Source organism: Gorilla gorilla, chromosome 8, assembly GCF_029281585.2.
Source record: "Gorilla gorilla gorilla isolate KB3781 chromosome 8, NHGRI_mGorGor1-v2.1_pri, whole genome shotgun sequence".
NCBI classification, from domain to species: domain Eukaryota; kingdom Metazoa; phylum Chordata; class Mammalia; order Primates; family Hominidae; genus Gorilla; species Gorilla gorilla.
In genome coordinates, this window is record NC_073232.2 from 80,380,527 (window position 1) to 80,452,615 (window position 72,089).

The 72,089-nt window shown below is 37.8% G+C and overlaps 1 pseudogene; it reads right to left on the reverse strand.

Annotated features, from left to right (window-relative positions):
- Positions 1 to 46,743: 46,743 nt before the first annotated feature.
- LOC129525103 (polyadenylate-binding protein 1-A-like) lies at positions 46,744 to 48,810 on the reverse strand (annotated as a pseudogene).
- Positions 48,811 to 72,089: the final 23,279 nt, after the last annotated feature.

Genomic DNA, 72,089 nt, shown 5'->3' on the forward strand with positions numbered 1-72,089 from the left:
GAAAGCAAGCAAACAAAAACTCTTGCCGTATATCCAATGCCCCATCCATCTTTATCTACCATCCATTTGTCTTATGTTTGAATTCCTCAAAATAAGTCTATAACTACTGTCTCTAGATCCTTACTCCTTTTCGTTTCTTAATTCAGCAACTTTTGTCTCTGCTTATCCATTCCAATGACACTCATAGCAAAGTTCATCCATTACATAGTTACTACAAAATCCAGTGAATTTTTAAATTAATGTTTATGATAAAATACTCAAATGCACTTTTATTTTAAAAATTAGAACTTTATAAATAAAGGAGAAATGACCTTAAACTATGCCTTCAAATCATAATGCCCATAACTCTACCCAAAGTGACAACTCTTAGGAGTTTTTTTCTTCTCCAATTTTTGTTTTGGCTCAAGGGGTACATGAGCAGCCTTGTTATATGGATAAATTGCATGTCACAGGGGTTTGGCATGCAGATTATTTTGTCACCCAGGTTGTAAGTATAATACCCAATAGGTAGTTTTTCTATTCTCCCCCTCCTTCCACCCTCCACCCTCAGATTCACCTAGTGACGATTGTTCGCTTCTTTCTGTCCATGTGTACTCAGTGTTTAGCTCCCACTTATAAGTGAGAATATGGGATATTTGGTTTCCTGTTCCTGCGTTAATTCACTTTGCATAATGGCCTCAACTCCATCCACGTTGCTCCAAAGGACACGATCTCGTTCTTTCTTATGGCTGTGTATTATTCTTTGGTGTATATGTGCCACATTTTCTTTATCCAGTTCACCATTGATGGGCATTTAAGTTGATCTCATGTCTTTTTTATTTTTTTCATTAGTTTTTAAGGAACAGGTGGTGTGTGTTTACATGGAAAATATTTTTAGTGGTAATTTCTGAGATTTTGGTGCACCCATCACCAGAGCAGTGTACACTGCACCCAAGGTGTAGTCTGTTATCCTTCACCCTCCTCCTACTCTTCCCCCTAAGTCCCCAAAGTCCATTGTATCATTCTTATGTTTTGCATCCTCATAGCATAACTCTCACTTATAAGTCAGAACATACAATGTTTGGTTTTTTCATTCCTGAATTACTTCACTTAGAATAATGGTGTCCGACTCCTTCCAGGCTGCTGTGAATGCCATTATTTCATTCCTTTTTATAGCTGAGTAGTATTCCATCCATGGTCTGTGTGTGTATATATATACACACATACACATATATATACATATATACACATATATATATACACCACATTTTCTCTATGCATTCTTTGATTGATGGGCATTTGAACTAGTTCCATATCCTTCACAATTTCAAATTGTGCTGCAATAAACGTGTGTGCAAGTGTTTTTTTCATATAATGACTTCTTTTCCTCTGGGTAGTTACCCAGTAGTGGGATTGCTAGATCAAATGGTAGATCTACTTTTAATTATTTAAGAAATCTTCATACTCTTTTCCATAGTGGTTGTACTAGTTTACATTCCCCCCAGCAGTGCAAAAGTGTTCCCTTTTTACCACACCCATGGCAAAATCTATTTTTTTTAATTGATTATGGCTATTCTTGGAGGAGTGAGATGGTATCGCATTGTGGTTTTGTTTGCATTTCCCTGATAATTAGTGATATTGAGGATTTTTTCATGTTTCTTGGCCATTTATATCTTCTTTTGGGAAGTGTCTATTCATGTCCTTAGCACATTTTCTGATAGGATAATTTGATTTTTTCTTGCTGATTTGTTTGAGTTCCTTATAGATTCTGGATATTAGTACTTTGTTGGATGCATAGTTTGTAAAGATGTTCTCCCACTCTGTAGGTTGTCTTTTTACTCTGCTGATTATTTCTTTTGCTGTGTAGAAGCTTCTTAGTCTAATTAACTCCCATCTATTTATCTTTGTTTTTGTTGCCTTTGCTTTTGGGTTCTTGGTCATGAAGTCTTTGCCTAAGCAAATGTCTAGAAGGGTATTTCCAATGTTACCTTCTAGAATTTTTATAGTTTTAGCTGTTAGATTTCAGTCTTTGATCCATCTTGAGTTGATTTTTGTATAAGGTGAGAGATGAGGATGCAGTTTCATTCTTCTACATATGGCTTGCCAATTATCCCAGCACCATTTGTTTAATACGGTGTCCTTTCCCAACTTTGTGTTTTTGTTTCCTTTGTTAAAGATCAGTTGGCTTAAGTATTTGGCTTTACTTCTCAGTTCTCTATTCAGTTCCATTAGTCTATGTGACTATTTTTATACCAGTATTATGCTGCTTTGGTGACTATAGCCTTATAGTATAGCTTGAAGTCAAGCAATGCGATGCATCCACATTTGTTCTTTTTGCTTAGTCTTGCTTTCGTTATGTGGGCTATTTTTGGGTTCCACATGAATTTTAGGATTGCTTTTTCTAGTTCGGGGAAGAATGATGATGTAGATTACTCTTGGCAGTATGGTCATTTTCACAATATTGATTCTACCTATCCATGAGCATGTGATGTGTTTGTATTTGTTTGTGTCATCTATGATTTCTTTCTGCAGTGTTTTGTAGTTTTCACTGTAGAGGTCTTTCACCTCCTTGGTTAGGTATATTCCTAAGTTGGTTTGCTTGGGGTTTTGTCTTTGGTTTTGTTTGTTTGTTTGTTTTGGTTTTTTTGTAGCTGTTGTAAAAGGGGTTGAGATCTTGATTTAATTCTCAGCTCAGTCACCGTCGGTGTATACCAGTGCTACTGATTTGTGTACATTGATGTTGTATCCTGAAACGTTACTGAATTCATTTATCAGATCTAGGAGCCTTTTGGATGAGTCTTTAGGGTTTTCTCATTATATGATCATATCATCAGGAACAGCAACAGTTTGACTTGCTCTTTACTGATTTAGATGCCCTTTATTTCTTTCTCTTTTCTAATTGCTCTGGCTAGGACTTCCACTACTATGTTGAATAGAAGTGGTGAAAGTGGGCATCCTTGTCTTGTTCCAGTTCTCGGGGGAATGCTTTCAACTTTTCCCCATTCAATATAATGTTGGCTGTGGGTTTTTCTTTCTTTCTTTTTCTGTATTTTTTTTTTGAGATGGAGTCTTGCTCTGTTGCCCAGGCTAGAGTGCAATGGCCCAATCTCAGCTCACTGCAACCTCTGCCTCCCAGGTTCAAGCAATTCTCATGCCTCAGCCTTCCAAAGACCTGGGAGTAGCTCCCCAAGCTTGCCAGCATCTATTACTTTTTGACTTTTTGATAATAGGCATTCTAACTCCTGTGAGGTTGTATCTCATTGCACTTTTGTTTTGCATTTCTCTAATGATTAGTGATGTTGAATATTTTTCCATATACTTGTTGACTACATGTTTGTCTTCTTTTGAGAATTGTCTTGTCCTGTCCTTTGCCCATTTAATGGGGTTGTTAGATTTTTGCTTGTTGATTTTTCTAAGTTCTTTTTGGATTCTGGATATTAGATTCTTGTTGAATGCATGGTTTGCAAACATTTTCTCCCATTCCATAGGTTGTTTGTTGATGATTTCTTTTGCTGTGCAGAAGCCCTTTAGTTTAATTAGGTCCCATTTGTCGATTTTTGTTTTTGTTGCAATTGCTTTTGGCATCTTTGTCATAAAATGTTTTCCAGAATTGAAATTTCATAGGATATGTCCAGAATGGCCTGTATCCAGAGTGGTATTTCTTAGGCTATCTTCCAGGGTTTTTATAGTTTTGGGTTTTACATTTAAGTCTTTAATCTACCTTGAGTTGATTTTTGTAAACGGTGAAACGTAGGGAGTCCAGTTTCAATTTTCTGCATACAGCTAGCCAGTTATCCCAGCACAATTTCCAAGTAGGGATTCCCTTCCCCATTGCTTGTTTTTGTCAAGTTTGTTGAAGAGTAGATGGCTATAGGTGTGCGGCTTTATTTCTGCGTTCTGTAACATGTTCCACTGGTCTATGTCTGTTTTTGAGTTCCTTATAGATTCTGGATATTAGTACTTTGCTGGATGCATAGTTTGTAAATATTTTCTCCCACTCTATAGGTTGTCCTTTTACTCTGCTGATTATTTCTTTTGCTGAGCATAACCATGCTGTTTTGCTTACTGTAGCATTGTAGTACAGTTCGAAGTCAGGTAGTGTGACGCTTTCGACTTTGTTCTTTTTGCTTAGGATTGCTTTGGCTATTTGGGCTTTTTTTATTTTTTTCTTTTTTTTTTGGCTCCAAATGAATTTTAGAATGCTTTTCTTTTAATCCTGTGAAAAATGTCATTGGTGGTATGATATGAATAGCATTGACTCTGTAAATAGCCTTAGACAGTATGGCCATTTTAACAATATTGCTTCTTCCTATCTGTGATCATGGAATGTTTTCCTTTTGTTTCTGTTGTCTCTGATTCTTTGACACTAGTTTGTAATTTTCATTTTAGAGATTTTTCACCTCCCTGCTTAGCTGTATTCCAAGGTATTTTGTAGTTTTTTTGTGGCTACTGTGAATGGGATTGCATTCTTGATTTGGCTGTCATCTTGGATGTTGTTGGTGTATAGAAATGCTACAGATTTTTGTACATTGATTTTTGTATCCTGAAACTTTGCTGAAGCCATTTGTCAGATCTGGGAGCTCTCGAGAGGCTACTATGGGGTTTTCTTGGTATAAAAGTGTTTCATCTATGAAGAGGCATAGTTTGACTTCCATTCTTCCTATTTAGATGTCTGTGTTTCTTTCTCTTGCCTAATTGCACTGGCTAGGACATCCAGCACTATGTTGAATAGGAGTAGTGAGAGTGGGCATCCTTGTCTTGTTCCAGTTCTCAAAGGGAATATTCCAGCTTTTTCCCATTCAGTATGAAGTTGGCTGTGGGTTCGCCATAAATGGCTCCAATTATTTTCAGGTATGCTCCTTCAGTAACTCATTTGTTGAGGGTTTATATCATGAAGGGATGTTTTTATTTTTAGTTCTATTTTATGATGAATCACATTTATTGGTTTGTATATCTTGAACCAAACTTGCATCCCAGGGATAAAGCTTACTTGATCATAGTGGACTAGCTTTTTGATATGCTGCTGGATTCAGTTGGCTTGTATTTTGTTGAGGATTTTTGCATCTATGATCATCGGTGATAACTGTCCTGAAGTTTTCTTTTTTGTTGTATCTCTGCCAGGTTTTCATATATGAATGATGCTGACCTCATAAAATGAGTTAGGGAGGAATCCTTCCTCCTCATTTTTTCGGAATAATTTCAGTAGCATTGTTACCAGCTCTTCTTTACACTTCCGGTAGAATTTGTCTGTGAATCTGTTGGGTCCTGGGCTTGCTTTTTTTTTTTTTTTTTTTTTTTTTTGGCTCAGAGAATTTTTATTACACATTCAGTTTCAGAACTCATTTTTGGTTTGTTCAGGATTTCTATTTCTTCCTAGTTCAATCTTGGGAGGTTGTATGTTTCCAGAAATTTACCCATTTCTTGTAGGTGTTCTACTTTGTTTGCATAAACATGTTCATCATAGTCTCTGAGAGTTTTTTGTATTTCTGTGTGGTTGGCGGTAATGTCCACTTTACCATTTCTGGTTGTGTTTTTTGTATCTTGTCTTTTTTTTTTTTTTTCTTATTGGTCTAGCTAGTGACCTATCAAATTTATTTATTCTTTCGAAGAACCAGCTTTTAGTTTAATTTATCTTTTGTATGGCTTTTCATGACTCAATTTCATTCCATTCTGCCCTGATTTTGGTTATTTATTTTCTTCTGCTAGCTTTGGGTTGGTTTCCTCTTGTTTTTCTATTTCCTTTAGGTATGATATTAGGTTGTTAATTTAAGATCTTTCTAACTTTTCAATATGGGCCTTTAGCACGATAAATTTTTCCCTTAACACTGCTTTGCCTGTGTCTTAGAGAGTCTAGAATGTTGTATCTTTGTTTTAATTAGTTTCAGAGAATTTATTGGTTTCTGCCTTAATTTCATTGTTTATCCAAAAGTCATTCAGGCACAGGTTGTTTAATTTCCATGTAATTGTATGGTTTTGAGAGTTCTTCTTAGTGTTGACTTCTATTTTTGTTGCACTGAGCGGTCCAAGAGTGTGGTTGGCATGATTTCTGGGGTTTCAATTTATTGAAAATAATTTTAGACTGATAGTGTGATCAATTTTACAATATATGCCATGTACAGATGAGACGAAGATATATTCTGTTGTTGTTAGGTGGAGTGTTCTGTAGATGGCTGTTAGGTCCATTTAGCCAAGTGTTGACTTCAAGTCCTGAATATCTTTGTTCATTTTCTGTCTCTATGATCTGTCTAGTACCGTCAGTGAGATGTTGAAGTCTCCCACTATTATTCTGTGGTTATCTAAGTCTCTCTATAGGTCTCTATGAACTTGTTTTATGAATGTGAATGCTCCAGTTTTGAGCACATTTATCTATCAGACAGTTAAGTCTTCTTGTTGAATTGAACCCTTTATCATTACGTAGTGCCCTTCTTTGTGTTTTTGATTGTTGTTGGTTTAAAGTCTATTTTGTCTGAATTAGAATAACAATGCTTACCCTTTTTTGTTTTGCATTTGCTTGGTAGATTTTTTTCCATCCTTTTACTTCAAGCCAATGGGTATTGTTGCATATGAGCTGGGTCTCTTGACAACAGATACAGTTGGGCTTTGCTTCTTTATCCAACTTGCCATTCTGTGAGTTTTAAGCGGGGTATTTATACTGTTTACATTCACAGTTAATATTGGTATTTATAGCTTTGGTCCTGCCATTATGTTGTTAGCTTGTTATTATGCAGACTTGATTGTGTTGTTACTTTACACGTCAATGGTCTATGTACTTAAATGTATTTTTGTGGTGGCCATTAACAGTCTTTCACTTCCACGCTTAGCACTCCCTTAAGGACCTTTTGTAAGGCATGTCTCGTGGTAACAGATTCCGTTAGCATTTGTTTGTCTGAAAAGGATCTTACTTCTCCTTCACATATGAAGTATAGTTTGGCTGGATATTAAGTTCTTGGTTGAATTTTTTTTTTTTTTTTTTTTTGCGACAGAGTCTTGCTCTGTCCCCAGGCTGGAGTGCAGTGGTGCTATCTTGGCTCACTGCAACCTCCACCTCCTGGGTTAAGTGATTCTCTTGCCTCAGCCTCCCGAGTAGCTGGGACTACAGACACGCACCACCATGCCCAGCTAATTTTTGTATTTTTATTACAGATGAGGTTTCACCATGTTGGCCAGGATGGTCTTGATCTCTTGACCTTGTGTTCCGCCCTCCTCAGCCTCCCAAAGTGCTGGGATTACAGGCATGAGCCACCACACCCGGCCAAGTTTTTTTTTTTTTTTAAGAATGCTGAAGGCCGGGCGTGGTGGCTCACACCTGTAATCCCAGCACTTTGAGAGGCCAAGGTGGGCAGATCACGAGGTCAGGAATTTGAGATCACCCTGGCCAATATGGTGAAATCCTGTCTCTACTAAAATTATAAAAAAATGTCGGGTTTTGTGGTGTGCACCTGTAGTCCCAGCTACTTGGGAGGCTGAGGGAGAAGAATTGCTTGAACCCGGGAAGTGGAGGTTGCAGTGAGCCGAGATAGCACCAGTGCACTCCAGCCTGGGCAACAGAGTGAGACTCTGTCTCGAAAAAAAAAAAAAGAATGTTGAATATAGGCCCCCAGTTTCTTTTGAATTGTAGAGTATCTTACAGTTCCACTGTTAGCCTGATGGGATTCCCTTTGTATGTGACCTGCCCCTTCACTTTAGCTGCCTTTCATAATTTTTTATTTCATGTTGACCTTGGAGAATCTGATGACTGTCTGTCTTGGGGATGGTCATCTTGTATAGTATCTCACAGGATTCTCTGCATTTCCTGGATTTAAATGGTGACTTCTCTAGCAAGATTTGGGAAATTTTTGTGGGCAGTATTCTCAAATATGTTTTCCAACTTGCTTGTTCTTTCTCCCTTTCTTTGAGTGATGCCTTGAGTCATATGTTTGGTCTCTTTACATAATCTCAGATTTCTCAGAGGTTTTGTTCATTCTTTTTTATTCTTTATTTTCATCTGACTGAGTTGATTCAAAGAAGTGGTCTTTGAGATCTGAGATTCTTTCCTCAGCTTGGTCCATTCTGCTGTTAGTACTTGTTATTGTATTATGAAATTCTTGAGGTGCATTTTTCAGCTCTATCAGTTTAGTTTGGTTCTTTCTTAAAATGCCTATTTCATCTTTCAGCTCTTATGTCATCTTATTGGATTCCTTAAATTATTTGGATTGGATTTTGACTTTCTTCTGAATCTCAATGATCTTTGTTTCTATCTAGATTCTGAATTCTATGTCTGTCATTTAATCCTGGTTAACAACCATTGTTGGAGAGTTAGTATGATTGCTTGAAGACAGGAAGACATTCCGGCTTTTTACATTGCCAGAGTTCTTGCACTGGTTCTTTCATATCTGTGTGGGCTAAGGTTCCTTTAATGTTTTGAATCACTGTCCTTTGGATGGAGTTTTTTCCTTTTTTATATTCTTTAATGCCCTTGAGGGTTTGACTGTGGCACAAGGTAGTTTCAGTCAAATGGCTTCATTTCTGGAAGATTTCAGTGGGCAAAGGCTCAGCTCAGCACTCCTGAACTGCACGCTCTAACTTTGCAATGCTGGTACCATACCCACAGATTTGTTGTCTGGCCCTTCAATGTTAAGCACTGAGGTGTTCCCAGTCCACTGGCAACAACACTCTGATGGGGTGTGCCAGCCAAAGTGCTTCATTGTAGTGATTGTAACAAGGTCCCCACTCGCACATATGTGCCAGCAGCCACAGCACACAGCAGGTATGCATGTGTTTGCAGGGGTGCAGTGCCGGCAGGAGTGGGATGGGGGTGTTCTGCATACTTGCACGTGCCAGCCGGGGCAATGGTGCTGTGGGGTGCACTCATGTGCCACTGGAGACAGAGTGGCAGCATCTTCATGAGTTTTATGTTATCATTCTAGATCTTTAAAAATAATGTTCTGGAGTTCTAACAAATGTATTTGTGAACCCAGAGAAAAAAAGAGTATTATTTTGTGCATTTTTACTTAATCATACCCAAGAAAATTTTACTTTACAATTTGTTCTTTTCACTCAACAATAGTCTTGAGGTTTATCCATCTCAAGATAGATACACATGTAGTTTATTCCTTTTAATTGTATAAGATTACATTGTATGTCAACAGCAGATTTTATTTACAACGTTATAACAAAAATAGCATTTTATTTGTCTCATTTTACATAAATATAAGTTTGTCTGGAATAGTTACCTGGGTTACATGCATTTTTAGTTTGATGTATACTGCCAAAATCCTTTCGGTATGGCCACTTTAATTTGCCCTAATACCAATAGCTTATGAGCCTACCTGTTGTTCTTGAAAATCCTTGCAAATCCTTGATATTATTAAATTTTATAATGTTTTCCAGTCTGATAATTGAAAAAAATGGCATATTTTTGTTATTTTAATTTGCATTTCTGTGATTATTCACAAGCTTGAATATCTTTTATATATGTGTTGTCCTTCAGCTTTTCCTTATCTGTAACTAGCCTGTTCATATCATTTGTCCATTTTTTTGTTGAGTTGGTCTTCTTTATTAATTATATCTGTTATATGCATTTGTAAATTATATGTATTGCAAATATCAGTAGATATTTAATTTGTTTGTGATGATTTTTTTTCACTCTAAGAAGTGTATTCTGTTATTTTCAACAGGCAGAATTGCCAATACACAACACTGTTCACTTGACTTTGAAAATGAAAAAGAGAAAAAGGGGAAGAAAGAGCAGAATTGCTTTTGAAGTAGTACTTTATTATAGTACTTTTGAAGTTACTTTTGAAGTACTACTTTAATATAATTGAATGTATGAAAATCTCCTTTTATGTCTAATGCCTTTGTATGTATCATTCAAAAGGTCCTTTTTACCTCATGATCACATATATATTATTCTACATCTTTATTTTGTTGTTCAGAGTCTTGCTGTCACCCAGGCTGTAGTGCAGTGACATGATCTCAGCTCACTGCAACCTCCACCTCCCAGGTTCAAGTGATTCTCCTGCCTCAACCTCCCAAGTAGCTGGGACTACAGGCATGCACCACTGCACCCAGCTGTTGGTTTCGCCATGTTGGCCAGGCTGGTCTCAGATTCCTGATCTGTCCGCCTCAGCCTCCCAAAGTGCTGGGATTACAGGTGCGAGCCATCAGGCCTAGCCCACTACATTTTCTTATTACTACTTTTCCTTTTGAGCTTTTAACATTTATTATGTGTAAGGATCTATCTATATTCCTTTCCACATAGTTATCTGAACACCATTTGTGAAAGATTTCTTTCTTTCTCCCACTGATTTAAAATACCAATTGTATGATGTAACAAATCCCATAGATTTGTTTCCACACTTTGTATTCTCTTTTCTTCCAATTTATTTTGTCTATTTATATGTCACTATTATTCAGTTTTAACTATTTTACCTTTATAAAAACAGTATCTTGTTTTCTTAAGTTTACTTGATCTTTCATTCTAAGATCTTATTCTTCCAAATGAATTTTATAATCAGCTTGTCAAGCTCAGTAAAAATCCCTGCAAAGATTTTGATTGGTGTATCTCTGATTAATTCATTTGGGGGAGAGATTACATCTTTATATTACTGAGGCTTTGGCCGGGCGTGGTGGCTCACACCTATAATCCCAGCACTTTGGGAGGCCAAGGCAGGCATATCACTTGAGGTCAGGAGTTCAAGACCAGCCTGGCCAAAATGGTGAAACACCGTATGTACTAAAAACACAAAAACTAGCCAGGCGTGGTGTTGGGCGATGGTAAAATTGGGGCTTTTTAGTTCACACTTGTGAAATGTCTCTCTAAGTATTCAGGTATTATCTTAATTACTATATTATTATATTCACAATTTTTATAAAAGTATAGACTGTCTTCACAGTTTTGTTCTTAGATACTTTGTGTCTTTAATTGATGTTGTGGATTAAATTCTCTTTGATCACTTATTCCTGGGGAAGCCAGCTGCCATGTCCTGAGGCAGCCCTGTGGAGAAAACCCCGTTGGAAAAAACTGAAGCCTGCAATGGCTACATGAGTAAACTTGGAAGCAGATCTTCTCCACCCCACCCTACCTCATGGGAAATCTTAAGTCAAGGCATACAGCTAAGCCATGACCAGATTCCTGACCCACAGAAGTCATAAGACAATAAATATTTGTTGTTTTAAGCTGCTATGTTTGGGGATGACTTGTTAAGCAAAATGAGAAAAATAATACAACAGGTGATTACAATGTTCAGCAGAGTTCAGGAGCCACTGAGCTAGACCAGTATGTGGTCTTAGAGAAGTCTAGTCTCTTCTTGAGCCCACAGGGAAATCTGTAGCATAAACTTCGCCATAGAGTTGTACAGCCAGAAGCAAATCTCACATCAGTCCGTCATTGGCAGATGCTGTCTGGAGGGAAAGTAGAGGGGTGCACAACCTCCCTAGTATTCCCAGGTAGGTGCTTGTCAGCAGGACAAGGGTTCTAGAAACCTGCAGATATTAGCAGCCAACAAGAAGCACTGGGAGATGTGTTCATTGACCTGGTAAATGGATTCTGGCAGGAGCACCAAAAGCATTTCTACACAGGATATACTTCACGCTTTATAAAGTAAATGTAGAAGAGATGAGGTGAAATTCTGGATAAGATATGCCAATAGAAGGTATTCTGAGCAGGAGCCTCCCCATTCCTCATGGGGGTCACCAACCACTCCAGAAATGTTCTCATTTGCCTTTGTAACTTAGGTGGCCACACTTGTTTTTTTTGGGCAGACAACGCTGTTCCTTCCTTACTTCCTTACTTATTTACTCAAGAGCTAGGAAATGTGTGGAAGGTAGATTTGTCTGACCATTCTTACAGTGGTACTCCAAATAATCAACTATTTGGTTTCCCCAGAGGTCTCCCCTGCTCCCATCATCTGTCATTTCAGGGCTTGGACCACTTTTAGAAGCACATGTATCCTTTGAGGCAATCTTATTTACACACATTTTGGTTTATGGTTTCCTTTTTTCAATGGTAAATTGTCTGTCTCTTATCTTTCTGGCATATACTTAGTTTCTTGTCCATTGATGATTCACCTTTTGCTTTCTAGTTAGGTTATGAATTTTTCTATTACCTTTACATCTTCACTTCAAAGGATTTAGGAATAGAGGGAGAGGCTGCAACCTGTGCTCAGCCCAACATTTTAAACCACGTCTGTATAAAATTTTAGCCAGCACTAAACAATGCATGAAAAGTTTTATCACCATTAAATTGCATTCACTCAAATTTGAAATTCTTCTAAACAATGTCGGTTATAAATTTATTATAAACTACTTGTACTTGTAAAACACTACTTGATTAAAAAGATGCTTTTAAATTAATTTTCATTCTTTCTTTCAGTTTTGTTCTAGGTGCTGTCTCTCCTGCTGTTGTTGTCCTTTACACGATGGTGTTGCAAGAAAATGGATATGGTGTTGAGGAAGACATTCCAACCTTACTAATGGCTGCTAGCAGTATGGATGACATTCTGGCTATCACTGGATTCAATACCTGCTTGAGCATAGTCTTCTCCTCGGGTAAACAAGAAAATATAACAACCACCAGATCATTCATGACCCTTTTTGTTAGTTCTTTAAACAGGGTTTCTGGCTTTGCTTCTTCATTTACTAACCAAGACTGTTCAATTTAACATCTTTTTAATCTCCATAGAAAGCTCATTCCAGACCAAAGAAGATATTTCAGTGGCCTAAGATACCACTACTTAACACACATGATCTCACTTTAATAATCATGTGACAATTAATTTGATAAACCATATTATTACTATTTATCTGCTTATGTTGCTTTTGAATTTTACCAGTTCTCATTAGAAAAAATTAAGCAGCAGTATTATTTGTACTACTAATATTTTAATAGGCATTTTTGAAATGTGCCTTTTTGGCCATCCTAATAAACAACTGGTTGCTGTATTATAAGACAACATAAACATACAGAGCTGGGACAGCCATATGCCTTTTTGGTTGTGTTAGGACAAGATCCTGCACCAGTTCTGATTCCCAAGTTGATATCTGGTCTTGAATATCACTACAGAATTTGTGAAACTAAACATTTCCACATTAAGTAATGCTTTAATTATCTGCAATGTTTGAGTCTTCTGTATTATTGAAGTGCTAAACTATTTTTAAGTTGAAAAGTAATATATATAGTTTTACAGTTTCTCTTAAAATAAGAAAATATAAATAAATAAGAAAAAGAGGAAAAGTTAAAAATAAAATCTGCAATAGTCACATCCAGAAGAAAAGAATCATTTCCTTCTGAACCTTTTGATATAAATCCACCCATATTCCATTCCCTTCCCTTCCCTTCTTCCCTTCCCTTCCCTTCCCCTCTCCTCCCACTTCCCTTCCCTTACCCCTCTCTCTCTGTCAAATATTCTTATAAAAATCAGTGAATATTGACCAATATGTTCTTTTATTTATTTATTTATTTTTTTTTGAGGCGGAGTCTTGCTCTGTCACCCAGGTTGGAGGGCAGTGGCACAATCACGGCTCACTGCATGCTCTGCCTCCTGGGTTCATGCCATTCTCCTGCCTCAACCTCCCAAGTAGTTGGGAATACAGGCGCCCGCCACCACGCTCAGCTAATTTTTTTTTTATTTTAATAGAGCCAGGGTTTCCCCGTGTTAGCCAGGATGGTCTTGATCTCCTGACCTCGTGATCCGCCTGCCTTGGCCTCCCAAAGTGCTGGGATTACAGGCGTGAGCCATCGCACCCGGCCTAATATGTTCTTATAACCTGAATTGTTTTACACTTAACTGTGTATCACAAACATGTTTCTTTCCAGTAAATGTATTTGTATATCATTTTTAATAGTTGTTTAGCTTAATGAAAGAGTATTCAATGTGCTGCATCATGATTTCTTATCCTGTTCAAAATTAAAGTTAACTCCAATATTTACTATTAAAATAATACTTAGTTGTGCTGCTATAAAAATATTTTTTTAATTAAAAAATTGGCCGGGCATGGTGGCTCACACCTATAATCCCAGCACTTTGGGAGGCCAAGAAGGGTGGATCACTTGAGGTCAGGAGTTCAAGACCAGCCTGGCCAACCAACATGGTGAAACCCCATCTCCACTAAAAATGCAAAACTTAGCTGGGCATGGTGGTGGGCATCTGTAATCCCAGCTACTCAGGAGGCTTAAGCAGAAGAATCACTTGAACCCAGGAGGCGGAGGCTGTAGTGAGCTATCCAGCCTGGGCAACAGAGCGAGACTCTGTCTCAAAAAAAAAATTTTTAATTAAAAAAATAATACTTGGCCGGGCGCGGTGGCTGACGCCTGTAATCCCAGCACTTTGGGAGGCCGAGGCGGGCGGATCACGAGGTCAGGAGATCGAGACCATCCTGGCTAACATGGTGAAACCCCGTCTCTACTAAAAATACAAAAAAATTAACCGGGCATAGTGGCGGGCGCCTGTAGTCCCAGCTACTCGGGAGGCTGAGGCAGGAGAATGGCGTGAACCCGGGAGGCGGAGCTTGCAGTGAGCTGAGATTGCGCCACTGCACTCCAGCCTGGGCGACAGAGCCAGACTCCGTCTCAAAAAAAAAAAAAAATAATAATAATAATAATAATACTTAGTTGAACATACAGAGAAATATTTGTACCTAATCTTCATATTTTCTTAAGCTTAAAAGTATAATTGTTGATCTAAAAGGTATATACATTTATGAGTGTTCTGAAACACATTGCCACAATATCATGTCCTACCAGGGTACATAAACTTGTCATTTCCTCTCACCTCTCTTCAAAACTTAGTATTACTAGCCTTTTTCATCTTTGCTAATTTGATAGGTGAAGGAGGGATCTCTATAAATGAAGTACTTTGAATACTAGTGTTGTTAAATATCCATGTTTATTAGTCATTGGCATTTTGTAAATTGCTTTTCTTGAAAGTTTTTTGCCTATTTCTTTTAGGTGGGTTCACCTTTTGTTCTTTTTGATTTGTCAAGATTCTGCATTAAATTGAGAATGAAAACCTTTGTTTTATATACTTTAGTTTTTTCAATTTGTAATTTGGCTTTTAATTTTCTCACACTTTTTACCATTCAGAAGTTAAAAGTTTTTTTATTGTCAATTGTGAAAATCTTTTCCTTCATGATCGGTATCTGTCATTCTTTCCAAAAATATTGTTATCAGTCATGTTTCAAAAAAATATTTCCAGGCTGGGCCCAATGGCTCACGCCTATAATCCCAACACTTTGGGAGTCCAAAGCAGGGGGATCACTTGAGGACATGAGTTCAAGACCAGCCTGGCCAACATAGCAAAGCTCCATCTCTACTAAAAATACAAAAAGTTAGCTGGGTGTGGTGGCGCAGGCCTGTAATCCCAGCTACTCGGGGGGCTGAGGCACAAGAATCGCTTGAACCCAAGAGGCAGAGGTTGCAGTGAGCCAAGATCACACCACTGCACTCCAGCCTGGGTGACAGAGGGAGACTGTCTGAAAAAAAGAAAAAAAAATTCCTCTTCCTTTTGCTGGCTACTATGCCAAACACTGAGAATAAACAGTAGGCAGCAACATTAGCTTTTATTGCATACTTGCTTGGCTCTTGTTCTAAGTTCCATATATGTCACCACTCATTTATAGGTAAGGAAACTGAGAAAGATGTTAAGTAGTTTTCTCAAGGACAAAGATCCAATAAGTAGGAGAGCAAGATGCAAATCTGACAGTCTCACTCCACACCCACACATTTAACTCTTCTCTTCTCCACTGCCTCTCAACACAACAGACAGACAAGATCAAATGGTGCATGTTCTCAAGGAGCTTGTATATTAAAGAAAAATTACAAATGGGATGAATATTACATTGTGAAGGTTAATATTCAGTAAGTGTCAACTTGATTGGATTGAAGGATCCAAAGTATTGTCCCCGGTTGTGTCTGTGAGGGTGTTGCCAAAGGAGATTAACATTTATTTAGTGGACTGGGAAAGGCAGATCCACCCTCAATGTGGGTGGGCACCATACAATCAGCTGCCAGCATGGCTAGAATAAAGCAGGCAGAAGAAGGTTAGGAGAAGCTGACTTGTTGAGCCTTCTGGCCCTCATCTTTCTCCCATGCTGGATGCTTCCTGCACTCAAATATCAGACACCAGGTTCTTTGGCTTTTGGACTCTTGGACTTACTCCAGTTGTTTTCCAGGGGCTCTCAGGCCTTCATCCAGAGACTCAAAGCTGGCCTGTTGGTTTCCTTACTTTTGAGGTGTTGGGACTCGGACTGAGCCAATAGTAGATTCCTTACTCCTCAACTTGCAGATGGCCTGTTGTAGGACTTCAATTGTGATGGTGTGATTCAATTCTCCTTAATAAACTCCCTTTTATATATATATATATATATATATATATCCTATTAGTTCTATCCCTCTAGAGAACCATGACTAATACAGATTTTGATACTGAGGTAATGGAGTGTTGCTATAAGATACCTGAGAATGTGGAAGTGACTTTGGAACTGTGTAATGTGCAGAGTTTGGAACAGTTGGGAGGACTCAGAAGAAGACCAGAAGATGTGGGAAAGTTTGGAACTGCCTAGAGACTTGTTGAATGGCTTTGACCAAACTGCTGATAGTGACTTGGACAGTGAAGTCCAGGCTAAGGAGGTCCGAGATGGAGATGAACAACTTGTTGGGAACTGAAGTAAAGGTCACTCTTGCTATGCTTTAGCAAAGAGACTGGTGGCATTTTGCCCCTGCCCTACAGATTTATGGAACTTTGAAATTGAGAGAGATGACTGAGGACATCTGGTAGAAGAAACGTTTGTTGTTGTTGTTGTTGTTGTTATACCTTAAGTTCTAGGGCACATGTGCACAACGTGCAGGTTTGACACATAGGTACACAAGTGCCATGTTGGTTTGCTGCACCCATCAACTCACCATTTACATTAGGTATTTCTCCTAATGCTCTCCCTCCCCCAGCCCTCCACCCCCCAACAAGCCCCAGTGTGTGATGTTCCCAGCCCTGTGTCCAAGTGATCTCATTGTTCAATTCCCATCTATGAGTGAGAACATGCGGTGTTTGGTTTTCTGTCCTTGTGATAGTTTTGCTGAGAATGATGGTTTCCAGCTTCATCTATCTCCCTGCAAAGGACATGAACTCATCCTTTTTTATGGCTGCATAGTATTCCATGGTGTGTATGTGTCACATGTCTTAATCCAGTCCATCATTAATGGACATTTGGGTTGGTTCCAAGTCTTTGCTATTGTTAATAGTGCCACAATAAACATACATGTGCATGTGTCTTTATAGTAGCATGATTTATAATCCTTTGGGTATATACCCAGTAAAGGGATCGCTGGGTCAAATGGTAATTCTAGTTCTAGATCCTCGAGGAATCGCCACAATGTCTTTCACAATGGTTGAACTAGTTTACACTCCCACCAACAGTGTAAAAGCATTCCTATTTCTCCATATCCTCTCCAGCATCTGTTGTTTCCTGACTTTTTAGTGATTGACATTCTAACTGGGGTGAGATGGTATCACATTGTGGTTTTGATTTGCATTTCTCTGATGACCAGTGATGATGAGCTTTTTTTCTTGTGTCTGTTAGCTGCATAGATGTCTTCTTTGGAGAAGTGTCTATTTATATCTTTGCCCACTTTTTGATGGGGTTGTTTTTTTCTTGTAAATTTGCTTGAATTCTTTCCTTGTCAAATGGGTAGATTGCAATTTATCTCCCATTCTGTATGTTGCCTGGTTCACTCTGAAGGCAGTTTCTTTTGCCGTGCAGAAGCTCTTTAGTTTAATTAGATCCCATTTGTCAATTTTGGCTTTTGTTGCCATTGCTTTTGGTGTTTTAGTCATGAAGTCCTTGCTCATGCCTATGGCCTGAATGGTATTGCCTAGGTTTTCTTCTAGGGTTTTTATGGTTTTAGGTCTAACATTTAAGTCTTTAATCCATCTTGAATTAATTTTTTTATAAGATGTAAGGAAGGGATCAAGTTTCAGCTTTCTACATATGGCTATCCAGTTTTCCCAGCATCATTTATTAAATAGGCAATCCTTTCCCCATTTCTTGTTTTTATCAGGTTTGTCAAAGATCAGATGGCTATAGATGTGTGGTCTTATTTCTGAGGCCTCTGTTCTGTTCCATTGGTCTATATATCTGTTTTGGCACCAGTACCATGCTGTTTTGGTTACTGTAGCCTTGTAGTATAGTTTGAAGTCAGGTAGTGTGATGCCTCCAGCTTTGTTCTTTTTGCTTAGGATTGTCTTGGCAATGCAGGCTCTTTTTTGGTTCCATATGAACTTTAAAGTAGTTTTTTTTCCAATTCTGTGAAGAAAGTCATTAGTAGCTTGATGGGGATGGTATTGAATCTGTAAATTACTTTGTGCAGTATGGCCATTTTCATGATATTGATTCTTCCTATCCATGAGTGTGGAATATTCTTCCATTTGTTTGTGTCCTCTTTTAATTCGTTGAGTAGTGGTTTGTAGTTCTCCTTGAAGAGGTCCTTCACGTCCCTTGTAAGTTGGATTCCTAGGTATTTTATTCTCTTTGTAGCAATTGTGAATGGGAGTTCACTCATGATTTGGCTCTCTGTTTGTCTGTTATTGGTGTATAGGAAGGCTTGTGATTTTTGCACATTGATTTTGTATCCTGAGACTTTGCCGAAGTTGCTTATCAGCTTAAGGAGATTTTGGGCTGAGACGGTGGGGTTTTCTAAATATACAATCATGTCATCTGCAAACAGGGACAATTTGACTTCATCTTTTCCTAACCAAATACCATTTATTTCTTTCTCCTGCCTGATTCCCTTGGTCAGAACTTCCAACACCATGTTGAGTAAGAGTGGTGAGAGAGGGCATCCTTGTCTTGTGCTGGTTTTCAAAAGGAATGCTTCCAGTTTTTGACCATTCAGTATGATATTGGCTGTGGGTTTGTCATAAATAGCTCTTATTATTTTGAGATACGTCCCATCAATACCTATTTTATTGAGAGTTTTTAGCATGAAGGAGTGTTGAATTTTGTCAAAAACCTTTTCTGCATCTATTGAGATAATTATGTGGTTTTTGTCTTTGGCTCTGTTTATGTAATAGATTACATTTTTTGATTTGCATATGTTGAACCAGCCTTGCATCCCAGGGATGAAGCCCACTTGATCATGGTGTATAAGTTTTTGATGTGTTGCTGGATTCAGTTTGCCAGTATTTTATTGAGGACTTTCGCATTGATGTTCATCAGGGATATTGGTCTAAAATTCTCTTTTTTTGTTGTGTCTCTCCCAGGCTTTGGTACCAAGATGATACCCGCCTCATAAAATGAGTTAGGGAGGATTCTGTATTGTTCTTTTTTTTTTTTTTTTGGATGAAGAAAGAACTGTTTAAGTTTTTTGATGTTTTCAATGTTGATATTTTTTCCAAGAATTAGAGAAATATCTCTGGATGGTTATCTAAAATTTATAATTTTTGTACAGATATGGTATGTAGGAGAGTGTCATAGTTTTTCTATTATTATACTTTAAGTTCTAGGGTACATGTGCACAATGTGCCGGTTTGTGACATATGTATACATGTGTCATGTTGGTGTGCTGCACCCATTAACTCGTTATTTACATTAGCTATATCTCCTAATGCTATCCCCCCTCCCCCCACTCCATGACAGGCCCCAGTGTGTGATGTTCCCCACCCTGTGTCCAAGTGTTCTCATTGTTCAATTCCCACCTATGAGTGAGAATATGCGGTGTTGGTTTTCTGTCCTTGTGATAGTTTTCTCAGAATGATGGTTTCTAGCTTCATCCATGTCCTTACAAAGGACATGAACTCATTCTTTTTATGACTGCATAGTATTCCATGGCGTATATGTGCCACATTTTCTTAATCCAGTCTATCATTGATGGACATTTAGGTTGGTTCCAAGTCTTTGCTATTGCGAATTGTGCCGCAATAAACATACGTGTGCATGTGTCTTTATAGCAGCATGATTCACAATCCTTTGGGTATATGCCCAGTAATGGGATGGCTGGGTGAAATGGTATTTCTAGTTCTAGATCCTTGAGGAATTGCCACACTGTCTTCTACAATGATTGAACTAGTTTACACTCCCATCAACAGTGTAAAAGCGTTCCTATTTCTCCATATCCTCTCCAGCACCTGTTGTTTCCTGACTTTTTAATGATCGCCATTCTAATTGGTGTGAGATGGTATCTCATTGTGGTTTTGATTTGCATTTCTCTGATGGCCAGTGATGATGAGCATTTTTTCATGTGTCTGTTGGCTGCATAGATGTCTTCTTTTGAGAAGTGTCTGTTCATACCCTTTGCCCACTTTTTGATGGGGTAGTTTGATTTTTTCATATAAATTTGTTTAAGTTCTTTGTAGATTCTGGATATTAGCCCTTTGTCACATGGGTAGATTGTAAAAATTTTCTCCCATTCTGTAGGTTGTCTGTTCACTCTGATGGTAGTTTCTTTTGCTGTGCAGAAGCTCTTGAATTTAATTAGATCTCATTTGTCAATTTTGGCTTTTGTTGCCATTGCTATTGGTGTTTTAGTCATGAATTCCTTGCCCATGCCTATGTCCTGAATGATATTACCTGGGTATTCTTCTAGGGTTTTTATGGTTTTATGTCTAACATTTAAGTCTTTAATCCATCTTGAATTAATTTTTGTATAAGATGTAAGGAAGGGATCCAGTTTCAGCTTTCCACATATGACTAGCCAGTTTTCCCAGCACCATTTATTAAATAGGGAATACTTCCCCATTTCTTGTTTATGTCAGGTTTGTCAAACATCAGATGTTTTTAGATGTGTGGTATTATTTCCGAGGGCTCTTTTCTGTTCCATTGGTCTGTATCTCTGTTTTGGCACAAGTACCAAGCTGTTTTGGTTACTGTAGTAGTTTGAAGTCAGGTAGTGTGATGCCTCCAGCTTTGTTCTTTTGGCTTAGGATTGACTTGGCAATGCAGGTTCTTTTTTGGTTCCATATGAACTTTAAAGTTTTTTTTTCCAATTCTGTGAAGAAAGTCATTGGTAGCTTGATGGGGACGGCATTGAATCTATAAATTACCTTTGGCTGTATGGCCATTTTCACGATATTGATTCTTCCTATCCACGAGCATGGAATGTTCTTCCATTTGTTTGTGTCCTCTTTTATTTCTTTGAGCAGTGGTTTGTAGTTCTCCTTGAAGAGGCCCTTCACGTCCCTTGTAAGTTGGATTCCTAGGTATTTTATTCTCTTTGAAGCAATTGTGAATGGGAGTTCACTCATGATTTGGCTCTCTGTTTGTCTGTTATTGGTGTATAGGAATGCTTGTGATTTTTGCACATTGATTTTGTATTCTGAGACTTTGCTGAAGTTGCTTATCAGCTTAAGGAGATTTTGGGCTGAGATGATGGGGTTTTGTAAATATACAATCATGTCATCTGCAGACAGGGACAATTTGACTTCCTCTTTTCCTAACTGAATACCCCTTATTTCATTCTCTTGCCTGATTGCCCTGGCCAGAACTTCCAATACTATGTTGAATAGGAGTGGTGAGAGAGGGAATCCTTGTCTTGTGCCAGGTTTCAAAGGGAATGCTTCCAGTTATTGTCCATTCAGTATGATATTGGCTGTGGGTTTGTCATAAATAGCTCTTATTATTTTGAGATACATCCCATCAATACCTAGTTTATTGAGATTTCTTAGCATGAAGGGCTGTTGAATTTTGTCAAAGGCCTTTTCTGCATCTATTAAGATAATCATGTAGTTTTTGTCTTTGTTTCTGTTTATATGATAGATTACGTTTATTGATTTGCGTATGTTGAACCAGTCTTGCATCCTAGGGATGCCAACTTGATCATGGTGGATAAGCTTTTTGATGTGCTGCTGGATTCAGTTTGTTAGTATCTTATTGAAGATATTTGCATCAATGTTCATCAGGGATATGGGTCTAAAATTCTCTTCTTTTGTTGTTGTGTCTCTGTCAAGCTTTTGTATCAGGATGATGTTGGCCTCATAAAATGAATTAGGGAGGATTCTGTCTTTTTCTATTGATTGGAAAAGTTTCAGAAAGAATGGTACCAGCTCCTCTTTGTGCCTCTGGTAGAACTCAGCTGTGAATCCATCTGGTCCTGGACTTTTTTTGTTTGGTAGGCTATTAATTATTGCCTCAATTTCAGAGACTGTTTTTGGTCTATTCAGAGATTCAACTTCTTCCTGGTTTAGTCTTGCAAGGGTGTATGTGTCCCAGAATTTATCCATTTCTTCTAGATTTTCAAATTTATTTGTGTAGAGGTGCTTATAGTATTCTCTGATGGTAGTTTTTATTTCCCTGGGCTCAGTGGTGATATCCCCTTTATCATTTTTATTACATCTATTTGATTCCTCTCTCTTTTCTTCTTTATTAGTCTTGCTAGCAGTCTATCAATTTTGTTGATCTTTTCAAAAAACCAGCTCCTGGATTCATTGCTTTTTTGAAGGGTTTTTTGTGTCTCTGTCTCCTTCAGCTCTGCTCTGATCTTATTTTTTGCCTTCTGCTAGCTTTTGAATGTGTTTGCTCTTGCTTCTCTAGTTCTTTTAATTGTGATATTAGGGGGTCAATTTTAGATCTTTCCTGCTTTCTCTTCTGGGCATTTAGTGCTATAAATTTCCCCCTACACACTTCTTTAAATGTGTCCCAGAGATTCTGGTACATTGTGTCTTTGTTCTCATTGGTTTCAAAGAACATCTTTATTTCTGCCTTCATTTTGTTATTTACCCAGTAGTCATTCGGGAGCAAATTGTTCAGTTTCCATGTAGTTGTTCAGTTTTGAGTGAGCTTCTTAATCCTAAGTTCGAATTTGATTGCACTGTGGTCTGAGAGGCAGTTTGTTGTGATTTCTGTTCTTTTACATTTGGTGAGGAGTGCTTTACTTCCAATTATGTGGTCAAATTTAGAATAAGTGAGATTTGGTGCTGAGAAGAATGTATACTTTGTTGATTTGGGGTGGGGAGTTCTGTGGATGTCTATTGGGTCTGTTTGTTGCAGAGCTGAGTTCAGGTCCTGGATATCTTTGTTAACCTTCTGTCTTGTTGATCTTTCTAATATTGACAGTTGGGTGTTAAAGTCTCCCATTATTATTGTGTGGGAGTCTAAGTCTCTTTGTAGGTCTCCAAGGACTTGCTTTATGAATCTGGGTGCTCTTGTATTGGGTGCATATATATTTAGGATAGTTAGTTCTTCTTGTTGCATTGATCCCTTTACCATTATGTAATGGCCTTCTTTGTCTCTTTTGATCTTTGTTGGTTTAAAGTCTGTTTTATCAGAGACAAGGATTGCAACCCCTGCCTTTTTTTGTTTTCCATTTTCTTGGTAGATCTTCCTCCATCCCTTTATTTTGAACCTATACGTGAATTTGCGCATGAGATAGGTCTCCTGAATACAGCACACTGATGGGTCTTGACTCTTTATCCAATTTGCCAGTTTGAGTCCCCATTTAAATGGGGCATTTAGCCCATTTGCCTTTACAGTTAATATTGTTTAGTGTGAATTTGATCCTGTCATTATGATATTCACTGGGTATTTGCCCGTTAACTGATGCAGTTTCTTCCTAGCATTGATGTTCTTTACAACTTGGCATGTTTTTGCACTGGCTGGTGCCGGGTGTTTCTTTCCATGTTTAGTGCTTCCTTCAGGAGCTCTTGTAAGGCAGGCCTGGTGGTGACAAAGTCTCTCAACATTTGCTTGTCAGTAAAGAATTTTATTTTCTCCTTCACTTATGAAGCTTAGTTTGGCTGGATATTAAACTCTGGATTGAAAATTATCTTCTTTAAGAATGTTGAATATTGGCCCCCACTCTCTTCTGGATTGTAGGGTTTCTGCCAAGAGATCAGCTGTTAGTCTGATGGGCTTCCCTTTGTGGCTAACCTGACCTTTCTTTCTGGCTGCCCTTAACACTTTTTCTTACACTTCAACCTTGGTGAATCTGACAATTATGTGTCTTGGAATCGTTCTTCTCAAAGAGTATCTTTGTGTTGTTCTCTGTATTTCCTGAAGTTGAATGTTGGCCTGCCTTGCTAGGTTGGGGAAGTTCTCCTGGATAATATCCTGAAGAGTGTTTTCCAGCTTGGTTCCATTCTCCTCATCCCTTTCTGGTACACCAATCAAATATAGATTTAGTCTTTTCACATGGTCCCATATTTCTTGGAGGCTTTCTTCATTTCTTTTTAGTCTTGTTTCTCTAACCTTGTCTTCTCACTTTATTTCATTTATTTTATCTTCAATCACTGATACCCTTTCTTCCACTTGATTGAATCGGCTATTGAAGCTTGTGCATGCATGACAAAGTTCCCGTGCCATGGTTTTCAGCTCCATTGGGTCACTTAAGGTCTTCTCTACACTGTTTATTCTTGTAAGCCAGTCATCTAATCTTTTTTCAAGGTTTTTAGCTTCCTTGAAATGGGTTCCAACATCCTCCTTTAGCTCGGAGAAGTTTGTTATTACCAACCTTCTGAAGCCTACTTCTGTCAACTCGTCAAAGTCATTCTCCATCCAGCTTTGTTCCATTGCTGACAAGGAGCTGTGATCCTTTGGAGGAGAAGAGGTGCTCTGATTTTTACAATTTTCAGCTTTTCTGCTCTGGTTTATCCCCATCCTTTTGGTTTTATCTACCTTTGGTCTTTGATATTGTTGACCTACAGATGGGGTTTTGGTGTAGATGATCTTTTGTTAATGTTGACACTATTCTTTTCTGTTTTTTAGTTTTCTTTCTAACTGTCAGGACCCTCAGCTGCAGATCTGTTGAGGTTTGCTGGAGTTCCACTCCAGACACTGTTTGCCTGGGTATCACCAGTGGAGGCTGCAGAACAGCAAATATTGCAGAACAGCAAATATTGCTGTCTGATCCTTCCTCTGGAAGCTTCATCCAAGACGGGCAGCCACCTGTATGAGGTGTCTGTCAGCCCCTACTGGGAGGTGTGTCCCAGTTAGGCTACACAGGGGTCAGGGACCCACTTGAGGAGGCAGTCTGTCTGTTCTCAGAACTCAAACGCCATGCTGGGAAAACCACTGCTCTCTTCAGAGCTGTCAGACAGGGATGTTTAAGTCTGCAGAAGTTGCTGCCTTTGTTCAGCTGTCCCTGCCCACAGACGTGGAGTCTAGGGACAATGGTCCTTGTTGAGCTGTGGTGGGCTCCACCGAGTTCAAGCTTCCCTGGCCGCTTTGTTTACCTACTTAAGCCCCAGCAATGGTGGACGCCCCTCCCCCAGCCAGGCTGCCACATCCCAGATGGATTTCAGACTGTTGCGCTAGCAGTGAGCAAGGTTTCATGGGTGTGGGACCCACTGAGCCAGGCACAGGAGAGAATCACCTTGTCTGCCAGTTGCTAAGACCTTGGGAAAAGTGTAGTATTTGGGCGGGAGTGTCCTGTTTTTCCAGGTAGTCTGTCACAGCTTCCCTTGGCTAGGAAAGGGAAATCCCCCAACCCCTTGTGCTTCCCAGGTGAGGTGACACCCCACCCTGCTTCAGCTCACCCTCTGTGGGCCTGCACGCACTCTCCAACCAGTCCCAATGAGATGAACCAGGTACCTCAGTTGGAAGTGCAGAAATCACCCATCTTCTGTGTCGATCATGCTGGGAGCTGCAGACCGGAACTGTTCCTATTTGGCCATCTTGGAACCCATCCAGGACATCTGGTAGAAGAAATTTGTAAGCAGCAAAGTGTTCAATTTATGACCTGAGTGCTCTTAAAAGTGTTCAGTTTTATGCATTCACAAAAATATGGTTTGGAATTAGAACTTATGTTTAAAAGGGAGCAGAGCATAAAAGTTTGGAAGATTTGCAGCCTGATGATGTGATAGAAAAGAAAACCCATTTTCTGGGGAGAAATTCAAGCTGACTGCAGAAATTTGCAAAAGTAACAAGGAGCCAAATGTTAATTGACAAGATAATGGGGAAATTGTCTCCAGGGCATGTCAGAGTTCTTCACGACAGTCCCTCCTATCACACGGTTGGAGGCCTAGGAGGGAACAAATGGTTTTGTGGGCCAGGCCCAGAACTTTGCTGCTCTTTGCAGTCTTGGGACTTGGTGCCCTGTGTCCCAGCCATGGCTAAAAGGAGCCAACGTACAGCTCAGGCTATTTCTTCAGAGTTCAATCCCCAAGCCTTGGCAACTTCCACGTAGTGTTGGGTTGATATGCTAGTTGGCCATTTGTATTTTTTTGGAAAAAATGTCTATTCAAGTCTATCTTAGTCCATTCCTGCTGCTATAACAAAATACCTTAGGCTGGTAATTTATAAACAACAGAAATTTATTTCTTGCGTTCTGGAGTGTGAGAAGTCCAAGATTTAGGCTACAACAGACTCAGTGACTGGTGAGGTCACTATATTCACTATAGATAGCACCTTCTCTGTGTCCTCACATGTTCAAAAGGGAAAACAAACTCCCTTAAGCCTCTTTTATAAAGGCCCTAGTCCCATTTCTGAGGGCTATGACTTCATGAACTAATCATCTCCAAAATGCCCCACCTCTTAATATTATCACATTGAATATTAGGCTCCAGCATATGAATATTGGGAGAACATGTGGACCATAGCAAAGTCAACTGACCACTTCTCATTTATGTTGTTTTGTTATTGAGTTGTTGTTCTGTATATATTTTAGATATTAACCCCTTATCAGGTATTTGGTTTGCTGGGAGGTTTTTGATTCCTGATTCAGTTACTAGTTATAGGTTTATTAAGATTTTTTATTTTGTGACTTAGTCTTGGTAACTTGCATGTTACTAGGAATCTGTTCATTTCTCCTAGGTTATCCAACTTGTCAGTATATAATCATTCATAGTAGACTCTTAGAATCCTTTTTATTTCTGTAATATCTGTTGCAGTGTCTTCTCTTTTGTTTCTAAAAGAAGTTGAGTCTTCTTTATTTTTTTTCTTAAATATTCTAGCTAATCATTTGTCAATTTTGTTGAACTTTGAAACAACCACTAGTTTCATTGGGTTTTTTCTATTCTCTAGCCTTATTTTTTTTTTTTGAGATGGAGTTTCACTCTTATTGCCCAGGTTGTAGTGCAATGGAGTGATCTCTGCTCGCTGCAACCTCCACCTCCCAGTTCAAGTGACTCTCCTGCCTCAGCCTCCAGAGTAGCTGGGATTACAGGCATGCACCACCATGCCTGGCTAATTTTGTATTTTTTAGTAGAGACACGTTTCTCCTTGTTGCTGAGGCTGGTCTCAAACTCCCGACCTCAGGTGATCCACCTGCCTCGGCCTCCCAAAGTGCTGGAATTACAGTCGTGAGCCACTGCACCAGGCCTTCTGCTCTAGACTTTATTATTTCCTTCCTTTTGCTAACATTGGGTTGAGTTCCTCTTTTTCCATTTTCTTGAGGTGTAAAGCTAAGTTGCTGATTTTAAATCTTTCTTCTTTTTTAAGGTAGTAGTTAGATATATAAACTGTCCTCTTCATATTCATTTTGCTGTATCCCACAAGCTTTGGAATGTTGTGTTTCCATTTTTATTTGTCTCAAGACATTTTCTAATTTTCCTTGTGACTTATTCTTTGACTGTGTGTTAATCAGAGTTCTCCAGAGGGTCAGATCCAATAGGAAATATAGATATAGACATAGATATAAGTATAGACATAGATATAGATAATAGATATAGATATAGATACATACACGTGCATCTAAAAGAGAATATATTTACATATATATGAAATATAATTTATTAAGGAGATTTGGCTCACATAATTACAAAGGCAAAGTCCCACAATAGGCCATCTATAAGCTGGAAAATGAGAGAAGCCTACAGCATGTCTCCCAAGGAAGCCAGTGACATGGCTCAGTCCAAATCTGAAAGTCTCAAAACCATGGAAGCTGACAGTGCAGCCACTAGTCTGAGGCCCAAGGCCTGTGAGCTCCCAAAAGGCTGCTGATGCAAGTCCCAGGGTCCAAAGGCCAAAGAACCTAGAGTTTGATGTGCAATGGCAAGAGGAGAAAAAGGCATACTGCTCTGGAAGAGACAGAAAGTGCATAAAAAAGAAATCCAAGCAAGCTGAATGTTCCCATTCTTCTGCCTTTTTGTTCTAGTCACACTTTCAACCAATTGCATGATGCCTACCCACAGTGAGGATGGGTTTTTCTCTCTCAGTCCACTAACTCATCCATCATTATCCTGTGGCAGCACCCTCACAGATATACACACACACAGTGCTTCATCAGGCATCTAAGCATCCCTCAATCAAATTGACAATTAAAATTAACCACACAGGCCAATTGGTTAAAAGAGTATATTTTTGTAATTTCCACATATTTATTACTTTTGCTTTTTCCTTCTGCTATGAATTTGTAATTTCATTTAATGTGGTCAGAAAAGATATTTGGTATGAGTTCAGTTTTCTTAAATTTTTAAAAACTTGTTTGTGGACTAGCATGCCATCTATCCTGGAAACGTCTTGGTATGTACTTGAGAAGAAAGCATATTTTGCTATTATTGGGTGAAGTGTTCTGTATATGTCAGACAGGTCCAATTGGTCTACAATGTTGTTCAAGTTCTGTGTTTTCCAGTTGATCTTCTGTCTGGTTATTGTATCCATAATTGAAAGTGGAATATTGAAGTTTTCTGTTATTATGATGCTGTTATCTATGTTACCCCTCAATTCTGTCTATGTTAGCTTCATATATTTAGATGCTGTACTGTTAGTTGCATATTCATTTATAATTGCTATATCTTCTTGGTCAATTGGCCCTTTTATTATTATGTAATATCCTTGTCTCTTGTGCTATTATTTGACTTAAACTCTATTTTGTCTAAGTATGGCCATCCTTGTTCTCTTTTGGTTACCAAATGCATTGAATATCTTTTTACATCCTTTCACTTTCAACCTTTGTGTGTGTTTAGATCTAACATAAGTCTTTGCGTATAGTATTTATTTAGATTTTTTTAATCCATTCAGCCAATTCTCTGTCTTTTGATTGGAAAATTAGCCTATTTGCATTTAAAGTAGTTACTGATAGGGAGGGGCTTACTGTTGTCATTTTGTTCATTGTTTTATACATGTCTTGCAGGTATTTTTTTCCACTTTTCCTCTCTTTCTGTCTCCCTTTATGTTTCACTGATTCCTTTTTTTGGTAGGGACGTGCTTTGGTTCCTTTCTCATTTTTATTTGTGTATCTTCTGTAGGTCTTTTCTTTATGGTTACTGTAGAATTACATGAAAACATCTTATAGTTATAATAATCTATTTTAAATTGACAACAACTTAACTTTAATCACATACAAAAACTCTACTTCTTTACACCTCCTTCTCACTTTATCAATGTCACACAATATATATTTTATATTGTTTATTCACAGAATTTAATACAGTAATATTATGCTTTTACCTTTTAAGTTCTATGCTTCAATTAAAAGTGAATTACAGGCTGGGTGTGGTGTCTCACACCTGTAGTCCCAGCACTTTGAGAGGCCAAAATGGGAGGATCGCTTGAGCCTAGGAGTTTGAGACCAGCAAGGCCTTATCTCTGCTAAAAATTTAAAAATATTATCTGAGTGTGGTGGTGCATGTCTGTAGTCCCAGCCACTCGGGAGGCTGAGGTGGGAGGATTGCTTTAGCCCAGGACTGCAAGGCTGCAGTGAGCCATGATCAAAACACTGCACTCCAGCCTGGGCAACAGAGCAAGACTTTGTCTCAAAAAAATAAAGTAAAGGAAAAAAAGTGTTTTGCTTACCACCATTAGAGTGTTAAAGGAGTCTATGTTCACTCATATATTTACCTTTACCAAAGAAGTTTATATTTTGTATGCTTTTGTATTTCTATCCAGTGCCTTTTCATTTCCACTTGGAGGACTCCCTTTAGCATTTTTTGTAAGGTAGGTCTAGTGGTGATCAACTCCCTCACCTTTTACTTCTCTGGGGAACTCTTTGTTTGTCCTTTATTTTTGAAGTACAGTTTTGCCGGCTATACAGTTCTTGGTTGACAGTTTTTTTTCTTTCAGCCCTTTTAATATATCATCCCATTCTCTTCTGTCCTGTAGAGTTTTTGCTGAGAATTCCATTGATAACCATATGGCATCTCCCTTGTAAGTGATAAGTTGCTTTGATCCTGTTCCTTTCAAAATTCTCTCTTTGTCTTTGACTTTTGACAGTTTGATTGTAATGTGTCTCATTGTAAGTCTTTTGCAAATTATCCAACTTGGAGTTCTTTGAGCCTCTTGGATTTGTATGTCCATTTCCTTATTTAAGTTTGAGAAGTTTTTGGTCATTATTTTTTTAACTGGCTCTCTGCCCCTTTATTTTTCTCTTCTCCTTCTGGCACTTTCATAATGCATACATTGGTCTGCTTGATGGCATCCTGTAAGTCTCTTAGGCTGTCTTCACTCTTCACTCCTTTTCCCTTTTGCTCCTCTGACTCCATAATTTCAAATGACTAGTCTTCTATTTCACTGATTCTTTCTTCTGCTTGATGTTATTGAAACTGCCTTTGCAAAGATTATAACTGAAGAAATTATGACAGCAAAAGACATCAGACTTAATCAACTCCATCTTGCTTCTAGCATTTAAACTGTCCTTGTTCATTCCTGGCAGTAGGATGAACTAATTTTGGGAAGGTATTCAGTTCATGGTTTGACTCTGAAACAAAGTTGATAATAGCCATTTCCCAAAAAGATCCCCTTCTTGCCTGGAACCAGTCTGCCTTTGCAGGATAAACAAATTAGCTATAACATCAGAAATTACAGTTCACGGGTTATGCAGCCTCTGGCTCCAAGAGTCTGAACCTCTCCAAATTGCTCCTGGGGATAACATCACTATTGTAAAACCTAAAATCAGTGCTTGAGATATTTTGCAGACCCTGCACTGGATGAATCAGCCGACACCACCCAGACTGGTAATATGGCTCAACTAGTTCTGCCACCCCACCCACAAACAGAAGACAGCAAGAAAACATAATTTCAACCCCGTATGATTTCATCTCCAACCTGATGAATAAGCAGTCCCCACTTCCCAAGCCCCTACCTGCCAAATTATCTTTAAAAGTTCTGATCCCCGAATGCTCAGGGAGACTGATTTGAGTAATAATAAAACTCTGATCTCCCGCACAGCCGGCTCTGCATGAATTACTCTTTCTCCTTTGCAATTCCCCTGTCTTGATAAATCAGCTCTGTCTAAGCAGGGCACGAGGTGAACCCATTGGGCAGTTACACAGTCTATTGGTGATTTCCGATAGTGAATTTTTCAATTGAGCCATTGTATTCCTTAGCTCCAGAGTTTCTGTATGGTTCCTTTTTTTTAGTTTCTATCTCTGTTGATATTTTCATTTTGTTCATGAATTATTTCCTGCTTTCACTTAGTTGTCTATTTCTGTTGTCACTGGGCTTCATTAAGAGAGTTAATTTGGATTCTTGGTCAGGTAACTCATTTATCTATTTCTTTAGGGTTGGTTTCTAGAGATTTATTTTGCTCCTTTAATTTAGTCATCAGATTTCTCCGTTTCTTCTTATGTCTTGTTATTTTTTATTTTTTATTTGTTTTTGCCAAGATTTGGGCGTTTGAAAAAACTGCCACTTCTCCCAGTTTTTATCAGCTGGCTTCATACGGAAGACCTTCATACCTGAATCAGCATGGCTATAGGTTCCAGCAGCCTCTCAAACTTTTTCTGGGAATGCATCTTCTTTGGGTTTATACATTGCAACATCCCAAGTAGAGGTTTGCCAGTTTCTTTTTCTGGAGCTGTTGCTCCCTCTGGTATCTGTCTGTGGTACTGCAGGTTCCCTGGTGCTGCATCATCTCTGACCTCTCCTTTATTCCCAGTGGCTCCCATGCATCCAAAGTATGCCAGTTGGGCGTCAAGTTAGAGAGAGAGAGAGAGAGCTTCAGGTAACCTCATAAAACTATTCCTTTCCAGTCTTCTCTTTCCCTGCTAACGGAGAGGCTGCAAGTTGAGTGCTTCCCAGCCAAACCAACCTGTTCGAGCTTGGGGAAGGGGTATCATGAGTATAATGCAACAGCTTTTCTTATTTGTTCAATGCCACTATTCTTGGCTTTGCACTTGTCTGTGCTACTACAACTTCTTAATGGTTTATGGAACTCCATAAAGGCTTTTAGACCATATATCATTTTTCAGTTGGTATCTTTATGGAGAATCAAGGTTTGGAGCTTCCCATTCCACCATCTGGCTGACATCACTGTGTTTATATTATTTTTTATTTTTATTATATTTTATTTTCTTGAGACAGGATCTTGCTCTGTCAGCCAGGCTAGGGTGCAACCTGGAACTCCTGAGCTCAAGGGACCTCCTCCCTCAGGCTACTGAGTACTTGGACTATAGGCACACACCACATACCAGGCTAATTTCTTATTTTCTTGTGAAGATGGGGTTTCACTCTGTTGCCCAAGTTGGTCTCAACTCTTGGGCTCAAGCAATCCTTCTGCCTTGGCCTCCCAAAGTGCTAGGATTAAAGGTGTGAGCCCACCATGCCCTGCCTGTTATATTTAGTAGAAAATATATCTAAAAATATACTTACGTACTATATTGAATCCACTACCCAGAGCTTAACTGAACTATTTTTGTGACTCATTCTGTTTTTTTTTATTTTTTGCTTTTTACTTATTACAATGAACTACAAGTATGGATATATTAATATTAATTAATATAAAATATACTGGAATCTTTTGTATTATTTTTTCCTTTTTTCTTCACCAAAAGCAGAAACTTAAATATACTGAAATCTTAAATGACCCTTGAACGTCTCTAGGACTGACCCTGGAACGAAATTTTTTATGCTGTTATTACATTGTTCTTTTCATGTTAAAATCATTTGTTTCTTTTTCATATAGTACATCAAAGAAGAGTTGTTAATATAACCCTTACCAATCATATGCTAAATGCCACAAGTGTTTCAGTCTCTCTCCATTCCTGTACCTCACTTGGTCTTTTTTTTTTTCTTTTGGAGGTGTAGCCTCCATCTTTCACCCAGGCTTGAGTGTGGTGGCACGATCTCAGCTCACTGCAACCTCTGCCTCCTGGGTTCAAGTGATTCTCCTCCCTCAGCCTCCTGAGTACCTGGGACCACAGTTGTGTGCCACCATGCCCACCTAATTTTTGTATTTTTAGTACAGATGGGGTTTCATTACATTGACCAGGCTGGTCTTGAACTCCTGACCTCAAGTAATCCACCCTCCTCAGCCTCCCAAAGTGCTGGGATTACAGACATGAGCCACTGCACCCGGACTATCTCACTGTCTTTTAAATTGGCTATGTAAGGGGAGCATCTTGTGCTTGTTAAGTCTTTGTTTTCTGGCTTATTTATATAATGGACATTTCTGAGTTGTGTGTATATATTAAATTATTTGCGAGTATATATTTAATGTACTAAATAGATCTACGTGTTTTCATACATGTCACTATAAAAAGACCATTTGCATATATTTGTTCTATAAAATGCTTACTTTTCTTCATGAACCACCTAGATTTGCTTTTCTGATGTGTAGTGTATGTGAAATATTTCTTTGTGAATTTTTTTTTTATTGTGTGCCCCTACAGGTGGTATGCTTAATAATGCCATAGCCTCTATAAGGAACATATGTATTAGTCGGCTGGCAGGAATTGTTTTGGGATTTTTTGTTCAATATTTTCCAAGTGAACACCAGTTAAATACAAAATCTATTTTATAGAAGTATAGTATTAGACATTTTTTTCAAAATATTAAAGTTTGGTAAGATCCATGAAATTTAATACTTAACTCTATTTTTCTAAAACTAGCCTCCAATGCCTACTCTGTATTTAAAACTGAGCACAGCAGTGGTTGATACAGGTCAATGGCTTTGATTAAAGTCTCTGCTTCCTGATTTGGCAAATAAGGAATGTCAAAAAATATACTTAATTCAGAGTATACCTCTGAATTATACTTTCCCTTTCTCTACTAAATTGCCTATTGATGTTTGATAATTTCCCCCAAATTTTCCCTTAAACATTTTAGGGGGAGATAGGTTCCCATTTATTTCTGCATATTTTCTGACTGAAATTCACTCCTGCTATCCTTTGACAAAGGCAACACTCAAACTTAGCCATTTCCTGCCTTAAAGGAAAACATGCCATTACTTTTGTATTTCTGTAATTTCCATCCAAATTTAGCTGTAACATATTGACCAAAGAGATATTCAAATATTTTTAAGAATTCATTGGATATGTTATATGAAACTGGAGATTTTATGGGTCTCTTTTCTTCTTCACTTAAAGTAATACTTTAACTATTTTACCGATACTAGTATCAGAGATGTGGCAGAAGATGAAACGTTACTAATTGGAAATTTTGTTACTTGGTAGTTAAGTCTGCTAAAATGTATGGTGAGAAAGAAAATCAAAATTTTAGACATTTAATATAACATTTAAAGACATAATATCAAAGGGTCAAACATATATATTAGATAATGTCAAATCTTGTATTATATATTTAATATAAACTAATTTCTAAATATCTATATAATTCTAGAAAAAACTTACATTGAAGAGAGGATTCCTTGTTTTGACTACGTGTGTTTCTGCTGTCTTAGGCAGCCAACGTATAGGTTTACATGGATCTGGAAGATTATGCACACTAGTGTTGAGTTTCATTGCAGGGACAAAATGGTCCTAAGAAAAGGTGAATATTTTTCATATGCTATATTTTAAAAGCTAAGACAACTGAATTTTTTGCATATATTTAGGAAATCCCCTCATTCTGGTTGGAAAATATTCCAAAATGTTTTCTATCCTCAAGAAAGTGTATGAATCAATTGAGGAAATAAAATATTTAGGAAAAGCAGCTAGAAATATACTAATATGGAATCAGAAGTTGAGTTAATCACATCAGGCTTCCCTTTTTCCCAAGTTTTATATAATATTATTATATTACTTATATCAATCTAATTATTTTATTCATTGAAATTTTAATTATACAATTAATCCATGAAGAATGTTTGTAAAAGGCCAGGCATGGTAGCTCATGCCTGTAATCCCAGAACTTTGGGAGGTCGAGGTGGACAGATCACCTGGGGTCAGGAGTTTGAGACCAGCGTGGCCAACATATTGAAACCCCATCTCTACTAAAAATACAAAAATTAGCTGGACATTGTGGCGTGGTGGTGGGCACCTGTAATTCCAGCTATTCAGGAGGCTGAGGCAGGAGCATTGCTTGAACCCAGGAGGTGGAGGCTGCAGTGAGCCGAGATCATGCCATTGCACTCCAGACTGGGCAACAAGTGCAAAACTCCATTACACACACAAAAAATAATAATAAACAAATAAACGATAAAAATAGAAATGCTTGTAAAAGAATAAAACACATAGAATAAAATGTAAAAGATTTCTTTATTCCCCACCACTGTCAAATATCTAACCCCCTTACATTTTTTTAAGTAACCAGTATTCTATTTATAGACATTAAGATCGTTTCCACTTTTTGTTATTTACAAACAGTGCTGTCATAAACAGTGTTGTTCATGTCTTTTTTTCTTTTTTTTGAGACACAGTTTCACTCTAGTCACCCAGGCTGGAGTGCAGTAGCATAATCTTGGCTCACTGCAACCTCCACCCCCCGGATTCAAGTGATTCTTCTATTTCAGCCTCCCTAGTAGCTGGGATTACAAGCGCGCACCACCAGGCCCTGCAAATTTTTGTATTTTTAGTAGAGACGGGGTTTCACCATGTTGGCCAGGCAGGTCTTGAACTCCTGACCTCAGGTGATACTCCTGCCTCAGCCTCCCAAAGTGTTGGGATTAGAGGTACATCTGTAGGAATAGAGTCCTAGAAATGATTTTTTTTTTGAGACAGAGTCTCTCTCTATGTTTCCCAGGGTGGCCTCAAAATCCTGAGCTCAAGGGATCCTCCCAACTTGACATTGCAAAGTGCTAGGATTACAAGCACGAGCTACCACACCTGACTGGAAATGACCTGTGTTTTATTTTGATGGACACTGCTAAATTATTCCTTCAAAAATTTTGGTTATTTACACTCTGCCAACAGTGCACAAAAATATCTAATACCTTAACTCATCAACAGCACTTGATATTATCACTAGTTCTATTCTTTTTACTATTAAATGACCTCACCATCCAATTCTTATAGTTTTTTACAGTTATGTGATGTTGTTATTCCTTATTTACATTTCTCTGATTAGCAGTATAGTAAGATTCTCATCATATATTCTTTTTAAAATACCTATGATCTTCTTTGACCATTTTTATTGGGTTATTTATTTTTTGTTTCTAATTTATAGTTTCTCTTAGTGTTAGGGCTACTGATCCTTTGTTATGTATATATTGCATATAATTTTTGCTTATCTTCAACTTTGTTTATGGTGTCTGGTGTATGAAAGTAAAATTTCCTATGACCAAACCTATTGGGTTTTCCTTTTTTGGTTTTGGATTCTGCATCTCATTTAAGAAGGACTTTCTCACTGAAGATTATAACATATAAACATTACAAAGTTATACTATTTTGTGTATTATCATTTAATATTTTGGTAGTTTTTGTTTGTTTAATTTGTTTTTTCATTTAGTCTTTTAATCTATCTGGAATTTATCTTTGTGAATGCTGTGAGGTAAGGTTATACATATATACATACGTGTATCTTACAGACTATATATATACACACACACACACATACAGTTTGTAAATTAACTGAACAGAGATAGAACTACATCATGCCTGATGTGTGTGTGTGTATATATATATACACACATAAATATATATACATATTCAGACACACATATATACTTGCATGTGATGAATATGTACATATAGATATATGCACATAAACTAGACAGTCATTTTTTGCTAAATTGTTTATTTATTGACCAATTCATTAATAATTCAGTTTTTTAACATGAACTAAATTCTCCCATATATATTAATTCTGGTCTATTTAATCCTACTTCTCCATTTCTATGCCAACACCACTGTTTTAAATCACTGCAGTTTTATGTGTCAAAATCTAATATAGATTATACTTCTTTGTAAAGTATTTTTTGGCTGTTCCTACACATATTCTTTCTTAGATAAATTTTAGAATCAGCTTGAGAAGTTCCCTAATCAAAAATCATAGTGGCATTTTGCTTAGTATTCTTATATAATCATAATTATAAAAGAAATGAAATAAATGAAATGCAAATCAATAAATAAAATTAAAACTGCTAGAATTTTTTTAAATGGTAAAAGAAACAGAACTGAAACAAGTTTTAAAGATTAAAAGTAACAAATAGGATAATTATGCTGTAAAGAGTAGTAACATCATTTTTCTTTGTTTTTCTTTTTTTAAACTATAATAAGTGGGGATCAGAAAACACAGTCATAAGGGAAATAGTTATGAAGATAGTTTATGCCTCAAGGAAGATACATCAAAGTTCTTATGTATCTTCTGTTTGAAAAAAAAATTAAACCCAGACTGAGACTGAAATCTCTTCATCCAAATTCCTGGAGAAGAGCCAGAGTAATGTAGGCCAATAGGGGCCTTTCCTGTAACATTTTAATTGGGGAAGTAGCACTGGGAGGCATTCGTTTCCAGAAAGGGAAGCTGGGTAGGCAGCTAAATGAGAATCTAATATATGTTTTGGTTTTGTTTTAAGGAAAAAGTAACTTCAAAGTATTCAACATGGGTTATTTGGAAGCAGGCCTAGCAGACTTCCAAATTGTTTTTCCTAGTAGTATATGCTATATATATCAGGATTCACTTTAATGGGATTGAGTTCCAGGATGGTTGTTAGTGGAAGGCTTCCCAACCCCCTTCTGAGAACCCAAATGTTTGCATGAACTGGGTATGTTCTCATCAGGCATGATGTAGTTCTATATCTGTTCAGTTAACTTAGAGACAAAATCTGGAACTCATATGAAACATGGCTAGAACCCTAAAGACATCACTTATTCTGTGACAAAATGGCCAAATAGTATTATTTTATTGCTTTGTGAATTTCTTTTCATCAAATTCTCCCTAAGTGTTTGAGTAAAACTATTGAAGTGCTCAGTTTTTATTAATTAAGTTTAATATGTTTATTAAAATAAAGTGTCTTAAATTTATTAAATGTTAAGTGACTTTAGGCCAGGCATGGTGGCTCATGTCTATAATGCCAGTGCTTGGGGGGCCACAGCCAGAGACCACTTGAAGAGAGGAGTTCTAGACCATCCTGGGCAATATAGCGAGACCCCATCTCTATAAACAATTTAAAAATTAGCCCAGCATGGTGGTACACACCTGTAGTTCTACTTGGGAGACTGCAAGAGGATCACTTGAGCCCAGGAGTTCAAGGCTACTGTGAGCTAAGATTATGCCACTATACTCCAGCCTGGGCAACAGAGCAAGACCCCATCTCTAAAATACTTAAAAAGTGAAAAAGAAAAGGTGAGGGAGACTTTAACTTTCTGAAATATATTTATGGGCCAAAATAATTATAAATGTATTTCTCTTTTCTATAGATGAAAGTCCAAAAGATTATTACAAATGTGTGGGATATTTTTCAACCACTTCTTTTTGGTTTAGTTGGAGCAGAAGTATCTGTTTCATCGCTTGAATCAAATATTGTTGGTAAGAATAATTAGAGCACAAAAAATATGAAATTCAAAAATATTTAAGAAAATTATAAATACATTTATTTTTATTTGCAATATATCTTTGAATGGCTACAAGGACCTTCTTCAGAAACACATGTTGATACAGTGTCATATTTTCATATTGCTCTTCCTTTACACTGTGTGCTCTTTTTTTTTAAACCAAGGACAGCCCTGAATATCTTCCCTGAGTTATCTAAGGAAATAAATATAAGATTTCTTTCCTGAGGGAACATATTTGATACGATCAGCACTGTTTGAGTACTTTCATTTAAAACTATTGGCTGGGTGTGGTGGCTCATGCCTGTAATCTTAGCACTTTGGGAGGCCGAAGCAGGCAGATTTCTTGAAGTTAGGAGTTCAAGACCTGCCTGACTAACATGGGGAACCCCATCTCTCCTAGAAATACAAAAATTAGCCAGGTGTGGTAGTGCACGCCTGTAATCCCAGCTACTCAGGAGGCTGAGGCAGGAGAATCACGTGAACCTGGGAGTCGGAAGTTGCAGTGAGCTGAGATTGTACCACTGCACTCCAGCCTGGGCGACAGAGCAAGAATCCTCCTCAAAAAGTAAATTATTATTAATAATAATAAAAGTATTCAAAAAAAGTCTATTAGTTCATAATTGTATAAATGTCATTTGTCTTATTTTTCATGGTACCTCCACCATCAGATACTGTCTTGCACTTTACAGAGAATCCTGCATCATATTCATTTTTTATTATCATTGTTTTATGTAAAAATTAAACACATGAAGAGACAATAGCCTTAAAATGCTTTCAAAAGTTTTAGAAATCATATTCCTGGGCATAAAGAACACTTCTTCACAAATATTTTGTTATTTATGTTTGTTTTCATCTGTTGTAGGCATATCTGTTGCCACTCTGAGTTTGGCATTATGTGTTCGAATTTTAACCACATATCTATTGATGTGCTTTGCTGGTTTTAGTTTTAAGGAGAAAATATTCATTGCTTTAGCATGGATGCCCAAATCTACAGTACAGGTAAGAACATATTAAGCCTATTGCTTAATGCTTTCGTTTTGATGCTTTTAAAATTTAAAATGAAAAACGTTACTCCAATCACAAAATATGAGCTATTATCCTTACTTTTTAAATGTTTGATTGATCATAACTATTCATTAAAATTAATGTAACCAGTCCCAGCTACTCAGGAGGCTGAGATGGGAGAATTGCTTGAACCCAGGAGGTGGAGGTTGCAGTAAGCTGGGATGGCACCACTGTACTCCAGTCTGGGCGACAGAGAAAGACCCAGTCTCAAAAAAATAAATAAATAAACAAAAACAAACAAAGAAACTCAATGTAACCTTTTTCTGTTTTTATTTTTATTTTCATTTTGAGGCCAGGTCTCACTCTGTCACCCAAACTGGAGTGCAGTGGCATGATCACAGCTCACTGCAGCCTCAACCACCTGGGCTCAAACAATCCTCTCACATCAACCTCCTGAGTAGCTAGGATCACAGTCACCTGCCACCACACCCAACTGCTTTTTTTCAGTTTTTTTTTTTTTTTTTGAGACAGTCTTACTCTGTTGCCCAGGCTGGAGTGCAGTGGCATGATCTCAGCTCAATGCAACCTCCACCTCCCACGTTCAAGCGATTCTCCTGCCTCAGCCTCCTCAGTAGCTGGGATTACAGGTGCACACCACCACACCCAGCTAATTTTTGTGTTTTTAGTAGATATGGGGTCTCACCATGTTGGCCAGGCTACTCTCAAACTCCTGACCTCAAGTGATCTGCCTGCCTCAGCCTCCCAAAGTGCTGGGATTACAGGCATGAGCCACTGCGCCTGGCCTTTTCTTTCTGATTTTTTTGTAAAGAGGAGGTCTTGCTATGTTGCCCAGGCTGATCTTGAACTCCTAGGTTCAAGTGATATTCCTGCCTCAGCCTCCTAAAGTTCTGGGATTACAGGCATAACCCACTGGGCACAGCCAACGTAACCTTTTGAAATCTCAGTTTTAAAAGAAATTATTTTGAAATCAAAAAGTATTCTTTCAATAAGTACTTTCTAAGTTTATGAAAATATGTTTTTTTATTTTCCTGAAGTATATAATAAGAATATATCTGAAAATTGGAGTTTTTATATTTTGCTGAATATAACAAAGCTAAATGTTATGATTTTAAACAGTAAAGACACAGGCCAGGCATGGTGGCTCATTCCTGTAATCCTCGCACTTCGGGAGGCTGAGGCAGGCAGATCACTTGACCACAGGAGTTCAAGACCAGCCTGGGCAACATGGTAAAACCCCTGTCTCTACAAAAAATACAAAAAAATTAGTCAGGTGTGGTGGCACACACCTGTAGTCACAGCTACTTGGGGGCTGAGGCAGGAGGATTGCTTGAACTCGGGAGGTTGAAGCTGCAGTAAGCTGAGGTCACGCCACTTCACTCCAGCTTGGGTGACAAAGTGAGACCCTGTCGCAAAAAAAAGTAAAGTAAAATAGAGACACATTGATTTTTTAAAAAATACTTTTCCTACCTTGCCACTCACTCCATCACACACATGTGCATATATTTTTTTAATTACACATTTATTTGGTTAATGGCTAAATCCCTGCCCCCACCCCCTTGATAGACTACGTAAGGACAGGGACAGTGTCTAGTTGTTGCAGTTGTTTTTCATTATTTCTCCCTGGCACTTAACACAGTGCCTGACATGCAGGAGGCAAATATGTATTGCTTGCCTGCAAGGATGAATGAACGGAAAGGGAAACCTTGTAATTTTGCCTTGTTATTCAAGGAGATTCTCCTCCTACTAAAATATATTGCTACTTCTTGTTAGACTGTTTAACTTGGCAGCATAATATACCTTAATTTCCTGTGGCTCTTTTCTTAGTTGTTATTCCAAAACAGAAGCTCCTAAATTTTCATGCAAAAAAAACCTCTATTATCATGTTAGAAAAGCAGGCTCATAGGGCCAGACTACCTGTTTTGAATACCATGTTACTTGCCTATAACCTCAGGAAAATTATTTTCTAGTCTCTCAGTCCTTCAGTGTTCTCATCTTGCAATGAGGTCTATGACTGTATCTGTTTCTTAGCAGTGTTGTCATGATTCAATGAGATAATCCACGTAAAGTGCTTAGCACTCTCTCTGGCATATGGTGGTGCTCAGTTAACAAACAGTGTTGTTATTTTATCTTACCTTCAAGTAATATAAATAACTTTTTATTTTTAATGTTTACTGTAGGGAATAATAAATCTACAAAAGGAGTATCTGTTCTCTCTCCTTCCAACAATACTCTTGCAATTTTGTTTCATTATTTCATAATTTTCATAAAGCAGGGAAAAAAGAAAAGCAGGTATGAGGAAAGAGACCACTCACTCGAGTCCTGCAGTATTATTCTGCTTCTGCCTATTCCTGTCTGCTGGCTCCAGGCTGGCTTCTACACAAAGAATATCAAGCTGGTCCCAGGAACTGGCAAGACATAAAAAATTAATTATTTATACAAGTAGAGTCACAACAGCAATAATAGATAACAATAATGTCACAAGTAAATACGATCAACAAATATTTAAATTTCAATTTTAAATTATTTTCACCTTTAGCCTCTTCCGCCATTCTCTGCTGCTAAAATAAAATTGGCTAAGGTTCAGCTTCCTCTTATTCCTTAGTTTCGAGTTACTGATAAAAGCTAGACTGGAAAAATAGAAGCTATTAGGAGAGGAAATAAATAATTTAGTTTACAAATGTAAGATCAGCTTGGCAATTGGATTTCTTTAAAGAAATAGTATTAAATCTCAGTCACTAGGAGGAAATCATTTATCATCTAATAAAAGTCCTCACATAATAAGGTTGTCATAAGAATTAAATGAATTGATAAGTGGAAAGCTTTAAGAATGATACCTGACATATGATGAATGCCATATAACTATAAAACTATTATTTCTAGTTTCACCATTATCATCATCATCTCTTAAAAGTCAGTGGGTTTGGTTTTTGTTTTTGTTTTTTCTGTTGGTGGTTTTTTTATGTTCAAATCCTCTTCTAAACTGTGAGATTATTTCAAGGTGGTTTTCTGCATGATTATTTTTTTCTCCCTAGCATCCTCCAGCACACTGGATCATGTTCAGTACATTAAAAGTTATGATATAAAAATAATACCATTTTAAATTATTGATTTAGGATATAGAAATTGATCTTAAATTGAGGGGTTCTTTTGCCATAATGTTCCATATCAGAGGTAATGTTTCTACCATTATGTAGTTACTTTGCAACTCCATAGAAAATACGTTATATATTGGTATTTAATTCCCCCAAATTTTAAGGCAATTTCATGCCTAGTTATTAAACACAAGGGAAGAGAGTTACAAGAAATTTGCCTTATGTTATTAAAAATAATGTGGTAGAAGGCAACTAGGGAAAAATCTTGTGACCCAGTAGTCATTTTAAAACAAAAACTTCAAAGGAACTCATTCTCTGACCTGGCAGGGGATGAGGAGTGAAGGAGAAAGAAACTTACTACTATCTGAATACCTACTCTGTGCCAGGTATTCTTCACATTCTCATATTTAATTTTCACAACGTCCAGTAAGATAAGTATTTTGTTCTTCGTTTTACACGTAAGTAAGTAGAAGTTTAGAGAGTGTGAGTCATTTGTACAAGGTCACTAGCCTGGTTGCAGCAAAAATAGAATTCAAACCCAGTTTGCTAGATTCCAAGCCTGCTGTCAGTTCTGCTATAACCGAGTGCCCCCTGAATAAGGAGAACAATGAGAAGAAGGGCAACAAATCCTAGAGAACCATAAGAAAACTTAATATTTTATTTTTTCTTCTTGTAGTCAAAAACCACTGGTACACGATAAAGGCAACTAAGCAAAACTGGTTTCGTTAGAACTCCTGGTGTTATGAGGGCAACACTCAAAAGAGATATTTGAATAGAGGAACACTGAGAGGACAAGAGTGCAAAATCAGCCCAAAAATGTTTGCATGCTGATTTGTCACTATTTTACTCTTCCTCCACATATATTTGCTAGGAAGAACGTGGAACTGATGAGTAACTTATGAAAATTACTGAGTACTTTTTTTTTCTAATAGTCTAGTACTAGATTTTGTTTATTTCAACAGAGCCATTTACATTATATATTAAATCAGTTTAATATTTTTCCTTATGCCCCATTTTTACCCCTAAATGTAGGCTGTGTCAGGTCCTCTGGCTCTAGAAACAGCAAGAGTCTCCACACCCCACTTGGAACCATATGCGAAGGATGTGATGACAGTAGCATTTTTAGCCATCTCGATCGCAGCTCCAAATGGAGCTCTACTTATGGGCATTCCGGGGCCTAAAATGCTTACACGCCATTATGATCCAAGCAAAATAAAACTGCAATTGTCAACATTAGAACATCATTAAAAAGTTTACCTGTCATCATCTGCCTGCTTCTTTTAATGAATTATTTCACATGACAGAAGAATTTTAAAGTAGAAATATGTAGAGACTGTACAGAAAATCCAGGATTTAGTAAACATGTGATTTCAGTACAGGGCTTTTCTTGGACTTTTTACTCCAAAGTTAATTTAATAAAAATAATATTAAATGGAATGCTCTCTTGGTATTTACATACTGTAAGAACAAATTAAATCTGTAAATACCCTAGGAAAGTTTAAGTAATCCCTAAGGCTGAATTTGATATCATAATACAAACTGAGCTTAATATAAAATTAAACAAACTTAATGGCAGAAATAAAAACTTTGAATATTGAACTTGGTAAGATAGCCTAAGTTTCCAAATACGAGGAGTAGAACTCCCCATGATGTCCAGTAATTCAGTTAAAAAGATCACTACAAAAAAAAAGGAGTAAAACACATCAACTTTAAATGGGTTAACTGAATAGATTTTAAATTCTGGTTTTGGTGACTACCTGAATAAATAATATGTTAAGTAATAGAACCAAGTTAGTCTTTCCTTATTTCTGCCATGCCCTTAAAATGAAAGTCTGGTTTAGCAGTTTTTAGATGAAACACTATCTATATATTTATTTATAGAAATAAAATTAAATCACAAATGGAAGTAAACTATATTTTTTTCAATTAGTGTTTTAAAATCTAGGCATAAAAGGCAGCCTCCAAAAATGAAAGATTTGGAGACTACTGTCATGTGGCAGTTTCTTCTCCTTAGTAATATAGAATTACCTTTTAATTCTGGCTGATTAAATCTGCCATGTTAATGTAGAACCCATCACAAGCAAAGTGAGTTTTAATTAACTTCAAGACTCTTTATTTTAAAGTTATAAGAGTCATATAAACACTTCTAAAATGGCCTTATTGAAAGGCATTTTAGAAATTGTTTAGACTTCCTTGGCAAAAGCTCAATGCAAGGACTGAATATTAATTTCATTCCTCTTTTTCCTCTTCTCCACAAGCAAGATATTAAAATACCACAGAATATGAAATTTACACATAAATTTGCCAAGTGAAGCAATTGAAATTTAAGGCAATCAAAACTATGTGTTATTCCTATTAAGACTAAGGGCTTTTATAGAATATATCACCGAAACTGCCAAAAGTTCTAAAACCGTCTGGAAAATAACTCTTAGAAAATACACTCTGGGAGAATAACTCTGGGAAAAGATAAAATAGCTACTGTTTTAGTGACGTTTTCTCTTTATAGTTTTACAACAAAGTACAGACTCCATTTTCAAATATTGTAATTCTAGTACTCAAATTCTAAAAATTTAAACTGTGCCAGTCTTTTGACTACTATTTAAATCATGAGGACATCTCATTGTCACTTATAAAAAAATAAAAATATAGGCAGGCTGTTGTGGCTCTTGCCTGTAATCCCATCACTTTGGGAGGCCAATGCGGGCAGATCACGAGGTCAGGAGTTCGAGACCAACCTGACCAACATAGTGAAACCCCGTCTCTACTAAAAATACAAAAATTTGTCAGGTGTGGTAGCACGCACCTGTAATCCCAGCTACTTAGAAGGCTGAGGCAGGAGAATAGCTTGAACCCAGGAGGCAGAGGTTGCAGTGAGCTGAGATCGCACCACTGGACTCCAGCCTGGGAGACAGAGCAAGACTCTGTCTCAAAAAAAAAATAATAAAATATATGTATACATATATATATATATATTTTTACAAGATAGTATTTTACATTCACAAGAGGATTAGATTTCAAAGTAGAAAGTTTATTTTAATAAAAGAGAGATAAGAAATAATTTTCAAAATGAGGAATTGTGTTTTTGATTAGGAGGAAAGTTGTTGTACCTATTCTTTTTATTCTTTATTTGTTGAACTTTCTCTAAGTGTATGTGATATATGTTTATTATACTGAAATAGTCGCCATTTTAAGGTAGTGTGGCAGATGTTGTTATTTATTTGAAATTTTAAGTTTTTTATTTATAAAATGTTTTCATAAAAATTTATTAATATAATTAAAAAATTACAACCAGTTAACCATGTGTATGATATTAGTGTTTATAGTGTTTAAACAAATAAGGCTGGGCACAGTGGCTCACACCATCCCAGCACTTTAGGAGGCCAAGGCGGGTGGATCAGGAGGTCAGGAGAAGGAGACCATCCTGGCTAACATGGTGAAACCCGGTCTTTACTAAAAATACAAAAAACTAGCCAGGCATGGTGGCAGGTGCTTGTAGTCCCAGCTACTCAGGAGGCTGAGGCAGGAGAATCACTTGAACCTGGGAGGCAGAGGTTGCAGTGAGCCAAGATCATGCCACTGCACTCCAGCCTGGGTGACAGAGCGAGACTCCATCTCAAAAAAATAAATAAAATAAAATAAAATAAAATAAAATAAAATAAAATAAAATAACAAATAAATACAACATTGTTGTTTCTTATAAACTTTTTTGTATCTTTGCCTATTTTTTTCACTGTTTAAGAAATTTTTATTAAAGCAAAATTTTATAATCCAAATTACCTCTCCTTGCTCAGTTATCAATTCTGTTACTTAAAACAGAAGTGACATTCTTAGCTATTCCACACTAATGAATTACAAAATTAAAGGAATGCTTTAAATTTTTATATTTTGCTGAAAATTATTTATCACAGAGTCTGAAAAGCATTACAGTGTTTTTATATTTTATTATTTTGGGAGGAATTTTTCTTTTCAAATCAATAAGTAATCTAGGACTATCATTGCATTTGTTAGATCTGACATTTGCTTGGTATGTAAAGTTCAAAGTTTCCTCTTTAAATTTATTTTATACTTTACAAATTTTTTCCATAGTATTTAAGGTTTTTGATATTGAGATATTTTTCTTCAGTGATGCTCAAGTTTCTTTCTGTGGTCCCTGATCAGTTTTAAACAATTGGAACACCAGTGGCACCATTAACTGCTTTCTGGGCAGCCTCTTTAGCTTGGTGCTCTTGTAGTACAGCTATACCTTTGTCAACCTTAGTATAGAGAGGATCTGGAGATTCAAGCATATGAAGGAGTTCTAAATTATCAATCTCCAACAACATGCCAATGATTTTACCAGCACGACTAGGGCATGGCTTGAAGAAGAGGAAACAGCCATTCACTCGTTTCCTTTTGCTTTTGAGGAGGAGCAGATGCCATCATGGAAGTCAAAGGTTCTTGACCTTCTACATGAACAGCAGGCTGCTGCATGGTAACCTGGGGCTGTGCATGAAAATATCATTGAGGATTGTGAGCTTCCATAGCATATTTATACTGTGAAATGGTACAAACAGCAGGAGTATCTGTAGTAGCAGTAGCGGCAACTGCAGGATGTGCTCCTATTGTCTGTGTCGATGTGTTACAACAGCTGTGTTGACATGACTCCTGGAAGCTGTGAAGAAGCTGGTCTCTTACTACTAAATGTAGTGAGCTAGGAGTGGCTTTGGCATATTTTTCAATGGATGAGGTCTGGCACCCTGAGCAATTTAGGGAGGATTTGATCTTAGTTGAGCAGTTTGGCTAGGAGAATACTTTGCAGCATGGCTCTCAGTCTGTGGGATAACTGCCATGAAGTCAATTGAAGAAGGTGCTGGCTGATAGGGACTGATTCCCAGGTTGAGCATAGTTTTTACACTTGCCATTCTTTGCACGTACTGTACTGGTTAATGAGCTGAGCCTGGTGCTCTTCATTGCTTTTCTTCCCATGGAGTTAACACTATATACAATGGCTCAGTGCCCACAATTCTACCATTCATTTCTGAAAGTGCTTTAGTTGCTTCCTCTGGAGAGGAGAAACATACACAAATCAAACCCTTTGTTGTGACAACCATCCTTCATAACCTTTGCATTGGTGATTGTACCAAGTGGAGAAAGTTCTTTCCAGAGACATTCATCAATACCATCAAGATTTTTTGCATAAATGTTAACACTTTCTTATCTGGTGATCCTATACTGCTTGATCTTTTCAAATTTGCACACAAGTTCCATCTGCCATTCTACTTCTTTCTGAGCTTGGCCAACATCAATTTGTTTTCCATTGAGCTTCTTTCTGTTCATCTCATCTGCGCATCTTTATGCCTTTCAAAGCTGACAAATCCAAAACCTTTGGGTTTTCCACTTTCCTTAACCACTACTATCACACTTAAGACAGATCCCAACTTGCCAAAGAGATCTTTAAGACACCTACCATCCATGTCTTCTCCAAAAATCTTCCTGTAAACATTGGTGAACTTTTTAACTCTGAGTTCTGCTTCTCATTGTTTACAAGACTTAATCCAACAAAGACTTTGCTATCATTTAGAAGCATCCATTTCATTTTTGAATAGATCTTTCAGCTGCTTCTGTGTCTCAAAATGTACAGTGCCATCACCCTTGAAACCGTTTTCACCACAAAGCACCTAATGTGAAAGTGATGGAGACAGGAGGCAGCAAAGGGTCCCCTGGTAAAACCTCACCTTCAAGACAAAAACAGCCTGAAGGCTGATAAACTGGACTGCAGGTCCTGGTTGAAGCCGCCCTTTCCTCACTGATTCTGAATAATGCCCACCTGCACACTGGGATTACGGGGTGGAGCCTCGGGAAGTTTGTGCAGTGTGCAGTGGAGAGGAGTCTGGCCTTTTCCCATGTAGTGACCTAGGATTTAATCTATGAGGCGGGAAACCCGCTAGCAGGACTCTTTCTCTCTTTACTAAGAGTTATTTTTCCTTTTTCCTTTCCACCCAATAAACTCCGTTCCCCCTCACCCTTCAAGTGTTTGCGTGCCTTTTCCTGGTGGTATGACAAGAACCTGGTTTTTTCTGCAACAAAAAGCTGTTACCAAAAGCAGACGTATCATGCAATGCTTTATAATCAATAGATTTGTCCAATTTTTTTATGAACATGTTGCCCACTCCATTTTTGCGGAGTGATGGATCACACCAAGACTACTTAGTGTGTATTGGCTAGTCTTTTATAACATCAAAATTCATGGGGTCTTAAGGACATTCCACATCCTGCATTTCCCAAGGAGCGCCGGTGATCTGGTTCCTGTAGCCCGGGATAGAGAGGACCAGCCAGCAGGCCTGGTCACGTGTGGTGCGAGGACAGGGGATGGCTGGGATGCTGGGCTCACCTCTGTACCTGTCTGCCGGTAGGGCCACCGGCTGCGACCTTTCCGTGAAAGGAGAGTAAGGGCTGGGGCGGAAGCCTGGGCCAGCGCAGAGAGACAAAATCACCTGGAATCTAAAATTACTCCATGGCTGAGGAACTGCGGCCTGCAGCGGGCTGGGACGAGGGTGGTGGTGTAGGGTCCAGCGTCCAGGCCTCGGGATCCTGTTCCTTCTTGAAGCTGCTTTGGAGCTGCGAGTGGGCGGGTGGGTCGCTCTCGGCTGCCTCACGGGCAATCTTATACAAGAAGAAAAGGAAAATGTCTCTGGCAGTGAAGACAAGGATTTTTTTGTAAAGTGTTTTGCAGGGGTGACGGGTGTTAAAACAGAAACCTTTTTTTTTTAAGTTTTTTTCATTGGAATTTTTTTTGGGGAATGGATTTTTCAAGATAATAAATATGTGCTGATCCTGGAGAACACACTCCACACTCTCGGCACTAACTGCTTGGGAGAAGGGACCCATTAATGTTTAATTGTACCTTCTCTTGTGGCCCCGTTTTTTCCCTTTTAATTATGAAACATTGGAGCCTACAGAAAGGTAGAAAAAATGGGCACCCACATAACCACCATCTAAATCCAATTAATTGTTAATATTTTGTCAAGTTTTCTTTATGTAATTTTTCTATTTGAATTAAAAGCAAATTATAGGCATCATGCTAATTTGCCTGTGTATACTTAAGCCTGCATATTCAAAAACTAAAGCCATTTTCTTGCATAACCACAATTCCCTTATCCTTTCACACCAAGTTATCAGTAATTCCTTACAATTATTCAACTCCCAAATATTTTCAAATATAAACAGTCATGCCCCATGTAACACATTTCAGTCAACTAGTCGACCATCTACACTGTGGTGGTCTCATAAGATTAAACTGGAACATATATAGAAACTTGATAAACAGTATATGGCCCTTGATATTGGCATTGCAGCTCAAGTAGAGGAAATGACTGATGCTCAGTAGTGGTGCTGGAACATTTGATTTTCCTTATAAAAAATAAATAAGTGAAAATATATAGGGCCGGATGTAGTGGTTCATGCCTGTAATCCCAGCGCTTTGGGAGGCCGAGGTGGGCAGATCATCTGAGGTCAGGAGTCTGAGACCAGCCTGGCCAACATGGTGAAACCCCGTCTCTACTGAAAATATAATTAGCCGGGTGCAGTTGCAGGTGCCTGTAATCCCAGCTACTCAGGAGGCCGAGGCACGAGAATTGCTTGAACCTGGGAGGCTGAGGTTGCAGTGAGCTGAGATCGCACCAGCACTCCAGCCTGGGTGACACGGTGAGACTCTGTCTCAAAAATATACGTATATATACCATCTAGGTTTGCATAATTACACCCTATGATTCACATTTTCTTAATTGTTTCCCAATTATAGCAATTTTTAAAAGCCAGGATCCAATCGAGAACTGGACACTACATTTTGTTTTTGTCTCTTATTTTGTAATCCAGTACATTTCTCCATACTTAATCCCTTGCTAAATGGCATAGACTTTTTTTTTTTTTTTTTTGAGACAGAGTCTTGCTTTGTCACCGGGCTGGAGTGCAGTGGCGTGATCTTGGCTCACTGCAACCTCTGCCTCCTGGGTTCAAGAGATACTCTTGCCTCACCCTCCTGAGTAGCTGGGATTACAGGCGCCTGCTACCACGGCCGGATAATTTTTTGTATTTTTACTAGAGACAGGGTTTCACCATGTTAGCCAGGATGGTCTCGATCTCCTGACCTCATGATCTACCCTCCTCAGCCTCCCAAAGTGCTGGGATTACAGGTGCAAGCCACCGTGCCCAGCCGGTATTGACATTTTAAAGGAACCATGCTAGTTGTCACGTAGAATATCTCACATTCTGGAATTGTGGGACTGTTCATGGTTTCATTTAGTTTGTTTGTCTATCCCCTCAATTTTCTGAAATTTGAAGTTAAATTTAAAGACTTGGTTACATTCAGGTTAAACTTTTTTGGCCAGAATCATTCAAAGGCGATGTCGTATACTTCCAACAGTGGCACATTACGAAGTTTATGTCTGGTTGTCCCACTGCCAGTGATGTTAATTTTCATTCCTAAATTAAGGTGGTGATTGCCAGATGTCTATATCGTAATGGCATATTTTCCTCTGTAATTGGCCAGTGATCTCTGAGATTATACCTTGGTACTACATGAACATTTATTCTTCATCAAATTTCTCAAAATTAGTAGACTTTGATTTTTAGAGCAATTTTAGGTTTACAGAAACCAATGAGCAGAAGGTACACAGAGTTCCCATGTAACACTACCTTCCTATCCCACTCTCCACCCAATCCTTACCTCTGTACACAATTTCCCCTATTATTAACACCATGTATTAATGTGGTATATTGGTTACAATTGATACATATTGATACATTACTATAACTGAGGTCCATAGTTTACATTAGCGTTCACTCTGTGTGTTGTAAAGTTCTGTGAATTTTGACAACTGTATAATGACAGATATCCACCAGTATCATACAGAATAGTTTCATCACCATAAAAGTCCTCTGTGTTCCACCTATGTATCCCTCTCTTACTTTCCTCAAATTGCTGAAAACCACTGATGTTTCTACATTATAGTATTGCCTTTTCCAGATTGTCATACACTTAGAACCATACAATATATAGCCTTCTCATGCTGGCTTCTTTTACTTAGCAATATACATTTAAGTCTTCTCCATGTCTTTTCTTAGCTTAATATCTGATTTCTTTTTAGTGCCATATAATATTCCCTTGTCTGGATGTACCACAGTTTGCATAGCCATTAACCTACTGAAGGATATCTTGGTTGTTTCCAAGTTTTGGCAGTTATGAATACAAATGTTATAAACAGCCATGCACAGGTTTTTAAGGTTTTAACAAACTCTCCCTGGCAGTTTCTGTTTTTCCTCACTTTTCAAGCCCATGGGCTATTTCCCAGTGCTGTTCGTTTTAATATTCTGCAGAGTACTTAAGCATTACAGAATATAGAAGCTGGAAGATACTTGGCAGTCATTTAGTCCCTCATGTTCTAGATGAGAAAACTGAAGCCCAGATACCTTATTATTTGTGCAGTCCCCCAATCTGAGTGTCAAATCCACCTCTCCCAGTTGTTTTCTGTTCAAATAACCCTGTGAACTTCAGATACCCTCACTGACCACGTCATCATTATTCACCAATAGTTCTCCAATAGATCCACTCTACATTAGCTCATTTCAAATGTTCTTTTCCTTTCATGCACATACCATACAGTACTTAAAATTCTGTTGACAACAATCAATATGAATTCAAACTAATTTCTTGCCCCAAGGATGTGACTTCTACTACACAGTTCCTTTTGGCCTGGGCAATTCCTAGGGCATGAACTTAGTCATGTGCCCTCAACAGACAGCACTCTAAGGAAGCTGGGGAATGAGGGTCTCCATTCTGCAGGGAGGCCTGGACTACACACCACAGAAGACACTACTCTGTCCATCCCTCGTGTCATTTGGATCCATGACTTCATATAACTTCTCTCCATCTAGGAATAGCTCCTCCAGGATTTTGGTTGGTTTCTTTTGCTGGGGAAACGTGAAACATTCATGGAGGGAACAATAGCTCCTTGGCTCTTCAACTGGTCTCTTATCAGTGATAAAAGTGATCATCTGCCTTTCCTACGATACAGGTACTATCAGGTTTACATTCTCACCCTCAGCTAGCACCTCCACTGGTCTAGGTCACTTACCTGGAGATAGGAGAGGAGGGTGTAGCAGCCATGGCTACTAGACTTGTCCTTTTAAATTGAGCAATCAAAATTTAGTAAGGGACTACTTAAACATCCCTTGGCTGCCAAACACATTCCTGTCTACTTCCGTTGTGTAACAGCATTGAATTGCAGAGATAAGAAGCAGAAATTTCCTAAGTGAATCCCTGGCAGTGACGGTAAATAGTGCTACCCTTTCTTCAATCCATGGTCCTCTTTCTATTAGCAACATGGGACCGTATAATGGTTACTGATCTAGGATATATGCTTGTATCCCATCCCTGCAGCTTCAAAGGGCTACTGGAGGCTGTTCCATCACTCCATCAGTTTGACAGCTTCTAGTTGTTGTGATTTCGTGATTTGTAATAGGATCACTGAATTGCATTTTCATGTGTCCACCACTGCAACTACAGTGCTACAAAGTACATTCCCTTTATACAGTGCTATAAAGTATAATGCAAGGATGTGTAGGATTCCATATTGGAGGATTAAACATTCTGTCAACCCTTGGATAGTGGTGCTGGTTGAGGCCATGTAAGTGGGAAAGATAAATCCATACTCAGAATAAGTATCAGTTCCAGCCAAGAAGAATCATTACCCTCCCTGTGATGGAAAGAATCCAGTGCATTCAGCTTGCCACCAGGTGGCAACTTGGTGTCCTTGAGGGATGATGCTATCTTGAGGCCTCAGTGTCTGTCTTGATGACAACTTTGACATTCAGAAGCAGCAGTAGCTAGATAAGACTTAGTCAGTGGAGACTTCTGCTGTTTGGGCCTCTGCATAGCCTCCATCCTTGTCACTATATTTATTCACCAGTACTGAGCTGGCCAATGGAAGAGGTTGGCTAACATCATCTGGCTGAGTTGCTTTTCTCCTTGGTTGTTGATAGATACCTCTTGTAGGTGTTAACATGTGAAACAAAGATCTTCATACTTTTTGTACATCCCCATAAGTCCACCCATATGCCCTTTGCTCAGATGTCTTTTTCTCCAGTCTTCCAAATTTTCTCCTTCCATCCCCCTGAACTGTAGCCAAGCCATTTGACCATGAGTCAGTACATTCTTACTATGAGTCTCTTCTCTTTCCATGCAAAGTGAATGACAAGGTGCATAGTGCAAAGTTCTGCCAACTGAATTTTTTTTTTAATTTTTTTATTTTTTGAGACAGAGTCTTGCTCTGTCACCAGGCTGGAGTACAGTGGTGTGATCTCAGCTCACTATAAGCTCTGCCTCCTGGGTTCATGCCATTCTCCTGCCTCAGCCTCCCGAGTAGCTGGGACTACAGGTGCCCGCCACCACGCCCGGCTAATTTTTTTTGTATTTTTTTTAGTAGAGATGGGGTTTCACCATGTTAGCCAGAATGGTCTCGATCTCCTGACCTCATGATCCACTGCCTTGGCCTCCCAAGGTGCAGAGATTACAGGTGTGAGCCACTGTGCCTGGCCAAGAATTTATTTTTGAGTTGAATTTTTAAATATTAAAACTTTTTAAATATACAAACAAAAATTGTATATATTTGGAGTGTACAACCTGATGTTTTGAAATATGGATACATTGTGAAATGGCTAACTCAAGCTAATTAATACATGTGTTACCTCACATACTTATCATTTCTTTTGTGGTGAGAACACTTAAAATCTACTGTCCTAGCAATTTTCAAGTATGCAATACATTGTTATTAACTGTAGTCACCATGTTGTACAATAGGTCTCTTGAACTTGTTCTTCCTGCTTATCTTAATTTTTGTATCCTTTGACCAACATCTCCCCAGTTCTACCCTCCTCCCCCCACCCCTAATAACCATTATTCTATTTTCTGCTTCTATGTGTTTGACTTTTTTAGATTCCACATATAAGTGAGATTACATGGTATCTATCTCTCTGTGCCTGGCTTATTTCACTTAATATAATGTCCTCCAGTTTCATCCATGTTATTATAAAGGACATGATTTCCTTCTTTAAGGCTGAACAATATTTCATTATGTATATATACGCCACATTTTCTTTAATCATTCATCTGTTAAAGGATACTTAGGTTGATTTCGTATCTTGTCTATTGTGAATAATGTTGCAATGAACATGAGGTACAGATTTTTCTTTGACATATTGAATCATTTTCTTTGGGTATATAAATAGTACTAGGATTGCTGGATCATATGGTAGTTTTATTTTTAACTTTCTGAGAAACCTCTATATTATTTTTCATAATGGGTGTACTAATTTACATTCCCGCCAACAGTATACAAAGGCTCCCGTTTCTCCACATCCTCGCCAACACATGCTATCTTTTGTCTTTTTCATGGTAGCCATTCTAAATGGGATGTCTGATTGTGGTTTTGATTTGCGTTTCTCTGATGACTGGTGCTGTTGGTTATTTTTTCATATTCCTGTTGGCCATTTGTATGTCTTCTTTGGAAAAATGTTTATTCAGGTACTTTGCCTCCCTTTCATTAATCAGGTTATATGTTTTCATGCTATTGAGTTGTATGAATACTTTATATATTCTGGATATTAATCCTTTATCAGATGTATGGTTTGCAAATATTTTCTCCCTTTTTGTAGGCTATCTCTTTACTCTATTCATTGCTCCCTTTGCTTGCACAGCTTATTAGTTTGATATAATCCCATTTGTCTATTTTTGCTTTTGTTGCCTGTGCTTTGGGGGTCATATCCAGAAAATCGTTGCCCAGACCAGTCTCATGGAGCTTTTCCTGTATGTTTTCTTCTAGTAGTTTTATGGTTTCAGGTTTTATATTTAAGTCTTTAGTCCATTTGTGGGTTTTTTTGTATATGGTGTGAGATAAGGGTCTAATTTCATTTCTCTGCATGTGGAGTTCTCCCAACACCATTTATTGAAAAGATTGTCCTTTCCCCATTGTGTATTCTTGGCATATTTACTGAAAATCAATTGGCCATAAACGTGGATGTATTTTGAGGCTCTCTATTCTATTCCATTGGTCTACCAGTCTGTTTGTATGCCAGTATCATGTTATATTTTTGATTACTATATCATCATAGTATATTTTGAAACTGGATAATGTGATGCCTTCTACTTTGTTCTTTTTGCTCACAATTTGCTATTTGGAGTGTTTTTGTGGTTTCACATGAATTTGGGGACTTTTTTCTGTTTACGTAAAAAATATCATTGTAATTTTGATAGAGATTACATTGAATCTGTAGATCACTGTGGGTACTAAGAATATTTTAACAGTATGAATTCTTCTAATCCATGAAGATGGGATATATTTCCATTTATTTGTGTCTTCTTCAATTTCTTTCACCAATGTTTTATAGTTTTCAGTGTACAGGTCTTTCACCTCCTTGGTTAAATTAATTCCTAAGTATTTGTATAGCCATTATAAATGAAATTGTTTTCTTGATTTCTTTTTCAGATAGTTCACTGTTAGTGTGTACAGATGCTACTCATTTTTTTATGTTGATTTTGCATCCTGCAACTTTACTGAATTAATTTACTAGTTCCAACAGTTTTTTTTGGTGGACTCTTTAGGGTTTTCTACATTTAAGATCATGTTGTCTGCAGAGACAATTTCACTTCTTCCTTTCTGACTTTAATGCCTTTATTTCTTCTTCTTGACTAATTGCTAGAACTTGAATAGAAGTGGTGAAAATGGGCATCCATCTTGTTTCTGATCTTAGAGAAAAAGCTTTCAACTTTTTACCATTGAGTATGATGTTAGCTGTGGGCCTATCATATATGCCTTTATTGTGTTATGTGGACATTGATACCTAATTTGTTGAAAGTTTTTATTACAAAAAGATGTTGAATTTTGTCAAATGCTTTCTCTGCATCCATGGAGATATTCATATAGTTGTTGTCCTTCATTCTGTTAATGTGTATATCACATTTATTGATTCGTATATGCTGAACTGTCAATGGGAGGATTTAATCTACTGCTATCTTTCCATAGCTGAAGTAGGCTGCTATCATTTTTTGCTTACATCCGCATCCTGAGTTGATCTTCCAATGAACAAGCTTAGCTTTTTTCCTCCTTTAGCAATATTGGAACTCCCAATGAACAAGCTTAGCTTTTTTCCTCCTTTAGCAATATTGGAACTCCCACATAGGCAGAATTGCCAGCTGAGGGAGAGAATCTAGTGTCACAATTAGGATAATATGGGGACCTGGATCACCTGATCATACTGCTTGCTTGTGTCCTCTAGTCTTTCTCATGCCCAATCCTTGATGTGATATGTTTTGGCTCTGTGTCCCCACAAAATCTCATCTCAAATTATAATCCCCACATGTAGAGAGAGGGACCTGGTGGGAGGTGACTGGATCATGGGGGCAGTTTCCCTCATGCTGTTCTCATGATATTGAGTGAGTTCTCATGAGAGCGGATGGTTTAAAAGTGTTTGGCACATCCCCCCTTGCTCTCTGTCTCTCCTGCTGCCTTGTGAAGAAGGTGCCTGCTTCACCTTTGCCTTTAGTCATAAGTGTAAGTTTCCTGAGACCTCTCCAGCCATAAGGAACTGTGAGTCAATAAACCTCTTTTGTTTATTAATTACCCAGTCTTGGGTAGTTCTTTATAGCAATGTGAAAATGGACTAATTCAATGTGCTACTTCTATTTTATTATGATTTGTTGCTGGGCCAGCCTGTCCTTATGATCTGGTAGATCTAACAAAACCAAACTCACGGTGGGAACTTTTAGCTACATGGTCACTTAATATTTGTTGTCAGATAGTCCATCTCTACCTAGGTGCAGTAGCATGCTAGGAGCTATTAAAGTACACAATTATGCTATATATTTATACAATATACAATTACTTGCAGATAGCATGACCATGCTAGTGAACCCCACAAAACTATGTGTGAATCGTCTATTAGGGTTTGCTATAAACTCTACATGGTGCTTTTTCCAGCTACATATATTTCTAATACCATAAAGCCTACTAGATTGTATGGCTCAAACAGTAGGGCTGCTTGCCCTGGATCCTGGACCTGCTGCAGAGGCCTTTTCTGCCCTAAGCTTTTGTCAAAGGTGGAAGCCTTCTGTGTCACTCAGCAAATGTGTCAGAACAGTATTCCTTAGTATAGGGGGGGAAAAATGGGCCCCCTAAAATCTTCTGTGACTGATGTCACAGGTCCTTAAATCTTCAGATGATTTTCTCTCTCAGGGATGCTTGTGTCTCTCTAGGCCATCCAGCATGTTATTTCTTACCCAGTCTATTTTAACTGGTAAATAAAATGGAAAAATGTAACATGCTACAGAATGTCCAGACAGCTCAGGTCTCTGGACTACATTAGGACAGAGAGTCAAAGAACTAATATACATCTTGGACAAGTCTCTAAATGCATGCTGTTGTCCTTCCCATGAATGTGAATTGCTTCTGGTAAATTTCACTCTAAGTACTGCTTCAGTTATTTTACATATAAATTGATTGGTAATCTTTTCATTTTAATTCAATTTTAAGCATGTTCTAATTTTTATTATAATTTCTTCTTGCTTCCATGAATCATTTGGAAGCTGTTTGTAGTTTATAAAATTCATGGATTACTTTTGGATAAGTTTTTGTTATTGATTTCTAATAGTGCTATGACACATTTGTTATACCAATGTAAACATTTGATACTACCTTTAGGCCTAATATCTGGTCAATTTTTGTAAATACTCCAAGTGTGCTTGAAAAGAATTGAAATCCTTTAACTGTTGATTAGCCTTACTAATTTTATGTTTATTTATTCAATTACCAAAAATGAAATGTTAAAATCTCTCACTGTGTAGATTTTTTTATTGCTATTTCCAATTCTAATTTTGGTTTTATTTATTTTGAGACTACATTATTAGGTATCCACAATTTTATAAAAATTAAGAAAAAATTAGAAAAGTTTAGAAAAAAATTAGAAAAATATAGAAAAACATGTGAAAGAAGCACACATGGGCTTTATCTGGATGATCTCTTGTCAGGTTTGTATCCTGGGGAAGGCCTTCACAGCAAGAGATAGACCAGAGGATTGAGACAAGGGGGCCACCACTCAGAAAGGGAGGAGGGCAAAGGAACTCCTGAGGGAGGAAAGGATCAGAGAGGAGGCTTTCATGTCTCAGTGATATCACTCAGCAGCATGGCATGGAGTCTGTAGTTCACAGAGTTCCAAAGAGCAGAAGCAGTTTGGAGTCTTTACAGCCTAGAGTTTATCTGTGGCAAGCAGATTTTGGATGTAGTTTCCCAGGGCATGTAAATCAGGCAGGCTCTAAATGCCTACAAATCTGCATGTCTGGGCTAGGTTTAAAACAATTGGATGTTTAAAAATTTGAGTTTGGTGCCAGTTGGTTTCTGAGCTAATGGGTTTCAGCTTGCTGTGGAGAAATAACCTAGGCGCCAATACACAGAGGCCATCCTTGTCTCATTTACACTATATGCAGTGACTCTAACCTTTTTTGCTCACAATTGTTTTATTCATTTCTTTTAGATTTGTTTACTTTACTGAGATTATTTGGTAGGTAAGATTTCAGTTTATTGTAGTTTGCTAACTCATTATTCAAAGTGTTCTAATAAACATTTTGCTCCATCCTTAATCCCCATTTAAACAAAGCTGCTGTGGGTAAGGTCATCAATGGCCTTCGTGTCATCAAATCCATTTTGTAAACAAAATTTTAATGTTTAAAATTTTCTTATGTGTACACATGTTTAATTTATGTAATTTCAAAACGGGGTATCACACATGGAATTTGGTAGTTTTCTTTCCTTTTTTTATTCACTTGCTCTGTTTCTTAATGCTTTACTGTAATCCACAATGCAATGTCCCCAATATTTATTATGTATAACTGATAATCTCATAAAACATATTTTGTCATTAAGTGTTATCTTTTTCCACATAGGTGTTCCTGTCTTTAGTCTTCTATTTTCTCTCTCTCCCGCTTCTCTCCCACCCTTCCTGTCTCCATTTATGTACGTATTTAAATCATTTTAAAAATCATTTTATGTATCACTTCAAAGCCTTCAGTGTAAATTGAGGGTCCAATTTTGTTTTCTTTGAATTGTTTATTTTCATATATTAATTTTTCATCTACATGTAGATTCTCAATTTTTTACCACTCTTGCTTATTCTTAATTAATACAATTGTTTTTCTTAATTGATCAATTCCAATAGTTCTATAGTAGGTGCTGATATCTGGTGAGAAAAGTTCCTCTCAATAGTCTTTTTTTTTTTGGTACAATTTTCTGACTATTCTTCTACATGAACTTTAAGATAATTTAATCCAATTTTAAAATGCTTTTGTGATTCTAATGTGAATTTAATTGAATTTATATATAATTTTAGGAGATTTATGTTTTTACAAGAGTTTTGTTTGTTTTTTTGAGACAGGGTCTCACTGTGTCACCCAGGCAGGAGTGCAGTTGTGGGATCTCAGCTCACTGAAGCCCCAACCTCCCACCTCAGCCTCCCAAGTACCTGGTTCTATAAGCATGTGCCAAGCCCAACTAGTTTTTTGTTTTGTTTTGTTTTGTTTAGAGATAGGGTTTCACAATTTGCCAAAGCTGGTCTTGAACTCCTGGGCTCAAGCTGTCCTCCTGCCTCAGCCTCCCAAAGTGCTGGGATTACAGGTATGAGCCACTGTGCCTAGCCTCATGTGTTTCTTATTCAACAGCTTTTGGTAACATTTTTATAGTTTTTTTCTTATAGATCTTCTTTCTTGGTAAATTTATTTTACCTTTATTATTTTTGTTATTGTGAATATTTTTACCATTAGCATTTCAAGGTGCTTATTGCTAATGTATTTTGTATTATGATCTTATTTCCAAATACCTTACCAATATTCCTCTTTAAAATATTTGAAAGTTCTGTTTTTCCTAATCTCTATGATTTCCTAGGCATATAATCATATCCACAAAAAGTTTTCTATATATTTATACTGATTATTTCATTTAAAAATCTTGTTACATTCATGGATCCTCCAAGATAATCTTTAATAACAAATACTGACAGCAGTTATTCCTACTGGTTCCTTGTTTTAATTGAAATGTTCCTTTATGATTTAAAATACTTGTTTTGTAGGCATTTCATAAATAACGGTTATGTTTAGACACTTTCCTTCAATTTCTATTTTACTCGAGAATCTTCATTAGCAGTGGATGTTTAATCTTAACAATAGCCCTCTCAGCATCTACTGATATAATCACATTTTCCTCTTCTTTGATGTCAATTATGTAATTGTGTTAATATACTTAACTGATATTGAAATACCCGTGAATTCCTGAAATACAATGCTCTTTGCATACTGTATTACTCTTTTTTGTTGTTGCAATTATTGATAAAAGTGCTGGGTTTTTATTTGGAATATTCATTCATATGTATAAGTCAGATTGGTCTATAGTTTTGGCTTTTTTGTTTGTTTTTTTTTTTTTGAGACGGAGACTTGCTCTGTCACCCAGGCTGGAGTGCAGTGGCGTGATCTTGGCTCACTGCAACCTCTGCCTCCTGGGTTCAAGCTGGGATTACAGACATGCACCACCATGCCGGGCTAATTTTTGCATTTTTAGTAGAGACGGGGTTTCACCATATTGTCCAGGCTAGTCTTGAACTCCTGACCTTAAGTGATCCACCTGCCTTGACTTCCCAAAGTGCTGGGATTACAGGTGTAAGCCATGGCACCTGGCCTATAGTTTTGTGTTATGTTTATCAGGTTTTCATATTAATGCTGCACTGCCTATGTGAAATGAATTGGTTTCTCTTTTTTAAAAATATTTGGGATACTTTAAATAACATTGGAATTATCCTTCTTGCAACCCTAGTACTTTTTTAAATTATGGATTTAAAAAATCACTTTACATTCTTTCTTTGTAACTGGTCTATTAACATTTTAAATTTCTTCTTGGATTAGTTTTGGTCATTTATATTTTTCCAGAAAATTACCCATTTTCTCTAGATTTTCCAATGTGTGGCCATATAGTTGCATGCAGCATTTCAAAGTGAATCTTTCTTTTTTCTTTTTTTTTTTTTTTTTTTTTTGAGATGGAGTCTTGTTCTGTGGCCCAGGCTGGAATGCAATGGCATGACCTTGGCACACTGCAACCTCTGCCTCCTGGATTCAAGTGATTCTTCCACCTCAGCCTCCCGAGTAGCTGGGATTACAGACATCCACCATCATGCCCAGTTAATTTTTGTATTTTGGTAGAGACGAGTTTTCACAATGTTGGCCAGGCTGGCCTTGAACTCCTGACCTTAAGCAATCTGTCCACCTTGGCCTCTCAAAGTGCTGGAATTAATTACAGGTGTGAGCCACCGCACCTGGCCCTCAAAGAGAATCTTTCTACCTTCATCTTATTTTACTTCTTGGTAGCATTCTACAAAGTTGAAGATTGTACTTGTGAGTTTTGAGTTTCTTGATTTGTTGAATGGATGTGATTAATTTATATCTTTAGTGTGATCATGCAGAGAAATGTATGAGGGATAGTGATGGAAAATTACAGGAAATCTGAAAATTTAATAAATTGTTGGCATTTTTATTTTCTCACTAGTACAAGGTTCATCTCAGTAATTATGAAATGTACTACCCTTTTCTCCTTTTCTATATTATTTTGGAAAATTACAGCCTTATAATAGAGATCAGAAATGTGTTAACATTATGGCTGATCTATCTGACAACAGTGTTCTAAGAAAACAGTATCACAAATATACTTTCTTACCATAATTGTTCAAAACAGAAATTTTGTAAGCAAAGAATCAAGCGTTTAAACCAAAGGAAAGTTAGAGTGATGTCATCTCTGGTTGAAAAACACAGTCTTTCTGAACAGATTTTCAATGTCCTTGAAGACCATAACTAATATAAAATTACACAATACATTTGCTAATAATGTGAACTGTACACTTTTTATATGAAAATGATGCTTGCTACATGACTTTACTAAATTGGATTTCTGCAAAAGATAAAACACCAGGCATGGTTTCTCACACCAGCAATCCCAGCACTTTGGGAGTGCTGAGGCAGGGAGGATCACTTGAGTCCAGGACTTCGAGAGCAGCCTGGGTAACATAGTGAGACTCTGTCGCTTAGAAAAGTAAAAAATTAGCTGGGCATGATGAAGCATGACTGTAGTCTCAGCTACTTGGGAGGCTGAGGTGGGAGGATCGCTTGAGCACAAGAGGCTGAGGCTGCGGTGAGGTACGATCACGCCCCCGCACTCCAGCCTGGGTGACAGGACCAGACTTTGTCTGAAAATATGTGAAAGTAGATAAAATTAGTTTACTTGCTGAACATAGTCAAATATAGCAACTTTCCAGTAAAAGACTATTAGGACAAACTATGTTAACACAACCTCAGATGATGCAGCGTAGTTAAAACAAAACAAAACAGCTTTGGGCATATTCTATACTCCAACCTCTGTGGTGCAAAGGGACTATATGGCCAACTAGGTGTTGAGGCAGTCACAGAACTGCTGCACATGTGGTTTTTAAACAAGATTTTTAATTCCCCCTAAAGTGGAAGAAGTCATCTAACAAAATTTATTATGACTTAAATTGCTACTTCTTTATTTAGTTTTCCTCAAACTTTAACAAAATAAATTATGTAGTAAATTATAGTCATTAAGCTTGAAAAATGTTTCAATTGAATGGGAAAACTTCCTGTGATAAAGCCTCCAATCATCAAGGAATAAGTCAATATATTTTACGCATAAATTTTCCAACATGTTAAGCACTAAGCTTTTAACTAAATAGCTAAGGGGAAATTGCTGCCATCGAATGCAACACATATCCTGCCTTTTTAAATAACACATACTACTTATCTTGATTTCAATTCATCCCTAAACATCACTTGTATAATTTGATCACAGTGATGTCCTCAGAGACGGTTGTATGCAGAATCCTATAAATTGTCTCAAGGTGCTATGCTTTTAATGTTTACCTTAAATTTATTTTTTGTTCCCCTGCCTTGATGTCAGCTGTCACATTTTATAGTTCACCCCTTCTGCAAGACCCTTTCGATACTTGTGATTTGTTAGGAAGCAGAAATCAGATAACCTAACTTGTTAGAATTCAATGTGAAGTAAGAATAAGTAGACTCTGGGTAGCTGCTGCCTCTACCATTAAAAAATTTTTAAAAACAAGACTTTTCAATTGCCATTTAATTTGAACTTGACTTACCTAGACTACTATTAGTCGATATTAGTTTAACAGAGGGAAAATTGTTAATAAAGTAGATCTAATATGTAAACACATACATCATTCCCTTGTTCTGGATCTATCAATGATTTCATACTTTGACTATATCTAAATTATCTGCTTTTCCTGGCCTTCAAAGTGGTCTTTAATTCAGCCCTGCTTTCCATGGGTTGAATTTCCTACAATGCTGAGATCTTTATATTGGTTTCCTCCTGTCCTATGAACTTCGTACTGATTTCTGCCCCAATAAATTTGATTAGATGAAGAAAAAAGACTTTTTTTTTAAGATAGAGTCTCACTCCTGTTGCCCAGGCTGGAGTGCAGTGGCACAATCTTGGCTCACTGCAACCTTGGCCTCCTCAAGAGATTCTTGTGCCTCAGCCTCCCGAGTAACTGGGACTATGGGTGCACCACTGGTGCCCGGTTAATTTTTGTATTTTTTTGTAGAGATGAGATCTCACCATGTTGCCCAGGCTGGTATGGAACTCCTGAGATCAAGTACTCCACCCACCTCAGCCTCCCAAAGTGCTGAGATTACAGGTGTGTAGTCACTGCACCAAGCCAATGAGGCACTCACTTCTGAATAAAGTACAAGCATTAGTAACATTTCCCCTGGTCTCTCCAGATTGGTTATGCTGCCACAACTGAATTCTAAATGGGTTAAGTGTTATACAATTAGTTAAGTTTCTTTGGTAGGTATCAAATAAAACATCCACCTAAATTCTTAAGAACCTTGTTAAATAGTGGAATTTACAAACTCTTTATACAGATTCTGACAGCACATTTCTATTGGAAGACTATGGAATCACAATGAGGAAGGTAGTACTATATAGATCAGCAGCTAGCTTAATTGGCTTCCTGTAACTTATTAACAAATTAGGTTACAAAATACAAAGGCAACTTAATGAATCATCATATTTGGCATTGAACTAAAAGCTGAATTGTGTGAATTGTGAGGTGCTTTCCATCATTCAACTTGCTTAATTACCCATATGAATGAATCATTCATACCTCAAGCCTGCTAACACTTTTGGATACCTGATGTTTATGTAATGGTGGTGCTCATTTGCTGAGTAAGGCATGAGTAGTTTCCTAGGTAAGCAGAAGTAGCCCTCAAAATAATCATAATGTGAAACAATAACAACAGGGCTGTATTTTGAAGGCTCTAGAAACCCAAGACGTATTTCAAGAGCCAAATTACTTTTTTTTTCCTTTACCACTTATCCTCAAGTTCTACAAGTTACTTATACTGTATCAATTCAAATACATTTGGTTATTAGATGTCTATTTTTTAAAGATGGACAAGATAAAATTGTGTAAATTTACAAGAAGTAATGGAAACTGCTAATAATGCTTATTTAAAAGAGTTATTAAAGCAACAGCTTACTACCAACCCTAGGCTTCTGAAAAATTTGCACAGGTGGGAAAAGATATGGGCATAGCTCTTAGCATATTTTAACAACTGAAAATGTGGCAGGGAAAAAGTCTTTATTCTGAGAGTATAACCATCTTACTTTTGGGGTATTAAAATTATCTTTTATGAGATAATTCATTTTCAATGTTATTTGACAAAATTCAAAGTTGGTCATCCATTTTAGTCTCCTCATTTTCAGTAAATTTTCCTCCTGTAAAATCTAGGTTATGGGAACCACTAGAACATGTGTGAAAACAAGTTTCTGTGAGATGCAGTGACAGATTTTACAAAAAGAAAAGCATTTCATGACCACAGACCAGGATATCCAAAATTTTGGTGAGGTGGATTTTTTCCAAAGTCGGGTGACCAACTGTGGAAAAATAATTGGTTAATCTGACAGTGAGGCCCCTTAACAGTGTTGAAGAAAATGTATCCAAAAAAGTACCCAGAGTCAAAGAAGTGAGAGCAATGCTGTATTTATCCCCCACTGACATGTGAGGAAAGAACAATAATTTTGGACATACACCTTGTAAAACTTCTCAAAAACCAGACTACATTTCTAACTCTAAAATACATGCTGCTGGTCATGAAGATGTTCTGATCATATAATTTAACCTACTGACATTACATGTAATAAATTAAAAACCCAAGTACCATGCTTAGTGTAGCGTCTGGTACATACAAGTTCTCAATGACAATTAGTTTTATTTCTAGGATTACCTCTGTCTCTTGTACCTTCTTATAAAAAGAAAGCAAAGTGAGCTGAATAAATTGTATCTTAAATAGACTAAAGAAAAGCTTTTGTATTTGTCTTTTCTCAACTAAGCAGTTTCCATAGTGCCTAGCAAGGTATCAGAAATGCACTCAGTGAAGAGGGTTAAATGGTAACTCTTTCAGAACAGAAAGGATTCCCTACAGAGCCCAGCAGGGGCAGAGCACTATTTTGCCCAGCCTGGCCTTGAACTCCTGGGCTCCAGCACTGCAGCCATCCTCCCACCTCAATCTTCCCAGCAGTTGGGACTACAGGCCTGTGCCATGGCACCTGGCTAAGGATAGCTATTATGAGAGTAGTAATGTAAGATGAAACTAAAAAGGCTCATAATAGTAGGATTAAAAAGCACAAAAATTTTAAAGATTCTCCAGTACGTTTATTTCACAAACTTTTTTGCACAGTTGACCCTTACACATGGGTTTGAACTGGGTGGGTACACTTATGCGCATACTTTTTTCAATCAAATGCAGGTGAGGTCACACAGATCAGCATTTGTGCATGGGATGTGAAACTCATGTGTATGGAGGGTCAATTGGAAGGCCAACTTTTCTACGTATGGGTTCTGCAAGACTTTCTGTGAGACTTGAGTATGGGCAGATTTTGGTATATGTGTGGCCCTGGAACTAGTCCCCAGTGTATACAAGGGATGACTGTATTTTAATGGTTTATAGTGTTAAAAAGAGAAAAATGTCCACGTAACCACAATTTTGAACACTGAACTATTTTAATATGAATTAATATCTTATATTTATTACCAATTGATCTTCAAATTGCAGCAGCCCATGAGTTTGATTGTAAGTGTTCTTGCCATTCCACCCCAGCTGTCACTGAGTCAAACAGTTTAAAATATACACACACACAAACAGACACAAGCCTTTTGTAAAGTAAACAAATCTTTTATACTGTAAATAACTGTTCCTCAATGGAACTTTTTGTATCCAGTTTACTTCTTTTCTAAAGCTGGGATATTCATATTAAATACCCAACAATCTCTATAAAGCAAAGAGTCTATCTCTGTGAAAACACAAGTAATTCTTGATGGCAATATTTTTCTTAATTCACCTAAACAAATGCAGTTTGGAAGGCCAAAAGGAGAAAAAAACACTTCCGATTATCAAAACCAAAAGAGATATGAAAAAATAACATATTTAACAACGTAGGCGGGAATTTTAAATACAAGATCCTGTTGAAAATATTGATATTCAAAGAAACAAACAGCTTTGGATCCATAACCACAATTTAGGTTTTCCTAGATTAAAATCAGAAGTGATTTTATTGTTGGAAGATACGTTAATTCTTTGAAGTCAGAATAAGAGGCTTGACAATTTAATTTCTAATTAAGTGACTGAATAGACAAAGGATCAAATACAAATAGTAGTGCAGGAAGAAAATAAATTGGAAGAAATAATTGTTCAACCAGTAGTAATAATTAAGACCACCATTTTAAAATTTTCTATACACAAAGAATGAGAAAATATTGTTATAATATTATTATTATACTTCTTTCTTTTTCGGTATTAGTGGACCCACATTATCTCCTGTCAATTCATTGTGTTTACTATGTGAACCATCGCAGGCAGGAAACTAAAAAGAAAAAAGAATTACAAGTGTTATTTTTAAAATATGATTCATTAGGTAGAAACATTTTTGAAATGCTCTCAGAAAGAAAGAATATCGCTTGCTAAAAAAAACAGATCGTTTTCCTGAGTAATACTTACATTTTACATCCAACTGAACCATATTCAAAATCTAACAATTTAAACAGTTACTTCATTATTTGGTTTAGATTTTAAGTAAAAACCTATGACTGATTCCATATGAGTGATTAAAACAGACAACAGGTTTAAAAGGGAATCAAAGAAGTTCTTGGTCATTTGTGGAGCTTAAAATTCGAGCTCACCTATTGCTTAATTTTAAAACAATGGAATTTAATTCAAAATAAGTTATACTTTTTTCTTGCTATAAAACTCATGCATACCACACAATTTTTGAAAACAAAAATATATTTTAAGCTGGGTGTGGTAGCTTACGCCTGTAATCCCAACACTTTCGGAGGCAGAGATGGACAAATCACTTGACATCCGGACTTCAAGAGTAGTCTGGCCAACGTGGCAAAACCCCATCTCTAACTAAAAATACAAGAGTTAGCTGGGCGTGGTGGCATACGCCTGTGTCTCGGGTACTTGGGAGGCTGAGGTGGGAGAATTCCTTGAACCCAGGAGGTGGAGGTTGCAGTAAGCTGAGATCATATCGCACTCCAGCCTGAGTGACAGAGCAAGACTCTGTCCCCGCAAAAATAAATAAAGAATAAATAAAAATAAATTTAAAAAAATTCACTCATAACCCATCCAGATATAGGTAATAATAATTAACAGTTTGTTTATCAAACTCCCGCTTGGGGGAGTGGGCGTGGTCTAGCAGCGGGCGTGCCTTACTAGTGAAAAAGCTGGGGTTGGAGCTGCCACGGGGGGAGGTGTGGGGGGCCTAGGGGGATCTGCTTGGACCTTCTGGGTGTCCTCCTGTAACCTCAGGTTCCTCACCTGTCTCAGAGGACTGCTGGGCTGCTATGGCAGGGTTGTTTGGAGGATTAAGACAGATAGTCCCAGTAAAGCCCCATTAGCCCCCCCCCCCCACCCCCTGCCCCCTGGATTTTTATTTATTATTATTTTTCTGGCTTTCTGAGGAAACTTTCCGGAATGTGTCCAGGTGTTGAAGTGGGAAGTCTGGACACCCTCCCTTGGCGTTGCGGTTCCTTCCAGACGCCCCCTCTTCTTAGGCTCTTTTCAAGCGCACACCAGGCAACATGTGCTCTACCCAAGTGCACTTCACAGATCTACCTGTGGGTCTAAAATCAGAACGCTTTCTTCCCTGACCCCTGCCCTCATATCACCCGAACCCCAAGTCTTTTGGCAGAGCCCGCTACAGACTCAAGTGTCAGTTTAATGCTTGTTCCCTAAGGTCTGCCCAGGGCTCTTAGGACGGCGTTAGGGTTAGGATTCAGGTTCGGGTGCGCTTCTCGGCGCCCTGCGCTGGCGCTATGTGCCTTTGGGAGGGCGGAGCTGCGTTCTCCTCAGCACAGGATGAGGTGTGTTCTGCTCAGCACAGACCCCGGGGGCCACCGCGAAGGCAGAGCAGCATTCTCCTCAGCACAGACCTTGGGGGCACTGCCTCGCTTTGGACAACTCGGGGCCGCATCGACCGTGAATAAAATCCTTCCTGTTTGCAGCCCTGAATAATCAGGGTCAGAGACCAGTTAAAAGGGTTCAGTGTGGAAAACGGGAAACCAAAAGCCCCTCTGAATCCTGCCCACCGAGGTTCTCCCCTGCCAAGGCTAGGTGGCCGCAGTGCGAGATCCACACCACAGTCTCGGAAGACAAATGCAGCATTCCTAATGCAGACATGACACCCAAAATATGACACCCCCATTGCTCATGTAACAAGCCCCTGTAGTGCTAATGCACTGCCTCAATACAAAAACATTAATATAAGACCCACAATCCCCTCGCTGCCGTGCAGTCCTAAGACAGCGATCATAATAATCAACTTTGACATAGTCAACACAAACGTAGTAACGAACCTAGGGTTAAGGTTGGTGTTAGGGTTAGGGGTTAGGGGTTAAGTTTAGGGTTAGGGGTTGGAGATAGAAGTTGGGGACAGAGTTAGGGTTTAGGAGTCAACGTTTAGAGTTAGGGGTTAAGAGAGGTTAGGGGTTAGGGATTAGGGTTTAGGGTTGAGGTTAGGGGTTAGGGCTTAAGGTTAGGGTTAAGGGTTATGGTTAGGGTTAGGGTTATGTTCAGGAGTTAGGGGTCAGGGTCAGGGGTTAGGGGTCAGGGTCAGGGGTCAGGGTCAGGGTCAGGGTTCCCACTTTGTTAGTTGTCTATTTACTCTGCTGACTGTTCCCTTTGCCATGCAAAAGCTATTTAGTTTAATTAAGTCCCAGCTATTTAGCTTTGTTTTTATTACATTTACATTTGGGATCTTGGTCATGAAATCCTTGTCTATGCCAATGTCTAGAAGGGTTTATCCAGTGTTACCTTCTAGAATTTTTAAAGTTCAGGAATTAGATTTAAGTTCTTAATCCATCTTGAGTAGATTTTTGTATAAGGTGAGAGATCAGAATCCAGTTTTATTCTCCTACTTGTGGCTTGCCAATTATCCCAATATCATGTGTTGAAAAGGGTGTCATTTCCCCACTGTATGTTTTTGTTTACTTTGTCGAAGATCAGTTGGCTGTATTTGGGTTAATTTCTGGGTTCTCTCTTCTGTTCCATTGGTCTATGTGCCTATTTTTAAACCAGTACCATGCTGTTTTGGTAACTATGGCCTTATTGTACAGTTTGAAATCAAATAGTGTGATGCCTCCAGGTTTGTTCTTTTTGCTTAGCCTTGGTTTGGCTACATGGCTCTCTTTGGGTTCCATATTAATTTTAGAATTGTTTTTGTAACTCTCTGAAGAATGATGATGGTATTCAGGTGGGGATTGCATTGAATTTGTAGATTGCCTTTAACAGAATGGTAATTTTCACAATATTGGTTCTACCCATCCATGAGCATGGGGATGAGTTTCCATTTGTTTGTGTCATCTATGATTTCTTTTCTTTCTTGGTCTTTTTTTATTTTTCAGAGGGAGTTTCGCTCTTGTCGCTGAGGTGGGAGTGCAATGGTGTGATCTTAGCTCACTACAACTTCTGCCTCCCGGGTTCAAGCAATTCTCCTTCCTCAGCTTCCCGAGTAGCTGGAATTATAGGCATGCGCCACAGTGCTTGGCTCCATCTGTGATTTCTTTCAGCAGTGTTTTGTAATTTTCATTGTAGAGGTCTTTTGATTCCTTTGTTAGGTATATTCCTAAGTTTTTTTTGTTTGTTTTCTTGTTTTTTGCAGCTATTGTAAAAGGGATTGTGTTCTTGATGTGATTCTCTGCTTGGTAGCTGTTGATGTATAGAAGAGATACTGATTTGTGTACATCAATCTTGTATCTGGAAACTTTGCTGAATTCTTTTATCAGTTCTAGGAGCTTTCTAGAGGAATCTGTAGGGTTTTCAAGGCGAAAGATCATATCGTCAGCAACCAGTGACAGTTTGACTTCCTCTTTACCAATTTGGATTTCCTCTATTTCCTTCTTTTGTCTGATTGCTCTGGCTAGGACTTCCAGTACTATGTTGAAGAGGAGTGGTGAGAGTAGGCTCCTCGTCTTGTTCCAGTTCTCAAATGGAATGCTTTCACCTTTTCCCCATTCAGTATTATGTTGGCTGTGGGTTTGTCACAGATGGTTTTTATTACATTAAGGTATGTCCCTTGTATGCCTATTTTGCTGAGAGCTTTAATCATAAAGCAATGCTAGATTTTGTTGAATGCTTTTTCTGCATATGTTGATGTAATCATGTGAGTTTTTTTTTAATTCTGTTTATTTGGTATATCACATTTATTGACTTGCATATGTTAAACCATTCCTGTATCACTGGTATGAAGCTCACTTGATCATGGTGGATTATCTTTTTGATATGTTGTTGGATTCAGTTGGATAGTATTTTGTTAAGGATTTTGGCATCTGCGTTCATCAAGGATATTGGTCTGTAGTTTTCTTTTTTGATTATGTCCTTTCATAGTTTTGGTATTAGGGTGATGCTGGCTTCATAGAATGAATCAGGGAGGGTTTCTTTCTCTGTCTTGTGGAATAGTCTGAAAGGATTGGTATCATTTCTTCTTTGAATGAAAGAAAACATTATTTGAATGTCTGGTAGAATTCTGCTGTGAATCTGGCTTTTTTGTTGGTAATTTTAATGTTACAATTTCGATCTTGCTGCTTGCTTTATTGGTCTGCTTGGGGTATCTAATTCTTCCTGATTTAAGCTAGGAGGGTTGTATTTTTCCAGGAATTTGTCCAACTCTCCTAGGTTTTCTAGTTTATGTGCCAAAAGGTGTTCATAGTACACTTGAATAATCTTTAATATTTCAGTGGTGTCAGTTGTAATATCACCTGTTTCATTTCTTAGTGAGGTTATTTGGATTTTCTCTCTTCTTTTCTTGGTTAATCTTGCTAACGATCTATCAATTTTATTTATCTTTTC